The sequence below is a fragment of the Jatropha curcas genome, chromosome 2 (genome assembly GCF_041381405.1).
Source record: "Jatropha curcas cultivar XTBG-Jc1 chromosome 2, XTBG_Jcur_1.0, whole genome shotgun sequence".
Lineage (NCBI taxonomy): Eukaryota > Viridiplantae > Streptophyta > Magnoliopsida > Malpighiales > Euphorbiaceae > Jatropha > Jatropha curcas.
This window is the reverse complement of record NC_143152.1, coordinates 22,392,561-22,464,649: the sequence shown is the minus strand read 5'-3', so window position 1 is coordinate 22,464,649 and position 72,089 is coordinate 22,392,561. Positions and strand designations below refer to the sequence as shown.

At 34.7% G+C, this 72,089-nt stretch overlaps 1 protein-coding gene, 1 long non-coding RNA gene and 1 pseudogene across 2 annotated transcripts; 2 read left to right on the top strand and 1 right to left on the bottom strand.

The window, feature by feature from the left end:
• The first annotated feature begins 15,032 nt into the window (after window positions 1-15,032).
• LOC105642108 (uncharacterized) lies at window positions 15,033-15,866 on the top strand. Its single transcript, XM_012226799.3, has one exon. It carries the CDS (start codon window positions 15,145-15,147, stop codon window positions 15,775-15,777), a length of 633 nt encoding a protein of 210 aa, XP_012082189.3. The 5' UTR covers window positions 15,033-15,144; the 3' UTR covers window positions 15,778-15,866.
• Window positions 15,867-39,884: 24,018 nt separating this feature from the next.
• Window positions 39,885-42,991, bottom strand: LOC149498409 (uncharacterized). Its single transcript, XR_016319443.1, has 2 exons — window positions 42,415-42,991; window positions 39,885-40,126 (listed from the first exon to the last, which is right to left on the bottom strand). It is a non-coding gene; the product is annotated as an uncharacterized LOC149498409 (long non-coding RNA).
• A 26,427-nt stretch (window positions 42,992-69,418) lies between these two features.
• LOC149498408 (two-pore potassium channel 1-like) lies at window positions 69,419-71,429 on the top strand (annotated as a pseudogene).
• The last annotated feature ends 660 nt before the right edge of the window (window positions 71,430-72,089 follow it).

Genomic DNA, 72,089 nt, shown 5'->3' with positions numbered 1-72,089 from the left:
AAACAAGACTAGTGACTGGTAGAGTCAAATCTTTCAAGCCTTATATGATGTCTTCCTGATCTGAGGAAGAAGATTGATCATCTTGACCTTTAGAGACATGCACAAAATGAAGCTTTATTTTCTGAGTAACTATTTGTTATCTTTGTTAAGGCATCATGCTCGCTTTCTTTTGTGGATCCAGTATATGAATGGCGCAACCCAAGAGGGGGGTGAATTGGGTTTCCAAAAAAATAAAAATTTAATCTTACAAAAACCAAATCAGAATTCTATTGCGGTAGAAATAGAATACATTTGTGAGAGCAAGTTATTAAGATTAGAACTTCCTCACAAAACTCTATGCAGAAAATAGAAGGACTTTGTAAAGAACAGCTATTGATTAGAACTGCTTCACAATATCTTAATCAATTTCAAAACTACTTTATGAAGGAGAGTTATTATGTTTTTGAACGACCTCATAAAGTTTAGACAAATATTTAAGAGTATGTGAGAGACAGTTATTGATTTTCTAAACTACTTCACAAAGCTTTGCACAAACTCAGAAAACTGATTAGAAACCCAAATAGTGAGATATACTGAAAATAGAAGAACATATTAGAACTTGGTATATTCACTATGCAGAAGTCCAGAGTTCTAATTTTTTCAAAAAGAATAGAGCTTATTTCAGTTTAGAACACTAAAACCATTAACAACTTAGCATTTCTAAAATATAAACAGAAGTGTAAGTAAAATAGTATCAAGCAGAACTTCAGAAAATAAAAAGATTAACATAATGATTTATAGTGGTTCGGCACTAACTCGCCTACATTCACTCCCCAAGACTCATCTTGTGATCCTGAACTATGTTATCTCTTTTCAAGGGTAAGAGACAAACCAACAGTACAAGGCAATAGATCAACACTTAGATATACCCTTTGTCCCACTAGATTTTCCAAAGATTCTAGTTAACCTCAGCCCTTTCTGTTTTTGGCAGAGAATAGAAACTCAAATCAAGACATTAGAATCCCACACAAGGAGAAGGTCGCTTGATAACTTATTTCACAATAGCTTCTCACCTAAGCTATTACACAAATGTTTTCGAATAAAAACCTGTTTAGAAAAGATTACAGAATCTTTATAGACAGATAGAAATGCAAATATAAGCATAGGAAAAACAATAATCAAGATTTATCGTTTTAGAGATCAGAACTGTTTTTCAAAAGACGTTGTTATAAAATTTTCTTTTCTCTTTAAAAATAATACGTGAAGTAATAAGATGAAAAGAAATAAGGGGGTTGAGAGTAAGTTTTGAGAGATTAAAGATTTGATTAATGGACTTATACTCTTAAAACAAAAACCCTTACGTCTTTTAAAGAGAAAGACACCTTATATAGAGCGGGACGTGAATCCCGTTTTAGAAAGTAAAATCTCTTCTTTTCAAAACAGAATATTGACCTTCCAAATTTAGAAGATACGGAGATCTTGTTACCAAAAATTCTTTGAGTCAAGATCTTTTCTTTTAAGGTAAGCGAATAAAAGAAGTTTTATACTTTCCTTTAAAAAATAATTTTCGAAAATAAGAATATGAAAATCTTTTTTGAAATATTTTATTACCAAAAATGATTGAGACAAAATCTCTTTCATTTAGGTAAGCAAAATAAAAGCAAGATTTTGGATTTTCCTTAAAAATGAGTTTTCGAAAATAAGAACGCAAAAATCTTTTTTGAATTATTCTATTACCAAAAACGATTGAGACAAAGTCTCTTTCATTTAGGTAAGTGAATTTAAGAGCGAAATCTTTGACTTTTTAAGGAAACATTTTCAAAAATATTTTGGAGAAAGAGACAATAAATATTTTTGTGCTTATAGATGAACATTCTCTCTATCCTACAACAAATCCTAAAACACTAACCACCAAGATCTTCAATGGTCTTCATGATCTTTATTTATCCTTGGATTTGTAGGATTTTGCGTCGTTTTTCCATATTTAAATCTGCATAAAATAATATTAGCACAAATAATATCATTTAAATTTATTTGTTTTGCTTAATCATTAAAATTTTAAGATAAAATTGACCCTTGAGCCAACATCTTTTGTTAAGCAAAATTCCCCTTCTTTAATCTTCTTTGTAGGAGCCCTTACTTCAACATTCTCAAGAACTGGTTGAATTTCCTCAATCGAAAATTCTTCAAAGCAGAACTTTACATGGGCAAAATATGATTTAGCTTTAGTAAATGGCTTCAAATTAGCTACGACTGTTCTTACTTTTCCATCTTTTGAGTATTTGAAACACTGATGGTCAGTCGAAGGCAACACCTTATTTCCAAGAATCTAAGGACACCCTAACAATCTGTTGTAATTTGTTCTTACATTAATCATATGAAGAAGAACACTTAACTCCATCTCGCCAATACGCAACTGAAGCTGAATTCTATTAACAGCCCTTTGCCCATTCTGGTTGAAGCCATGTATCATCAATCGACTTTGCTTCAATTCATCCATAAGTATGCCAAGTTCCTTGAAGGTCTTGAGAGGCATAATGTTGATGGCTGAGCCTGGATCAAGCAAGATTCAATTTACCTTTCTTTCACAGATATAACCTATAATAAATAAAGGACGATTATGAGGCTTATCACTCAATCTTCATCAATAAAGGTGATCTTTTCCACAGCCGTATAGTAGGCATTTGCTTCTTAAGTCTCCTCATCTCTATCTTATTTAGCTCTCCTTCAACATGACAGCATGGAAAGGACAACTTAGCACTATAACCTCCTTTAGCATGTATTCTGCCAAAGTAATTGGTTGCCTAGGCTTTTGTTCTATGAAATCTTTTACCTGCAGTTTAAAGATCTTTCTTGACTGTCAAGACTTTGGTTGAACCTTTAAGGAAGTCAATTGTGTTTGCTTGACAAACTTCTTCAACACCTTACTCCTCTTCGGAATTGCCTTGGATGGTAGTGGGTTCCTCCTTTTACTTCTTTGATGAGTAACCAAAGTCCATCCTTCTTCTTCGAATTGATTCTCAATAGGTTCATTGCCCCCAGTGGTGCTCCTATCTCCTTGTAGCAAGCTAAATTCATTTGGCAAGTTTGGTTTGGAATAGACACCTTAACTTGAACTAGGTCCAAAGAGCCAAACCTTATTGTTTCTTTTCTTGTGGAGATCGGTGATTTATCAACCACTATTGTTATCAAATTGGCAGTCGCTTCCTCCTCATCGAAAGTGATGACACCATTCTTTTGTAACTCTATGATTTTTTCTTTCAAGATGAAGCTCTTCCCAACTGGATGGCTAAATAGCCTACAATACTTACAGTAATTTTGATCATCCACTCAATTTGCTTCCTCCGGGTGCTTCATCTCTGGCAATTGGATGAGTTTAGCTTTAAGCAGTTCATCCAACATACTTGAACTGTCAGAATCAGAAAAAGGATAGCTCTTTTCCTGCCTCTCCTTCAAAGTAGCCTTTTTTCTTTCTATTGGCTGAAAAGGAGTGGCCTTCACATGCTGCTTCTTCTCGATCCTAGGTTGTAACTTGATTGTCACTGTTGTTACAACCATAAACTGCTTACTTTTTGACTTGACAGGTGCTTTAGCGAGTTTCTGCACTTTCAGCTTATCTTTCCCCTTTTTGGGTTCCTGAACTGTGATATTTTGATTCCCATGATCAGAAATATTGAGCTCCATATCATAAGCCCGAGTACCCAACTCTTCAAAGTTATGAGGTTTGATCCCTTGCAAGATGTAGCGCAAGCCCCAATGCATGCCCTTGATGCACATATCAATTGCTGAGGATTCTGACAGCCGATCTTTGCAATTCAAACTAAGACTTATCCATCTTTCAATGTAATTAATGACAAATTCCTCCTTCCACTGATGAGTAGCAGTGAGCTCAATCATACTAACTACACGTTTGGTGTTGTAAAAGCGATTAAGGAATTCCTACTCGAGTTGTTTCGACCTATCAATAGAACTAGGCTTGAGATCTATGTAGCAATCAAAGGTGTTTCCTTTCTATGACCAAACGAATTGTTTGACGAGCATATCGCCGTCCGTGTAAGCATTGTTGCAAGTTTCCACAAACTGGGCTACATGTTGTCTTGCATTTCCCCTTCAATCAAATTGTTGAAACTTAGGAGGTTGGTAATTTGATGGCATCCTCATCATGTCGATCCTCAGAGTGTATGACTTTGAATAGGTGTAGGAAGGCTACATCGTAGTCTCCAACTGATCTTTGAGAGCGTCTTTAATCAACTCCTTCAGTTGAATAGTTGAGATTGAGCCATCAGCAATAAGTTTGAAACCTTTTTCTTGGGTCTTCTTTGACAACGTCTCTTTCGGTGGTGTAGACTCTTTTGATGCAGACTCATCCTTTTCAAACATCTGAATTTTTCCTGTCACGCTATCTAACCTGTTCATGAGGAAAACAATTTAGCTATCTTTCTCCTTAAAAGCTGATTGAGAGCTTCCAGTTGCAGCTTCAAAGCGTCTAGCTCTTTTGATGATGTAGTTCCAGTCATCATAATAGACATGACATCAAAAGAGTTTGTTTTTAAAGCAATTGACCGCTTATGGGAAGCACTTTTCTCTGCAGACTCCACTAGAATTGGCGAAGCAATAACGACTTGTTGAGGCAGAGAATCACCTTTGCATAGATTTCAGTGACGGACTTTGTCTTGATATTTGTATTAGGACTCGAGTCAGCAGTGGATCTGACATTGAGAGAATTTGAAGCTCCAGTTCGTGCAGCATTTGAGTTGATAGTGATCTTCTTTGGTGCCATTGAATCTTTTGATTGATTTGTCGAAACTCCGAGATTTGCAAAGTGAAGAGATGAGAGGTAGAAATGTCCCACTGTAAGCGTAAAATTTGTTCCTGAAAATAAAGAAACAAAATACAAAAATACAAATTGTATTTATAAAGAAATGGATACAATCTCTATGTGGAATCTCCTATTACAATGAAGATTATCCTCTGATTCATATCTTTGCCATCACAGATATGATTCAAGGGTTGAAAACTTGATCTTGAATATGATTCAACGGTCGAAAAGACTTGATATTGAATTAATGTAGAACGAACTTTGGGTGCAATTCAAGAGTCGAAGAGACTTGATCTTGAATTAGAGTTGAAAGAACTTTGACTCTTTGGACTTGAGAGAGAGCTTTGTAGTCTTGATTTTTACAGAGCTTTGAGGCTTCTTTTCTGTCTTTCTCTCTATATGTGTGTGTGTAGTCTGTGAAGAGAAGCCTCCTATTCATAGAGATTTGAGAAAGTCCCCTTGCCAAATATGTAATTTGATCGGTCCACTTAACAAGTTCCCATTGGCTGCTGCTGCATCACTTAGCTTGTGTAGACACCTGGCTTATTCGCCAAGATTTTATTTAATTGGTACACTTGGTAAATTTTTATTGGACTTTACTACATTATTTATTTATGCAGTAAATAATATTTATCAAATAATTTTATTCTAATAATTATTTAAATATTTTGATTGGTTATCCAAATAAATTATTTAATTTAACTAACCAATAATTTAATTGGCTAATTAAATAATTAAGTTAATAATTAAATTAACTTGAATAAAATTTAGGTGTCTACAAACTATCCCATAACAAGGCGCCAGACTTGCGCCATAGTATCCTTAAAGGCCTGAGCATTAAGAGGTTTATCAGTTAATGGTCAAGCGATGATACACCACTTATCTGTTAAGTCATCACCCTCTTCAAATTCAGGTTCATCTATAACTCAATACTTCCCTCTGTTTCTTCTAGATTTAGGCCAGCATAGATATCCTCGATTAGAGGCATATCTTCAGGTATTGCATCAGACGGAGGTTTCGTAGAAGCCCTAGGAATAGCTGGTTAACAAGATTTACTATCGAGAGCAGAAAAACTAGGGTTTTAGAAAAACTTGTCGCACAAGGACAAGAGGAGTTAGGAGCTCATCAAGTAGGGAGAGTTTGTCATTTAGTTTTATTTATTTATTATAATACTTGGACATTACATTTTTATCAATCAATTGATTGTATACATAATAATCAATAGTTACTATAATTTTGAAATTTGAAAATTAAAGTGTGAAAATATTTTTTCATTATTTTTCTTAAAATTTTTTATTTTTAGAATTTTTATTATTAACTAAAATCTTATTGGCTTAATAAGGGAAAGATTTGATAATTGGAAGAACTTTTGACATCATGAACCAAAACAAATAATAATAATAATTTTAGAAAAAAAAATTTTGAAAAGATAAGTAACCAAATATCAAAAAGTGTTTCATGTTTCTAATAATAAAAAACTAAAAACAAACAACAATAATAAACTTAACAATTCATTAATAATGAATATAAGTTGAGTAACTTATGATATTCCTATAGAAATAAGAAATACAAATATAGAAAATTAAAATCTTCTAATTGGAGATGTTCTTGATCTTGGTAGTAGGTAAAAATTGGTCCATTTTCGAATAGACCGACGAAAGAAATCTTTCATAATATTGTCCTGAACATTATTTTTTCTAGAAACTCATTATAGCTGATATCCGCAGAAGACTTAGGCTCCATTGGTAAAAAGATTTACCCGAACTTGAAGATCTAAAGTCTTCAACCACCAACAACCAACAATTCATCTTTCACATAAAAACTCCTCAATAGCGAGGAACAACCCATAAGGAGAGACATTAATAATGCCACTAAGAGAGTACCAAAAACACTCGAGATCTATCAACTACTACAGATTTGAGAGACTAAATCCAAAATTTATTTCAAACGATCATAGGTTTTGAAATTATTAAAAAGAAAACTAAATGAAATAAAGAAAAATGATAGGAAGGACAGAGAGAAACTATCGTCAACTAAAGAAGACAGTCAGTGATGGTTTAAAAGCAAAATCTAGAAAAACACAAAAAAGAGAGAACCAAATTAAGAGAAACGGCGTAGGTTTTCTCTTTGTATATTTAGTTACAAGTTTGGATAATCTTGGCTTTTGTTTAAGAAATAAGCTATTTTAAAAGAAAAATAATTTCCCTTTTATATGTTGTTAATGTCTATATTGAATCTTTTAAGGTTTTCCCAGTAATCATTAACCAATGTTAACATCATGCTAAGAAACTATCATACTCATGTGGTTTATATTTTTTACCATTTTATTCAAATTACAGATTCTAACGAAGTTCAACTTCTTGCAACATTTTTTGCAGTTAAATTATTTTAGGAATCAGATTTTAAAAATTATTATCGTCGCTATTAAATTCAAAAAAACACTTTGTGTTGGAAAATTCAAAAAACAATAATCGGCTTTGAAAGTGGTGGAACAAGTTGAATAAATTTGACCAGATTATTTCTCAATTTGATAAGATAGAATTCAAATGTGGCAAGAACAACCATTTTGCAGATGATTTGGCAAAGAAAAGTGTTGATGCTGAGTCTCCATTTTTAGCTTCTCCTGCTATTCCTAAGCACCACTGCTGATTACCAATTATTGTCAGCCACCACCACAAATCATATTCATCTTTCTTTTTTTTTTTTTTTTCAAATATTTTCGATCCTCGAAGACTAAGTTTTGTTCCAAAAATTGCTAGTAATAATTTAAATACTCTATATAGTAGCCTTTAAAATCAACCGGCAGTTTGATAATGATGTTTTATTTTTACATCATAGAAAATCATATCAAAGTTCAGAAATTTTTACTGAAAAAGCTCTTCCCAGATATTTTGTTTTCACATTGCCTACATATTAAGAAAAAAAAAATCATAATTATTATACTTTTTTGGATTGATAATATGATTAAAATTATTATTTATTTAATAAAAAATAAATTATTAACTTCTTAATTATTTTAATTGCATATCTCAAACATTATATTTCTAAATATAAATTTATAATTGTGTTTCACCTGTGTTTGTGTGTATGTATATATTTGATATTCAAAACATATTAAAATTAATTTTTTTTATTTATTCTATAATAGGATACTATAAGGCTAGGTAAAATATAAAAAGCAAGGGCCAATTATATTAGAATTCAGACTTATAATCATATTTTAATATCACTAAACCAAATAATTGGCCAGTTTTAAAAATTTAGTGGTTACAAGACAACAAAATTAAGTGAAAAAAGCAAAGGTAGTATCTTATTTTGGATAGACATTTCTACTTTTTGAGGTAATATGTAAAAAAGGATGAAATATTTTTTTATTTGCAATTTAATTCATCTTTAATTACAATCGAAGATAGTATTGTTATAAAAAATTAAGATTAGATTAAAATGAATAAAAAGATCAAAATATAATGAAATTGTAAAATTATGCCTACAAAGTTCACAGAGATACATTATACCGAAAAACTATATATTAAATGCTTTAATAAAACTGTTAGATTATTTTAATCTAAGTGGCCTAAATAATTAAAGAGATGATTCTAATTAAGGTGGCTTAAAATGATGGTTATTACGCTTTATGGGATGAGGACAGTTAGGATTTTAATACCTTTCCTCTGCCTTATAAAAGATCAAGGAAATCAACAGTAGGTTAAGAGAATGTGACGGCTACCTCAAACACATTTGGTGATAGGTTGTTTGAGAAAACATGAAAAGAAAATTCTCGTTGCTATTGATAATTCTTTGACTATTAAGAGATAACTTACAGACAAAAGACCAGAGTGAAGAAATATAGATCTACTGTTATGGTGAGAATCAAATTGCCGCAACAAGGTAATCAATAGCTATGGATCTAGGTACGCTTCCGCTTATTGTGTATTCTTATTAAAAAATTCTATGAACAATAAGATCTAAGCTATATTAAAGTTTATTTAACATGTGGTATCTAAGCCTGTTCCTGTTCTAGATTTGTTTGATAGTCTTTTATTTGGCTTAATTAATGGAAATTGATTTCGAATTGTGAAGTTGATTCATCTGGTATAAACGAAGCCAAAATTATAGAAATTGAAAACTGATAGTTTTATTTATGCTTTATAAATTATTCTGCTGTGTTATTCATAAAGAAAGGTTATGACATCTTATTTTATAATGTCATTAAAGTTTTGAGATCTTAATTCAATCTCATAAAGTTTTGCATAAATCAATGTTTAGCGAATGGAAAACTTGTTAGTTACCAAACTGGCCTTGTTTGGATTAGTCTAGACATTTGATTATGCGGCTTTCAATTGTTCATGTTTGTGTGATGCCGTTAAATAACATGAAAGTTAAAATTGAACAATTGAGATCATTGACTATAACGTTATTAGGTTACCCAAAGGTAGACCATTACTTATAATCAATGGCATTAAAGAGACTTATCATTGTACTTGGTAAATATGAATGTATATCCAAAGATAACATGCATATTATATGGAGCATTATTAAATAATCAAGGAGTAAAAACGTAACTGGATTGCAAAAAGGACCATGGGCGTGCTATGGACTCTAGAGAGTAGCACGGAGAGTGCTATAATGAGCACGGGTGTGCTGTGGGCTCCAGAGATCAACATGGGTCGTGATATAATGAGCACAGGCGTGCTGAAATGAAGCACGGGCGTGCTGTAGTGAAGCACGGGCGTGTCACTGCTCTTGACTTGCATAGAGATTCGCAAGTTGCTCCGCATCAATGAAAGTCTATTAAAGTATTTTCTTCTTGGCATCATTATTGATTAAAACCATGTATTTAAGTATTTCTCAAATGTGAATTTAAATGCATAATTTAAGATTGTTATTTGTTTGAATCCATTTATGTTTTCTCAAAGTATTAACTTATGAGTATATTTATAATGTTGCAGTTTCTTCTAACATGTTTGCTATGGGCACTATGTTGATTAAGTTCAATGGATTGAACTATGCTGATTGGTCCGAACAAATCCATTATCAGTTAGGAGTTTTGGACTTGGATCTGGCATTAGTCTCTGAAAAGCCAACAGCCATTATAGAGACCAGTACCGAAGCTGACAAGTCTCATTATGAGGCTGGGGAACGGTCTAATAGGCTGAGCTTGAACTTAATGAGGATGATAATGGCTGAAAATGTTAAGCCATCAATGCCCAGAATAGACAATGCTAGAGAGTACATGTTGAAAATTAAGGAATACCCCCAGTCAGACATAGCTGACAAGTCCATCTAGGATCCTTGATGAGTGAGCTAACGACTAAGAAATTTGGTTAGTCACAATCCATTCATGATCATGTGATTGGCATGCAGAATTTGGCAGTCAAATTGAAATCAATGGGAATGGATGTGAGTGAATCCTTTTTAGTTCAATTTATAATTAACTCACTCCCTCTTGAGTTTGGTCAGTTCCAAATGAATTACAACACCCTCAAGGAAAAATGGAATATTCAGGAAATCAAGGCCATGTTGATTCAAGAAGAAGGGAGATTAAAGAAATTGAAGGAACACTCTGTCAATCTCACATTTCATAATGGAGCTAGTAGCAGCAACAACAAATCAGGGAAGAAAGGCAAGAAAAGAGACAAAGCCCCAATGAAGGTTAATGAGGGCCAAGTCCATAAGGAGCTGAAGTGCTACTTCTATAGGAAGAATGATCATTTTAAGAAGGATTGTCCGAAAAGGAAGATTTGGTTCGAAAAAAAAGGTGTACCTTATGTTTCAGTATGTTTTGAATCAAATATTATTGAAGTGCCTAATAATACCTGGTGGTTAGATTCTGGTGCAACTACTCATGTGTCTCATGTTATACAGGAATTCCTTTCGATCCCACCCATAAACGAAACTGAAAGGTTCCTGTATATGGGAAATAGAATGAAGGCACGAATAGAGGAAATTGGGACTTATAAATTGATCCTCAATACTAGTTGTTATCTGGATCTCAAAAAGTGTCTCTATGTTCCTGAATGTGCCAGAAATTTGGTTTCTGTAAGGAGGTTGGACAATATTGATTTTAATTTCAAGATTTTTAATGGTGTTTTTTCATTGCACAAACATAAGTACTATTATGGTTCTGGAACTTTGATTGATAGTTTGTATCGTTTTAATCTTGATGTTGAATTTGTTGAATCCCTGTTTAATGTTGATTATAACATAGGTAATAAACGTAGTGCATATAATGAATGTTCTGCTTTCTTATGGCATCAAAGGCTAGGTCATATATCCAAAGAAAGGATCTTGAGGTTAGTGAAAAGTGAAATCTTACCACAATTGGATTTTACTGACTAGAACGTATGTATAGATTGCATTAAAGGTAAGCAAACTAAGCACACATTAAAGAATCTAGCCACAAGAAGCAGTGATTTGCTTGATCTTATACCCACAGATATTTGTGGTCCTTTTGATGTTCCCTCTTGGGGTGGAGAAAAATATTTTATCACTTTTATCGATGATTTCTCACGGTATGGTTATGTTTATTTGCTGCATGAAAAGTCTCAATCGATGGATACCCTTGAGATATTCATTAACGAGGTGGAGAGGCAGTTAAATAGAAAAGTTAAAGTTGTGAGATCTAATAGAGGTGGTGAATATTATGGTAAATTTAATGAAAATGGACAATGTCCAATTCCATTTGCAAAGTTCCTTGAAAGTCGTGGCATTTGTGTGCAATACACAATGCCGGGTACACCTCAACAGAATGGTGTAGCTGAAAGGCGAAATCATACTCTTATGGAAATGGTTAGGAGTATGTTGAGTAACAATACTGTACCTTTATCATTATGGATGCATGCATTAAAGACTGTTGCATATTTACTTAATATGATTCCTAGTAAGGCAGTTCCTAAGACCCTTTATGAACTGTGGACAGGAAGGAAACTTAGTTTAAGGCATCTTCATGTTTGTAGTTGCCCAGTAGAAGTTAGGATATATAATCCACATAAAAAGAAGCTTGAAGCTAGAACGGTTAGTGGATTTTTCATAGGATATCCTAAAAAATCAAAAGGGTAACGATTTTATTGTCCTAATTATAGTACAAGAATTATTAAGTTTGGTAATGCTCGGTTTATTGAAAATGGCCAATTCAGTGGGAGTGTTGAATCACGTAAAGTGGATGTATAAGAGATTCAGATTAGAAATCCAACTCAACTGGATTCTCCTAATGTCTCTTCTTCGGTTGTTGTGCCTCTTGTTGTATCATGGTTTAACAACATGATTGAACAACAAAACAACATTCCAAACCCACAAAATGACCATATAAATGATGAACTAGTTAACAATGAACAAGTCACGAATGAGCAAGTGGTTCCACAAGAAATAGTATTACGGAGGTCACAAAGGCAAAGAAGGCCAGCTATTTCTAATGATTATGTAGTTTATTCACTTGAGCATGAATGTGAATTGAGCATTGATAAGGATCCAGTCTCTTTCTAGAAAGCCATGGAATGTGATAATTCTGAAAAGTGGTTTAATGTCATGAAGAAAGAGATGCAATCAATGAGTGATAATCAAGTTTGGGACTTAGTTGAGTTGCCTAAGGGTTCAAAACAAGTTGATTGTAAATGGGTCTTCAAGACCAAATGTAACTCTAAGGGCAACATTGAAATATATAAAGTCAGACTTGTTGCTAAAGGTTACACTTAGAAGAATGGCATTGATTATAAGGAGACCTTTTCTCCAGTTTCTAAAAAGGACTCTTTAAGAATTATTTTGGCTTTGGTGGCTCATTATGATCTAGAGCTTCACCAAATGGATGTAAAGACCGCCTTTCTTAATGGTGACTTAGAGGAGGAAGTATATATGGACCAACCAAAGGGATTTGTGGTCACAGGAAAGGAAAATTTGGTGTGTAAGTTAAAGAAGTCAACAGATGGACTGAAGCAAGCTTCCCGTCAATGGTGTCTTAAGTTCAATAATACCATCACATCATATGGATTTATAGAAAACACTGCTGATCGGTGTATTTATATGAAGGTCATTGGGAGCAAGTTCATCATGTTAGTCTTGTATGTTGATGACATTCTTCTTGCTGTGAATGATGTTGGGTTGTTACATGATAAAAAGGCTTTTCTCTCTAAGAACTTTGAAATGAAAGATATGGGTGAGGCATCCTATATGATAGGAATAGAAATATTCCATGATAGATCACTAAGACTGTTAGGATTGTCCTAAAGAGCTTACATTGATAAGGTATTAGAGAGATTCAGAATGGAAAAATACTCTGCAGGAATAGTTCCAATTCAGAAATGAGATAGGTTTAGCGAAATGCAATTTCCTAAGAATGATTTGGAACATAAAGAGATGGAGTCTATTCCCTGTGCGTCAATAGTTGGGAGCTTAATGTATGTTCAAACATGCACTCGACTGGATATTAGTTTCGCCATAGGAATGTTAGGGCGATATCAAAGTAATCATTGGATGTACCATTGGAAAGCTGCAAAGAAAGTACTTAGGTATTTACAAGGCACTAAGGATCATATACTCACCTATAGAAAGTCCAGCCATCTAGAAGTGGTGGGATACTCGGATTCAGACTATGCCGGTTGTGTAGATTCGAGAAAGTCTACATTTGGCTACTTGTTTCTTCTAGCGGAACGAGCAATTTCATGGAAAAGTGGAAAGCAGTCTATCATTGCTACTTTCACAATGGAGGCTGAATTTGTGGCGTGCTTTGAGGCCACTGTTCACAAATAGTGGTTGCGGAACTTTGTCTCAGGTCTAGGCATTGTCAACAATATAGCTAGACAGTTGAGAATTTACTGTGATAATTCCGCAGCTGTTTTCTTCTCTAAGAACGATAGTATTCTAAGGGTGTAAAGCACATGGATTTAAAGTACCTATCTATGAAAGAAGAAGTGCAAAAACACAAAGTGTCAATTGAGCATATCAGTACTATTTGATGATAGCAAATCCACTAACTAAAAGCTTACCGGCCAGAATCTTCAATGGCCATGTTGATAGGATGGGAATTACAGATAAGTTCTTGTTAGCATGATGTTCAAACTTATATATATATATATACATATGGTTGTTTGGCTCATATTACTATGACAATTGGGAATTCAATTAAAGGTGTGTTTTTGTTTATTTATGTATTATCCACATTATAGATATATACAGTAATGGTTTGAGTGAGATAACAATAATGTTGATCGCAACAATGTATTGTTGAATTATTTCTAGATTAAAGTTCTTACGAATTGAGATGGTCTGTGATGTATGGAAGAAATCATGTCGATTGATGAGTTGTGACCGCCATAATTCGATCACTTTAATTCTAATTAAGGTTAACATGATAGATTCAAGAAATGCACATGGGCCAAGTGAGAGATTGTTAGATTATTTTAATCTAAGTGGCCTATGTAATTAAAGGGCTGGTTCTAATTAAGGCCAAGATGATGGTTATTGGGCTTAATGGGATGAGGACCAGTTAGGGTTTTAATACCTTTCCTCTGTCTTATAAAAGATCAAGGAAATCAACAGCATAGGTTAAGAGAGTGTGACGGCTACTTTAAATACATAGTGGTGATAGGTTGTTTAAAAGAACGTAAAAAGAAAACTCCCGTTACTGTTGATAATTTTCTGACCATTAAGAGAGAACTTACGGACAAAAGGCAGAGTGAAGAAACACAGATCTACTATTATAGTGAGAATCGAATTGCCGCAACGATGTAATCAATAGCTATGGATCAAATTACGCTTCAACTTATTGTGTATTCTTATTAAACAAATTCTATGAATAATAAAATTTATACTATATTAAAGTTTATTTAACAAAAACAAGTTTTAAGAATTTTAGTTAAGAACTTAATTGTTTACTAATTTATTAAATGTAGTAATTCATTTTACTAAAATTTATTGTCTACTCGTGGGAAAAGAGAAATGAATAATTTATTAGCAAATTCACATGAATTTTATTTTTTTAAAAAAAGGTTAAATATTTATGTAGTAGGTGGAATGATTGAAATGCATGGACCACAATTATTAATGCCTTATTGGCGCTGTGTTTCAGGGACAGGACAGCTGCTAGAAACTTCATGGAAAGATTTTTCTGGCAAAAGGGTTTACTGCCCGTATCGCTCCTTTAGAAACTTCCACGTCATGCCCTCCACTGGTATCATCAAGGCTATTTCAATAATTTACTAATAAAACACAGAACCAACCCTATCCTTGTAGGACTAGTATAAAGTGAAGAGAGATGCCCTTCAAGCGCATTCAATAATACTCCAAGCATCGGTCTCACTCACAGCAAACAAAAGACACACTATCCGTTTTAAGGACACATACCCTTTAAGCAAATGGATCGAACTGATCGGTACCATTTCTTGAAAAGAATTTTTCAGTTGCTTGTTACAGTCTCTTTTTTTTCTTTATTTCTTTGTTTCTCTTCAGGCTTTTCTTTGCTTCCTGATTCCTTCTATCTTTACTTCAATACATGTTTATTTTCATTCTTAGCAAAAACCCTTGAAAGAAAGTATATGTTTCTTATTTGCAATGGAATCTTAGCTTTTCTTGCTAAGAGTTCTTCAGTTTCTTGCAATCTTCCATTTTCTGGGTCTGATCTAATCCAAGCCCACCAATCAGAAGCGAAACCAATGAATTCTGATATTATTTCAACACAGGATATTGCTTTGCCAAAAAGAGAAGAAGAAGAGGAAGAAGGTGACAAACCAGAAGAATTAAAAGGAGAGAGTTTGAGGAGAGAGAAGGGAAAAAATGAAGAGCTGAATGCAAAAGATGAAGTTAAGGAAGAACAAAATGATGCCCAGTTCTTATTAAAGCAGGATGAACAAGATTATAGAGAAGGAGATGAAGGAAATTGTGAGGATTTGGCGAGTACTGAGGAGCTGAACAAGAGGATTGAGGAGTTTATAAGGAAAATGAAGGAAGAGATTAGAATTGAAGCTCAAAGACAAATAGTTGTAGTTTAATGTAATTTGTATGTACGTAATTTGAATGTAGAATCTGTACATTTCTACTTTAATTTGGAATGAAAATATTGATATAACTATTCTCGTAATTACTAAAAAATAATGATAAGTTTAATCTATTTGCATGAATATGATTCTAGTTACTGAAGTCTATAAAATATTTTTATATATGCGAATTATTTCTGAATTTTTTAAAAGAAATTTTACGGTACATCCAATTTTATTTTTATGTCTTTATTAGATATTTTAATTTGTAAAATCTTTCCATTGAATGTTTTAATTTATTTAAAAATTGATAAAAATATGAAAATTATTATTCAAATTTTTAGTTCTATATTAGATCAAATATTTTATATATAAAAGTTTAAAATCAAAAACTTTTAATGAAATATTGCCATAATTCGTAATTTTAAAAATATTTAAGTTTTTTTCCGTGAAAAATAGATTGACAAAGTTATGTATTGATATTTTATATGTTGGTAAATTAGTAACTTTACAAAAACCACACTTACAAATTATTCCACTTATATACGTCAATAAAATTTTGGAAATGTATAAAATTAAATTTGAAAATCACGAATCTGTGTGATTACGACACCACTTATGACAATATGTATGGAGAATAAAAAGTAGATGATGTGGATACCCAACATTGTTCATGTTATATAATATAAAAAGTATAAAGAATCATATAAATTTTAATGAAAGATGTGGCCAACTAAAAATTTACATGTAGACTGAACTAACATAAATTATATTATTTTTCTCTCATTTTTTCTCCTATCCTCTACGCATAATCATAGTTCGATTTTAAATCAGAATTAAATCAAAATTGAATGGATCAAAATTGACTCTAAATCATATATTTAATGGTTTTTGGTTTTTAAAATTATAATTTAAATTGTATACTTAAGATTTGATTCTGGTTCTTTACTTTTAGAAACGAAACCAACAATTTTAGTTTGAAACCGTGAAAAATGTATTCCTAAAAAAACTTTCAAAGTTTTTTTATTTCATTATAATTTTTTAAATTAAATTTTAAAATTTTTTATGAAATGCTTTAGTGTTTTTTACTAGTAATATATTATTATTATTATTATTATTATTATTATTTATTCAAACTACAAATCTAAAAGAAACTTCAAAATGTTTGAAATAAAATTATTTAATTTCAATTCAAAACCGAAACAAAACTGAAATCAACGGTTTTAAAATCATCTTAGAAACTAATTAAAACGGTTCGGTTTCAATTTCATCTTCTTTATAACTGAAATTGACGATTTTAAAACTGTGGTCATGTCTAATTCTCAATTTATGGACTTAAGATACTAGTCAATATTTCATGTGAGTTTGAATATAGTTTTTTTTTTTTTAATTTCAGTAGAAAGTTCAATGAACTGAAAGAATATTATAGTCTACATAAAAGAGTAATCATCATTTTTACTCATTAAATTGGTGAAAACTTTTGTGATTGAAAAGTTTTGAACATGAAACCACTCACTTCCTACAAAGTGAGAACGCCAAACTATATCTAGTTGGTAGTTGGAATATAGTTTTTGAGTTAAATAGTAATTAGAATATTAGTAAAGGTGAAATACTCTGAAAAAATAGTGACATTTTTTTTGTATTCATTAGAAATTTTAATTGGCTGAAAAAATATGAAAGACTATACAACAGGAGTAGCACTCCTCTTAATTCATCAAATTTGTAAAAACTCATGTGATCGAGAGGACTTCAACTCGATTAAGACTTTTAACTCCTCATATTATTGACAAGACCAACTAAACTAGAACTAGCCAGCAAAATAATGATAAATTTCATATCTTCTTTGTATTAAATTTTTTCTCTCTAAATATAATGTATGAGCGAAACCATCATTTAACATTTAGTAATTAAAAGTAATTTAAATTATATAATAATTATTTTTCAAATTTAAATAGGTTTTATAAAGTGTTTAACTATTTATTATAATTTTGATCTTATAATTTTTTTTTTTTAGAAACATAATGCATTAATAATAATATTAAGTATTAACAATATTTATATATACTGGATATAGGACTTTACTTATCAAAGCCAATAGAGTTGTCGATCTTTTATGAACCAAAATAATATTTTCTATTCTTTGAATAATAAAACTAAAATTAAAAAAACATCATGCTAAATTTTTTTGCTCGAATATGATATTGATAAAATATAAAAACCTTCATAGTAACAATTAGTCTTTTGACTAATTTCGACAATAAAAAAAATAATTTTTTGAACATTTTATACCTAGAATGCTTTTTTAAAAACTTGCAACATATATGATATACATAGATAAGTTTCTGCCACTATATGTTAATAGCATCAGTGGAGGAACAAACAGCTCTATTAAACTATATTGTCGAAAATCCACATCGACGTATCAAAATCAAAATTTTTCAACCAAATAAATTAAATACGCCATACCTTTATTTAGTAACAAATCATCGCAAGGAAGAAACAAAAGAAGTTCAAATATTGAGGCAATGTAATAATAACAAAAAAAAAAAAAAAAAAACAAAGAAACTATTACAAGAAAACAACAAACCCTAGTTGGGAATTGAGTCATTTTATTAGTAAGAGTTCAAAAGGAGCATGGGTATACTATAGGGAGAATGAAGGCTTAAAGAGCTAGGGCAAAGGCACTTAGTGTGATTCATGGTGATGAAAACCAGCAGTATTTAATGTTACATGACAATAGGACAAAACTTCTTAGAAAAAGCATCCATACATCAGCCCAAATACATACTCCCAGCAAACACTAATAAAGCAAAACAAGTAACTAAGTAGTGGACCAATTTTGAACACAACATCACCAAATAGTTGAGAAACTAAACACATGCAGAACATCAAAAATAAGTTGCAACAGCAGCATAGATAAGCAGCGCATCGCAAATCAAAACACATTGTAGTTTGTAACTGCCAGAGATAAGTTTGCGAAGAAATTTGTTGCGTGGGAGACACCTTGTTTTGCCAGACAATCAGCAAAAGAATTTGTAGAATGGGAAATGTGTGAGAACGCCACCTTAAAGAAGAAGATAATGCTCAAATATCATGAATCTCATCCCATAGAGTCCAAGGAGCAGCAGATGCACGGGAAATCCAAGAAATAGCTTGGAAGAGTTTGACTCAATGATTATAGAAGAATTACACTGACCTCCTAGAAACCAGAAATAGAGAGCTTTCAAAATTGTTAAGACCTCTGCAACATTGCAGTCCTTGATGCCGGTGGAGCACGAAAAAGCCATAGAGACTAAAGGTTTAATGACGGATGTAAAATCTGTCGTATGTTTAATGATACTCAGTACAAGTTTATATACACAAAACAGAGGCAAAATAAAGATAGGAACTAAATTACATATTTACAATTAATTTGAATTTTCTGTGATTGTGCTGATATAGAGAAATTGGTGGCCTTGATTATGTTAGTTTCAAGAATACTAAGTAACGGTTGTAGTTTCACTAATACGCCCCCGCAAGTTAGGTGGTAGTTCAACAACACCTAACTTGGATCGATGATGACTGAACAGTTGACGTGTCTATGCTTTTGTAAGAGAATCCGCTAACTGATCGGCGGAATGAATGTGGTGAACAATCAGCTTTTTATTGTGAACTTGTTCCCTTACAAAGTGAAAATCAATAGCTATGTGTTTCATTCTGCTATGAAACACAGGATTTTGACAAAGATAAGTGGCTCCTACATTATCACAGTATAGGATCGGCACTTTGAAAGAAGTAATTTGTAATTCTTTAAGCAAATTTTGTAACCAATTTGTTTCTGCCACTGCACTTGCTATGCTCGATATTCAGCTTCAGTTGAAGATCTTGCCACAGTGCGTTGTTTCTTGGAAGACCAGCTAATAGGAGAGGAACCAAGAAATGTAATATAACCAGAGGTTGAGGTACAATCTGTGGGATCTCCAGCCCAATCTGCATCTGTATAGACATATAATTGAGAAGCTGGAGTGCGCCGAAGAAATAAACCATGGTAAATTGTATACTTTAGATATCTAAACAACCGTTTTACTGCCTGCCAATGAGTAATCGAGGGTGTATGCATAAACTGAGACAATTTATTAACCACAAAACTTATATCAAGGCGAGTAAAGGATAAATACTGAAGTTTTCCAACTGCCTCACGATATTGTTGTGCATCGATTTTGCTTGAACCATCATTTAGTGTAAGTAATGGTGTGATACTCATTGGAGTTTATATACCATGGCAGTCTTGCATATTGTATTTTTGGAGAATATAAAAAATATACTTGGACTGAGATAAGTAAATTCCCTCTGGTTGATGTAGCACCTCAACTCCTAAAAAGTAATGAAGCTGACCAAGACCTTTTAGTGAAAAATGATTCGACAGAGCATTAATCACATAAGTAAGCGCTGAATTACTATTTCCAGTAATGATTATATCGTCAACATAAACCAAAACATAGAGCATAGCAATAGATTTATGAAGAAGAAACAATGAGCTATCTGATTTTGATTCGTGAAACCCATATGATAGCAGAAAATTTTTAAGAGCCATGTACCATGCCCTTGGAGCCTGTCGCAAACCATATATTGCTTTCTTGAGTTTACATACATAATTTGGAAAATCTGGATGAATAAACCCCTTTGGCTGTCTCATATATACCTCATCCTCTAATTTACCTTGTAAAAAGGCGTTATTTACATCTAATTGATGTAGAGGCCACTGAAATTAAGCTGCAAGAGTAAGAATTAAGCGAATTGTGGCTGGCTTGACAACGGGACTGAATGTAGAGTGATAATCAATTCCCGGTTGCTGAGTAAATCCTTTTGCCACAAGCCGAGATTTATATTTCACTACAAAAAAATGGCATTTTGCGACCGACCAATCGGTCGCAAAATGCCAAAAATCAATCGCAAAATTCAATTAGCGACCGATCTGCGACCGAAACACATCGGTCGCAAAAATGCTCATCGCAAAATCTTTTGCCACCGATTTTTTCATCATTCGCAAATTAGCGACGGATAAGTCGGTCGCAAAATTGAAAAATCGGTCACAAATTTTAGTCGTGTTTTCATTTGGAAACGCTGTCGCGAATTGGTCGCAGAAAAAGTCTGTTGCAATTATGAAATTCGGTCACAAATCAGTCACAAATTATAAATTTAAAATTTTAATTTTTAGTAGCAAATTGGTCGCAAAATTGAAAAAAATAAATAAAAAATAAATATTATTATAAAACCATAATTTTTTCGCACCTATGAAAATTCACATATATATATATATATATATATATATATATATATATCACAAACGCAGTTCAAGAACAATATAAAAATGTAATTGTTATTGTACTGAACAAAATGTCAAAAAACAAATGAAAAACTAAAAAGGTCCAAAATCAAATCTATGCGGTTACTCATCTGCACGATCCAATGTCGAATCGCCGGGAGGAGTACCTGCTGGATATGCTGAAGTGCTGGGAGGGGTGACCAAGGTATCATCTGCAGCATCGGGATCAGGAGACGGAAGTGGCTGCTGCTGAGATGTCAAAACATTTCAATCTGTAGCAGGCAAAGGATTAAAGGAAGAAGTACCAGCACTATGCTCACCGGACAGCCGCATCACATGCGCTCTAAGTTCTGCAATCTGTCTCTGCTGATCATCAACACGAGCCCGTAATTCAGTAAACTCCTCGACAGTGTACTCGGGCTGTGGCCGTGCGTTGTGTGCAGAAGCGTGAGATGCTGAGCCGCAGTAAAACTGTGATGCCTGAGACCCAATGCCGTATACCTTCCTCTTCTTCTCGCCCCCTACAGCCTCGAGATAAAGTGCTACCTCATCAATTCTTAACTTAGCTCAGATTCTTCAGTCTGAGAAGAAACAAGACGCTCCCGAGCTACAGTATAATTCTCCTGAAAATAAAAAATTAATTAATCAATGCAGTTGCAAGCTTTATTATATTGAACTTTGTACATCTTCGCAACGACTAGAGGGTAAATGTAAATATTTTTCAATGTTACTTACATTGACGCTCATCGCACGTCTATCGACAAACGTATTAAGATCATGGTCCTTCGTGTGAGTGTATGTAAACAGCTCAATCGGTGTTGGCTCACGACCTAATTTTTTAGCCTGTAATGAATTTTGATGCATGATATATTAATATATATAGTGTCCTTTCATTAAACATCAGTTTCATATACTGAGACTAGTTCACTTACTAATAATAGAGATGTCTCTATAGCAGATATTGATCCACCTGAGTGTCGAGAAGGTCCTGCTCTATCACCGCCAGTCTCACTGCGCCTGTTTTGTGCAAATATCTCCCGCTTTCTCTTGAATGCAGGATCCTCCCAAGCCTTTTGCCAGCTCTCCCATATCTCCTAAGACACGCACTGCTGCTTCTTACCGCTTCTTCTCATCCTATAAGTAAAGTCAGCATATCGATCAGCGCATAACTTCTCCCAAGCCACTTTCAGCATAGCCGTAATTGCCTCGTCCCATATGAAATGTTTCTTCAAAAAATGAAAAATAGCGTTTCAATACTAAGGAGGTATCTTGATGAATTGTAAACATTGAATGATGATATAACTTAAACCAAAGCATACCTGAAACTCCTCCCAATAAAAGTCTCTCGCCTCTTGTGGTACGGCATCCCATGTGTATCCTTCTTTATGTAGCTGTAGTTTGATTATCCTCATAATTTGCCTCGATGCTTGAGAAGATGGATATATGCTGAGAAAAAAAATAGAAGTGAAATATAATTAGACGAAAGCATCACAATTGAACAAAACATGCCTTTGGAAAAAGTGAATAAGTACTTACTATCCCGCTACCAAACTGAGGCTGATACGTGGATCTGATGAAGCTGCAAAAGAAGTGACAAATGCTATAAATGCAGATAATTAATATATAATTGAAATGACAGTAATGACATTTATGATTACCTTGCACAATAGGTGACTGTGCAGCTGGTGGAGACTGTACTGGTCCAGAAATGGGGGTAGAAGAGGAAGGAGTCGAAGGAAGTGATAGCGGCAGTACTGGTCGCTGAGCAGAGGATGAAGCCCCAGACGTACCTGAAGAAGAAGGAGGGATAGTCCCTCCTCGTCCACGGGCACTGCATCCTGGGCCACGACCTCCACGCGAACCATTGCCGGACGCATCTGAATCAAACGCTCTGCTTCTAGCCATCTGTACTGCAGATATCAAAACCTAGATAAATGAATTTATACAATTATATGAATTGTAGAACATGTTATAAATATGAGTAAAGAAAGTTAATAATATTGAAATTCTTCATTAATAATATTAGATATACATTTATCAATTTGTAACAGTAAATTCTCTCTAATTATTAAGTGTCTTCAATATCATCTGCTTCCTACTCCTCTTCATCTTCTTCCTCTTCTTCATATTCGTCTTCTGAGGTACCCATGATGATTTGATCTTCCTCCTCTTCATCATCTGATGCTCCTATTTCAACATAAGATTTGCTTTCATCATCCAATCTATCCGTTAAATCTTCAACAACTTGCATCGGTTGCGTATCAACCCTAACTTCTTGAAATGGCTCCGATACTGCGAGTGAAGCAGATTGTTTGGTTTCAAGTGCATGAACAACTGATCTAGCCTTGATTTTACACACTGACATCCAATCGCAATGATCTCGTTTAAACGATGGATATGGGACACAGTACACCTATACAGCTTGCATTGCCAACACAAAAGGTTCATACTTTGTATATCTTCTTCTTTGATTAATATCTACCAGATTATACTTAGGATGAACCTTCGTGCCAACGTTTGGCGTAGGATCAAACCATTCACATTTGAATAAGATTGTGCACTTCATTGGTAGGCCTGGATATTCTAACTCCAAAACCTCAACCAATTTCCCATAAAAATCGTTTGACACGTCACTGTAGTTTGATCCCTTTATGCAAACACCGCTGTTCGTTGTCTTTCTGCTTCTCCCATAACCCTCATTGTGAAACTTGTAACCATTTACAAAGTAGCTAGAGTAGGCATTAGCAATCGGTAGGGGTCCCTTTGCTAGATCGATAATGAATCTGTTACCAATATCGATTCCCGAGCTTCGAGCCTATGGAAAATAGTAATGACAGGAGTGAGATTTAATAAATGTACATTCCATGTTGTGTACATTGAAAGTAACTTACATAATATTTGAACCATTCTGCAAATTCGGAGTCCAGTTTTGCATCAACTGCAGTATCAGTCAAATTGGGATTTTGAAGCCGCAAAAGATTGATATATTTCCTATTTATCAACGAACCAAATTAGCATAAGTATGATTTAACTACGGTCCACGCTGGGTTTAGACTGTGTACAATATGTATACTTACTGTACAAATGGTGTAATTTCTTCGCAATTCAATAAAATATAGTTTTGAGCCACTCGTATCTCTGCATCAATCAATCGTCTTTTTTTTATTTACCAATCGTACGCCCAGGATAGGTGAAAATTGTTAGATTTCCTTCAAACTCAGATTGTATTCAATCTCCTCCGTCATTGTTACGTGGCACTCTCCGATGCTTGGTAAAAACATGTTGTTCAAAGTAGTGTGAACAGAAGGTGGAAGCTTCTTCCACCAAATATGCATTGCAAATTGATCCCTCGACCTTTGCCTTATTGCGCACATTCTTTTTTATCCTTCAACTTATTACCATCCATACAACTAGGATTACCAACTACAAACTGTATAAACGCTTCCAATCATTGTAGGAACTCTTGTCTTAATATCCCATTGACCTCGAACCTCCAGTACATCCAATCTTGATTAGGTCGCATTTTTTTTACCCTAATTAACACTGTGTTTATAAAGGGCAAATTATATGTAATTGCATTAGTGTAAACCATCCTTAAAACGTGACATAATGTAATGTTCAATTTGCACTTCTAACTTACTAAGGCTATTTCTATAATAAGGGTAACTATATATAAATGTAAAATCACTAAGTTCATTTAGTCACTAAGTTCATTTATTACCTTTACCCTAATAAAGGTAAGTATACTATTCCACATATTGATTTTTTTGGAAAAAAATTCGGCAACACTTCGGCACAACACAATCAAATCTCAAATATAAAGACACTTCAATAAACACTTCTATATCATACCAACATTCTCCAAAGGCAAAATGGCCACTACTAGGCCTCCAACCCAAATGCATCATTCATTTTAAAAAAAAAAAAATATTTAAGAATAATAACAACAATAATAAAAAAATGCATTATTTCATAATTATAAAAAAAAAGAGTAATTTTAATTACATGTATCATAACAATTGGCTTCTATTATTGCTATTCTGTAACATGTATCATGTGGCAATGTTATAACTTATATTTGGACTAGTTTTTTTTTTTTTTTTAATATGTGTTATACATATTAAAACTCGTTATTCTACTCGTAATGTTTTTATTAATTTTTTACTTATTACATACTTCAAATATAATGATATTTTAAATTGGCGAAATAATTTAAATTAGGTTTAAAATTAATGATTTAAACTAAATAAATTAACTATCATTTATTCTTTTAATTCTTTTTATAATTAACTATTAAAAAACACGTCGGTCGCAAATTTCATTAATATCGGTCGCAATTTTTAACTCTGTGACATCGTTTTACTTCGTAATAAAATTGCGACCGATTTGCGACTCAAACTTTTCATCGCAAATAATCGGTCGCAAATCGGTCTCAGAACTTATTCCTAATTTTGAAGCTCGTGATTTTGCGATGGAATAAAATGTAGTAGTAAATCGGTCGTAAAATCGGTCGCAAATCCGTAGTACATAGTCGCAAACTAAAAAACAAACTCGCGGGAATTCTTAGCGCTACAATTAGCGACTGTTTGTCCATAGGTCGCAAATCGGTCGCAAGTTTGCGACCGATTTGTGTCGGTCGTAAATCGGCTCTTTTTTTGTAGTGTTTGTCAATCTCATCATCTGCTTTAAACTTGATCCTAAAACCCTATTTACAATTAACAACATTATAAAAATCAGAAAAAGGTACCAAGTCCCAAGTGTGATTTCGAATCAATGCATTGTATTCTTCTGCCATTGCCGAACACCAACGAGGATTCTTACGAGCTTGAGCAACAGTACGAGGAAGACTAGGTGTATTTGCAACTGCAAGATAATCAAAAATTTTCTTGGGTTTGAAAATATTATGCTGAGATCGTGTTGTGACACGAGATTGCAGCAATGGGACAACAAGGTTGGGCAAAGTAGAAGCTTGTGATTCTATCTCATTTGAACTTAATGAAGTAGAGGAAATGGGCATACCTGATGTAGGATGGGATTAAGAAGATGCTGAGCTTGAAGACACCTCTATAGTCGTAGTGCTCGAAGTATGAGGAGTATGTCTAGGTGACGGCAGAACTAAATTCAATGGAGAAGGAACATAGATAGGGGCTGGAATAAAATCATCAGCATGAGAAGAAGATTTTGAAAGTATAGGCAACGGAGAAATGGTAAGCTCATGCCAAGATAATTTGGAGCTATCAGATGCAGTATGTTGAAATATGGTCTGGTATGGAAAAATAGATTCAAAGAATAAAACATCCCTAGAAAGATAAACTTTAGATGACACTGGATCAAAACATTGATAACTGTGATATTGAATAGAGAAACCTAAGTATACACATGGTCTTGACCGTGGCTCAAGTTTATTTTTAGCATGAGGCTTTAACCACGGGTAACATAAACATCCAAAAGTCTTAAGTTTAGACAAAGCAGGGTTAGATTGAAAAAGAATTTGATAAGGTGATTTTAAGGCAAGTGTGTTTATGGGAAGTCTGTTTATTAAAAATACTGCAGTAATGCAAGCAAATGTCCAGAGGTTGTGAGGTAAGGAAGCTTGGTGTAAAAGGGTGCGAGCTGTCTCGATGATATGACAATGTTTTCTCTTAGCATGAGCTACACGCTTAGGAGTATAAGGTGGAGAGATTAAATGTTGGATTTCATGTTGGGCTAGAATGTTTTTAAGTGCAAGAAATTCACCTCCACCATATGAATATACACTTAAAATTCTGGTTTTGAAAAAGTTTTCCACTGTATTCTTGAAGACAACAAATATTTGAGAAACTTCACTTTTAGTTTTAATTGGGTAAAGCCATGTGTACTTAGAGAATTGATCAACAAAAATAACATAATATTTATTCTTATCAATGGACTCTAAGGATGAAGGACCCCAAAGATCTATGAAAACAATCTCAAAAGGTTTATGACTTTGTAAAGATGAATGAGAGAATGGTAGTCTAGCACTTTTATTACTGCAACAAGAATTACAATATTGAAACTCATGTAATTTGGAATATGGTAAAACAAAAGAATTCAAAACGAGTTTTAAGGCTCGCAGATTTGGATGTCCTAAGCGACGATGCCATAAACTAATACTTGGAGCAGAGACAGCTAAATTAATAGAAGAAGGAGAATTGAATTTTGAAGTCGGCTAGACATACAGACCATTCTTACTCAGCCCGCGAAGAAGAGGCGCCCCCTTGTTCAGTGCCTTCACAACAAATTCAAATGGAAAGAAATCAATAGAGGTGTTATTTTGCTGATTAAATTTAGAAACAGATATCAAGTTGCGTTTAATATCTGGTGCACGCAAAACATTTTTTAAGGAAAAGTTGGCAGAGGTTGAGGGTAGAGAAATAGAACTTGTATGTGTGATAGGGATATTGTTACCTTTACCCATAGCAATACTGTCAGTACTAGAAAATTCATATGGTGGCATGAGATTCAAAGAATTATCAGTAACATGATGATTAGCATCGCTGTCGAGCACCCACGGATCAGATTTTGTAGTAGAGGCAAACATCGCCTTTGCCTCAAAATGATTATGAGACTTGGATCGACAAACATTAGCAGTATGACCAAAACGGCCACAGAGTTGACATTGAACAGATGATGATGGGCGCCAATGTTGAAACTGAACAGACTGAGCAGGTCGCCATGATTGTTGAAAATATGGCCTTGGATTTCCATATTGTGAACCTCGTGATTGCATGTGATTTGAATACTGAGGTGAACGCTGTAAATGTTGATGATTCCATCGACGTGGTGGTCGTTGACTAGAATAATTTGGATTAGAAGGAACAGAAGATTGTGCTACTTGAACAGTAATAGGAGGTTGAATTTTCTTGGTATCTTCATGTTGGAGAAACAATTCATGATCAGTTAATTTATCATGAAGCTCTTCAAAACTGATTGGAGAATCTCTAGCACGAATGGATGCACTAATCTCTTTATAATCAGGTCCAAGCCCACTAAGAATTTTTACAATCAATTCAGTGTTATCAATGGGGGATCCAGCAGCAACTAACTCATTTGCAAAACGACGAACTTCACGTAGATATTCTTCAACAGATTTTGGATTTTTTTGAACTTTGGCAAGAAGATCACGCAAACTAAAAATTTTGGTTTGAGACTTATTGGCATAGGTAGTGTGAAGATGATCCCAGGCTTGTTTAGAGGTTAAGGCATTTGCAATAGAAGGGGCAATTGTAGGCTCTACGGAGGCAATAAGAGCATTACGAATTAGATTATCCTGACGAAACCAAATCTTATATTCAGGATTTAACACATCAAGATTAGATTGTTTGATTATTTGGGGAGGTGGTTCAACTGAACCATCAAGAAAAGAAAGTAAATCATAGCCACAGAGAAGTGTAAAAACTTGAGCTTTCCAGGTTGGAAAATTTGTACTGCCAGATAATTTAATAGGTAGCTAAGATGATGCGTTAAAAGTTATGATCTGATTATTGTGTAAAGAAATAGAAGGATTACCGATTGCTGCTGAATTGAGGATTGTTGGTGTTTTTGAAGAACAAGAATCAGTAGGTGTTTCTGGAGGCATGGAAGGAAAGGAAAAAAGAAAAGAAAAAATAATATGAATTAAGCACAGTGCTCTGATACCATAAAGGTTTAATGAAGGATGTAAAATCTGTCGTATGTTTAATGATACTCAGTACAAGTTTATATACACAAAACAGAGGCTAAATAAAGAAAGGAACTAAATTACATATTTACAATTAATTTGAATTTTCTGTAATTGTGCTGATATAGAGAAATTGGTGGCCTTGATTATGTTAGTTTCCAGAATACTAAGTAACGGCTGTAGTTTCACTAATAGAGACATCTCCTGCGTGGTTCCATAAAACACCACCAACACTTGAAGGGCTAGGTTTGCCTAAGGAAGATCTATCAATGGTCCATTTAAGAGTGTCGAGAGGTGGTGGTGTCCAAAAGGAGGTGATTTTTGCTGACCTAGAGCAGCTCATGTATGATTGTTGAATTAGAAGAAATTACTTGTTCTAAAATGTAAGGAAAATATGGCATGACAGATTTAATCCAGACAAAAGCACGATAAATTACTAGATAAAAAAATCTTTGCAGGTTGAGAATGCGAAGATTGAAAGATAGAGTTATTCCTCTCAAGCCAAATAGTCCATAAGATAGAAAAAAAGAAGTGTTTTCCAGAACTTTGGTCCCTCAACTTGCATATTAAAATATTTATCCCCTAATTTTAAACCCTACCTTTGCTCCCGAAGATGGATGTATGAACATAATTTGGATATAGGTATTAATGCTTATCACCACTTTATATATTAGTTAATATCACTTCACTAAGTTTATCCAAAATTCAAATATAAATCAATAATCTATCATTAGGATTAATATTTGAGGAAAACAAATATTCACTCATTTTTAGAAGTAGTAAATCTTGACCTAACCACTAAAATCCACTTGAACCCACTTATCCAAATCCAACACTCCATCTACTTTTCTGAATAAACAACCCAAATTTGGACCATCAGATTCATCATGTGATTTGTTTGGATCAACATAAATTAATAAAGAAATAAATTATTTTTTTACAAATTTCAAAAGCTGTTTTCACAATAAAAAGAAAAATGATAGTATTATAATATTAGAAGTTAATTTTTTTTTACAAATCATTTTATCTTTATACAATTGATTTAAATTAAGTTTTCAATATTTATTTTCTGTCGTTAAATAATTCAAAAATGAAAAGTTGAGTACTCATTATCCACGTACGAGGATAAACATTTTTACTAATAAGAGTTGAGTTTATTGTAGAAAGAACCGAAACCAAATATTATACTATGTTTTATAAAATTATAAACTATATTATTTAACTTTAATTTTTTTTAATTTAATATAATTTTAACAACATGACTAATCACCTTAAATAAGTAACTTTCCTTTTAACTTATTTTACATTATTATTTATTTTATTATTTATTTTATATGTTCAATTTTTTTTTTTTTGAAAAAATTGTTTCCGAACATTTTCTTTTCTAGAAACATAATATTGTTGGAAATTCAAGGTTATTTAATCTCTCAATATATAAATAAATATTGATCAACTTTGTATTGTTGTATTGTTGACGATGATAATAACAAATTAATATTAAATAAAAATATATACCTCCTTTTTAATAAAAAATTTTTATTTTTATAAAGGAATTAAGAAAAATTGAAGAAATGTTCTTATAATGTCTAGAGGGTTTTGGATCGTTTTATTAATATTTCAAGAATCGTAGAAAGTACTAGATAAAAGGGTGTTGCATGGTATCCACGTGTAGTATGAGCTGGAATATAAATTAAATAATAAATTTTGGAACACTGGATTGGCAAACCTAATTGGTCCCACATACTTGATTGGATAGATCTTCATCCAAACTGTTTTTTTTTTTTTTTTTTTTTTTTTTTTCAAATCAAGCCAACTGGCCTGATAAATTTGATTTCGTATTGAGCAGATTTATAAATAGGCGTAAAGCACTTCCTTTTCATCATTTAAAAAGACTCCGTATCCATAGATCGTGGCTTAAATTAAGAAAAAAAAAAATCTTTCTCATCTCATTCCTCGAAAATTCATCCTCTAGATCTTTAATAAAACTCAACACGGAAATTTTTATTAAATTTTATTTTAATGAAAGACTTACCTATACCCAATATTTTTAAAATCGGATCGGTTCCACTGTAAACTGAAAGTCTGTCCGATCTAGTTTGACATATAAACCCGGCAGATGTAAAACCGGATAAAACCGGTTTGAACTGAAAAAACTGAATTGAACCAGTCAAACCTGGTTTTTGACTTTTTTGCCTGTTATTTTTTTTTTTTAAATCTTTACACCCTTAATAATTACAATCAAATGTATATGTATAAAGTTACCCAGGGACCTGTATAAATAAATAGTAGACTTTTCTAGAAAAATTAAAAAATCAACAAAGAGATGCATACTAATTATTTTTTGAAAAAACATAATAAACTCATTTATGGCTTCGATAAATACAATAGATATTTACCTTAGTTATCATTTTAGTAAATTAATAATTTTTTAATTTTTTTAAATATTAATAATATAACTAATATTAATTATATTAATATTTATGAAAAGTAAACTATTTTAATTTTTTAATTTATTTTTCTATTTATTTAGTAAAAAAATAATAATTACTTTGAAAAATGATAATAAAAATTTTAATGTTAAATTAGTATGTGTCACGACCCGATTCTATGGGCCGGACTGACACTAGGGCCCAGGTAAGCTTAAGGCCCCCGAGGCCCGTAGTCAGCCTGAAACACTAGAATCTATTATCTCGGTATAAATTTCAACATTCAGTCCATATGATTATGAAAAATAAACCTCAACATTTTATTATTTCTCGGCCCAAGTTTATCTCCTACAGCATTCCAAAGGTCGGGCCCAATTTACAATACATCACATTCTAATATGGGCTTACAGGATTAATTTGTCTATGTTAATACACAACTAAATATATGTAAATCTTACAACTGCGGAGTCACTAACTGTTTGGTATACATGGCTTTTTATACACATAATTACATAGTAAAATAATTATAGAACTAGGAAAATTTCTCTATTGCCCTGCGCCGAAGAAACATAGCCTAAATCGAATTAAAGAAAAACTTACTTCCTGAAAAATCAAACAAGACATGTGAGTTTTCTAAGGAGTAATAATTATTGCACAACACACGCAGTCACACAAATATGTAAACATTTCAATCTAGTCATCCGACTAGTTATATGCTCACGCAGCCAGTCACACAAATTACACATACCAGCACTCACACGTAATGTCACTTTCAAGTAATCAAGCAAGTGGTAATTAGTCAGTGGCACCACTTGAAACCCAAACGAGCCGTCCTCACACATGGCTCGCCCTCTCGTACATGTGCACTAGGGAGCCGATCCCCCATACGGCCAACTGGTCTAATGCTCACTGACCAGTCCTCTCATTGTTTTTCCAGTCTCTCGTTTCTTTTCCATATCAACAGGAGGCAACCCGGTGGTCTCCATCCAATCTAGATTATCGAGTGCTCACAACAGGAGGCCACCCTGCGGGCTACAATCAAATCTAGATTATCAGGTGCGCAACAACAAGAAGCCATCCTGTAAATCCCCATATAATCTATATCATCAGGTGCACAAGGGGGCGCCGATCTCCCATTTTCCCGGCCGACGGTCAAGTATCATATCGTATTCAGGACCCATATCATAGACCGTCCTCACAAACCCATGGTGGTCCACTTCATCCCAATTCCACACAAACAAAGCATAGCATTTTCACAACACAATTAATCAAACATTGCAATCAAATGCAGACATATTGATCAGTTGAACATTGTAGTGCAATGCACAATTGGACATCCATTTTCAATTGCAATTAAATAATTAAACAAACACCATAAACAATAAACAACAATAAAATAAATGATAATAATAAACAATAACAATGAAAATAGTTAAATACTTAAATAATTAAATGAATAATAAGGAAAATAAATAAATAATTAGAGCACTCTATTTATTATGCATTAGGTTATAGAATTAATCTAAATAAACTTTTTAATTATGTTATTAATTAAAACTAGTTTAAGTTCTAACGAAATTTCGGCAGCACCTCCCCTATAATTTGGACTATCCACCTGTTAGATAACACAGTATTATTTTATATTTATCAATCAATACACACAGCCCATCCATCGGGCAATCAATCAATTTAAGACCCCATCCTCCTTCCAAAACCACAATATCAACGCTCAACCATTAGTTCACAACAATTATGTTTCAATGATAATGACAATCATTATTTACATCATATAATTATAACTAGCTAGTATAGCTAATTACCAAACAAATGAAAGCTTTAATACATATATAATCGAATAAAACTTATATCAGTAAGTTAATTTCAATTACTTTCATTTCTTCATTCTTGCTTAAAGCTATTACGTCACATTTTTTTTATATCTTTGTTAAATTTTATACTAGCCAATAAGAACAAATGCTTCAATTAATTATAATTTAATGAATACATTTACTAAGTAACTCGAGTCGCCCTTATATATATATATATATATATATATATATATATATATCAATTCTTATAACTAGTTTATCTAAATGTTCGCAATTATTCAGAATAGTTGTTGTTCATCAAAATAGGTCATTCTCAACCTAGCTCATATATGATGTATGAATCAATTCATTCAAATTTTCAATTTAATTGACTAATGATTACTAAGTTTAGAATTTAGACCAAAAATAGGAAATTGGTCTTAGAACGTACCAATTGAAATTTGAGCGACGATTCCACGATCCTCGCGAAGAGAGGAACATTCTGTCCCTGGCACCTCGCCAGACCGCCGCCGCCGCCGCCGTCCACGGTGGCCGAAAAAGTTGGGGCCACCCAGAATTGACCCTTCTTCACGCCACCCCACTCAAATTTCATCGAGGAGTCCGTTTTTGATGTTGGTTGTGCGAGGTTGGCCCTCCATTTGGCTGAATTAGTCCCGACAGTAGCTTGGTGCCGCCATTAATGGTGTTTTCACTATTTCAAGCGTTGTAGCCGGAATTAATGGAGGAGAAACACTCACAAGGTGGAGGTGACTCGATCGACGCCTGCCTTTTGTGTTGACGTCGCCGGAATTGCTCGATCTCGTCGGAGATCCAAGAAGGAGAACTGTCGATGGAGACAGTCCCGCTTCGCGTCACTGGAGACTCTGCCAGTGTGGAAGGAGGTTGGAAAATGGACCAGGAGCTCTAGCGGAGACGATCGCCATCTCGCTCTCGTCGAGCGGTGGCCGGAAACGGAGGGAGAGGGTGGAGGGAGGCTGTCGCGCGCCTGAAGAAGGAGAAGAGAAAGAAAAGAAAAAAAAGTAAGGCGGTTTCTAGCAAACTCTAGGCCATTCCGGTTCGATTCAAACTGGTTTGGTCCGATTTAGTGGTTTGGTCTCATTTCGTTTGATTTTTAAGTTTTTCCCTCGGTTTCGGATTATTTGGGTGGTTCTCGACAAATTAAACTGATTTTCGGGCCTGATTCAATTTATTTTAACCGTTTAGTTCCGTTTCGTAATATTTTCTCCATTTACTCAATAATTATAAAATTATTTATAGTAACAATATTTGATTTTAGGATAATGAATTTATATATATTCATAATAGGTTAAATTATGGGGTTTCGTATTATTTCTCAAAAATTTTAACCGTTTACGATTCAAAATTTCTTTTCGACATTTTATTTGGACTTGGGCCCAACTCGTAAAATTTTGGGCTCGAATTGAGATTGTTTGGTATATATATAGCCCATTAGTTGAAAATCGAGATTTTTGATTTATTAAAAATTCGAAAGTTTTCAAAAATAAAAATTCGGGGTGTTTCAGTATGTCATAATTAAGTACCTAATTTCATGCATTGTATCTTATCAAATATTAAAAAATCTTAATCGATTAATAATTTTTCACTTTTCAATATTAAAATAAAATATTTTAAAAAGAAGAAAATTTAAATTTAAATTAAATATGATCATTATTAAAATTTAATTTAATTTAATTTTGAGACTAAATGATAATAAAATTATTTATTTATGTATAAATATTTAACTTCAACGTAGAAATTTTTTTTATAATTTAATAAGAATATTATATATATATATATATATATATATATATGATAATGATTTGAAAAATAATTTTACAATTTAATTATATTATTATTATTTGTTATAAGATTGTGCATCAATATTCTTCTTAATTTTATTAATAATAATCATTAAAATAAAAATAAAAAAATATTATTTATTTTTTAGTTTTAAAGTTTTATGAATTGTGGTATAGAACTATAAGCCAACATACTATTTTAGTATTTGATAAATTTTATTTGAGTCTTGCTAAGTAATTATAAACCCAAAATAAAAAATCTTATACAAAAGTCAATAATCCGGTTTAACCAAGTCGACCCGAGCTGACCCGTTCCAATCACGACTTAGTATTCAGTATCCGGACTAGTTATAAAATCATTGCCTACAGTAGTATATGGACTTACTTATACACTAAACCAATTAAAGAAAAAAAGGATAATACAGTAATATTTTTTTAAAAAAATCTTTTTTTATTGATTTCGTATATAAAACCACCAATATACTGGGTGTTAACAAGAAATTTCCTTTATTTTAACTTTTTAAAAACAACTCTCATTAGTAGGTTTAGAATACTAAAAATGTCTTTAAGGATACTAAAAAATCCTTCTAAAATTTGCTGCAATAATCTATCTGTTGTTTTTACCATTCCAAACTGAAAATGTTATGTGTGTCAATGCTTATATTGATTAGGAGTAACAATTCATGTTGATGGAATTCACAAAAAGAATTAATTGAAATTGATAATTTGAGTTGAAGGTGTGATGTTCTTGTATTTGGTATATTTTGAATTATTAAATAGCTAAAATTGAAACAAATACTAAAATTTTCATGTAAAAAATTAAAGTTAAAAGGTTGTTTAAAGCTGATATTATAAAAAGAAAAAAGAAAAAAAAAAGAGCTCAAGCTTTATCGTGACTTCGAATCCAACAAACTTTTGAATATGTATATTGATAATACCTTTTTTAAGTAGCAAATGATAATGCAAGACCCACCAACTATATGTAACCATAGCAAAAGCAATTGCTAAAAACGAAAAACATCAAATCCAAATTCTTTCAAGTAATCCTTAATGCACTATCCCTTTTCTTTTCAAAAGAATTTCTTATTAGTACACCTTATTAGCCAATTTTTTTAGTTTTCGCAATTACAATGAAATTATTTTTTCTCGATGCAAATGGCCTCCATCTTATGTGCGTTATAAAGTTGCTAATTTTTTCATTAGTGGGATCCATATCTTGATACATAAGAAAAAAAAAAGACTAAATGATGAAAAAATTGAACGTTGTCTATTTTTTCAATTTTAGACATTTTTTCTAAATTTTTGAAACGTCATATGAATTGTTTCGTAGTACTTTTATATATATACTTAGTACATAATTAATTATAATTTAATCATGTAAAATTTAAATTTCTTGAATGACTCCAAATTACAGCCTATTGGCCTATCATGTACAAATTTATTATTTAAAATTAATTATTTAATTATTCACTTAATTAATAATTAATATACTATAAAAAAATAAGAATTTTATTCCAAAATACTAAAATAGGATTATACTACACAAATACTGAAACACCCCGAATTTTTATTTTTGAAACCTTTGAATTTTTATTTAATTAAAAATCGGGAATTTTGACCGTGTGGGCTGTAAATGTAATAAAATCTCAATTGAAACCCAAATTTTCGAATTGGGCCCAAGCCCAAAAGCAGATTATTCGGAATCTTCGATTGGGGACCACTTAAAAATTTTCGAGAAATAATATGAAATTCCAGTAATTAATATGTTTATTATTATTGAGGAAATGGAGAAAATATTACGGAACTGAACTAAATCAAAATAAATAGAACCGGATCTGAAAATCAATTTAACTTGTGGAAAACCACACGAATAATCCGAAAATCGAGTAAAAACTCAAAAACAAAACAAAATGATACCAAATCACCAAATCGAACCAAACCGGTTCGAATCGAACCGAAATGGTCTAGAAGCCCAGATATTTTTCCTTCTCTTTTTCTTTTTTTTTTTTTCCTCTTCTCCTCCTGGGCATGGCGCGACCTCCTCCTTCCTCCTTCCCCGTCCCAACCATTGGAGCCGACCAAGCTCACCTCGCCGTCGCGTCACCACCGCAGATGCTCAAGCCTCCTTCTCCTTAGTCTCCGGCGAGCACAGCGATGGCAGAAGAGGTCGCAGATTCGCTCCATCACCGGATTTCGCCTCCTGCTCCATTTTCGGCGACCTCGTCATCTCCGCACAGCTCTTGTCATCTCCTCCATCGATGACGAGTGTTGAAAAAGGGTGAACTGCAGTTGTTTGCTTGGGATTTGGCGGCGGCGAAGAAAGTGGTGTTAACCACTGTCAAGCTTGGTTCGACCAATTGGAGTGCCGATCTCGCGAAACGAAGGCCAAAAACGGACTCTGGACCGAAAATCGAGCCAAATGGTGTGGAGAGCATTCAGTTCTGAGATGCCGCGACTTTTCGGCCACCGTGCACGGCGGATGCGGCGGCGGTCCGGTGACCGGCCGGCGACACTCCGGCGAGGCCCCGAGAGACAGAATATTCCTCTCTTCACACTGATCACGGAATGGTCGCCCGATTCTCAATTGGTACGTTCTAAGACTAAATTCTCAATTTTTGTATATAAAGAACTAATTGATTAATGAATTTAGTTGAGTTATTAAATAGATTGAATTGAACAATAATAAAAAAAATAAATTATTGGAATAGCTTAAAAATATATATATATATATATATATATATATATATATATATATATATATATATATATAGACATTTATAATCTTTTGTAAATAAATTAAATTGATTAGTGTGTGTGATTGCGATAGCGAACATGATTAGTTAATTGGTTTAGGATTTTAGAATAATGTAATTGCAAATTAGTTAAACCATTGACAAATAAAATTTACATGAATTATAATTATAATTAGAAGACTTGACATGGAAATAAGAATTCACATATAGAATAACTAGATTATTGAATCTATTATGATTTTTTTTTTTGGTAAGGAAATGATGACTCGTTAGTACGATAGTAGGTATTTTTGGTCGTTGGTTGAATTCTTGGTATGTTATAAAGGAAACCTTGATTGTACCGTTTAAATTGAACTATAAACTGGAATGGCGAAAGAATTGAGAAACCTGAAATGGCAGCATGCCATTTTAACTAATTAGCTTGAACAATTATTGTGGCATAATGCAAACAAAGTTATAAATTAAGTTCTTGGTGGGAAATGGGTTAAGTAGCATATGATGTATGAAATTAATCAATTACTCAAGGTTTCTTTGATATAGTGGCAGCTTCTAGTTAGAGAAAATCATGGATTTTTGCTTGAACCAAATTTATATTGTTGGATTAAATGTGCTCTTTATAACTTGTTGCTTTGGAAGGAGGATGAGATTTTAAATTGATTGATTGCCCGACGGATGGGCTGTGTACATTGATTTGATAAATATATAATAATATTGTGATATTGAGCAGGTAGATAGTCCAATTTTTAGGAGAGGTGCTGCCGAAATTTTGATAGAACTTAGACTAAATTTTAATTAACAACATAATTAATAAGTTTATTTAGATTAGTTCTATAATTTGGTACATAATAAATATAGTGCTCTGATTATTTATTATCTTTATTATTCATTTAATTATTTACATATTTATTTATTTATTTTCATTATTACTGTTAATATTGTTATTTATTTTATTATTGTTGTTTATTGTTAATACTATTTATTTATTTATTTATTTATTAGCATTGATTTTGGATGTTTAATTGTACATTGCATTACGATGTCTAATTGATTAATATGTCTGCATTTGATTGCAATGTTTGATTAATTGTGTTGTGATATTGCTGTGCTTTGCTTGTGTGGAATTGAGATGAAGTGGGTCACCATGGGTTTGTGAGGACGGTCGGCCGGGTAAACGGGAGATCGGCGCCCCCGTGTGCACCTACAGTTATGATCTATATGATATGTAAAACCACAGGTTGGCTTCTTTATTGGGCGCACCTGATAATCTAGATCTGATCGCAGCCCGCAGGGTGGCCTCCTGTTGTGAGCGCTTGAAGATCTAGATTTGATGGAGACGACCGGGTTGCCTCCTGTTGGTATAAAAAAAAAAGAGAGATTATACGAAAATCACAGGTTGGCTTCTTTATTGGGCGCACCTGATAATCTAGATTTGATCGCAGCCCGCAGGGTGGCCTCCTGTTGTGAGCGCCTGATGGTCTAGATTTGATGGAGACGACCGGGTTGCCTCCTGTTGGTATGGAAAAGAAAAGAGAGAGTGGAAAAACAATGAGAGGGCTGGTCAAGTGAGGATTAGACCGGTCGGCCAGAATGGGGGATCGGCTCCCTGGTGCACACGTGAGAGGATGGGCCATGTGGGAGGACGGCTCATCGGGGGTTTCGGTGACGCCACAGACCAATTTCCACGTGATGTGATTATATGAAGATGTTAATGATTGTGAGTGCTGGTGACATGCCATTTGTGTGACTGACTGCGTGAGCATATAACTAGTCGGATGACTAGATTGATATATATTTACACATTTGTGTGAATGTGTGTGTTGTGCAATAATAGTTACTCCTTAGAAAGCTCACATATCTTGTTTAATTTTTCAGGAAGTAAGTTTCTCTTTAATTTGGTTAAGCTATTGTAACACCCGCCACCCAGTCCCGAGAGACCCGACGGCGGATGCCACATTCGGTGCCGGAGACACCTCATAAAACTAAAATTATGAATTAGAAGTAACTGAGTATTCACAAGTTTAGCGAGTAAATTTTTTTTTTATTTTTATAATAGCGATTTCATTTCATTTTCCTTGCTTTTTTTTTTACATACATTGGGAAAATTCCTACAGAAATATTGTAAGAATATCCCTTTAAAAACTGAGCTCGCCAAACATGTGAATACAAAATACTCCCAATTAAACTCTAAACTTCCAACATCTCCAAATAATCTTTATAATATAACAACACTTTTATATTTTCATAATTGAATAAATCCTCAATAGTATTTTAGATCCATCAATTAATTGCATTCATTATATCTATCAAGTCTTAATTAACTAATCATATCAACTGACTTCAAATATTTCATATTCAATCATTTAATAAATCTTATTCTTCTCTCCAAATATATACATCAAAATACTTTATAATTACATACTTCAATTATATTTCAAATAACATAATATCTGGAAATGTAACAATTATACATGCCATAATTCTTCATTATATAAATCTCAATCGACTACTCCCAAATTAGTCACTTCTGCTTTGATACTATTCTTCTAATCTTCAAGTAGCAACAACATCTTCAACCTACGCGTGATAAAAATCAACGCGCTGAGTATAAAACTCAGTGGTGCTCATAATTCACATACTTACCAAGTTGCGATAGCAACTTACTTTAAAACAAATTTCATAAAATTATTTACAATCATAAATGCATTAAAATTCAACATACATTTCCATTTATAGCAAAACAAATAGCACATATACTAGTAATTAATAACATAAAGAATTTAATTCTTTATACCATAAATCCTTTACTTAAGACATTTTATCATCATACATACTTTGGTTCCTTCAAATAAACTTATAATTAATAACATAAATAATTTAATTCTTTCAAATCATAAATTCATTACTTAAACATTATACCAATACATATACTCTTTATTTTTAATACCATGTATCGAAATATCATGCTTTGAAAATTCATTTGATAACATAATCAGTAATTTCCAAAGTAATGTTTACTAAAATAATATGATCTCACTCGTTTAATTGTATTACAGATATTTTCCATAGGGCTCGCATACACTTAGGAGAAAGAGAAGCAGATAAGTTTTCAGAACAGATTCAGAATGGCCTTAGGTCGCCAACAGATTCAGAATATATAGAGCGCGTCCGCCCTAACAGAACAGAAGACACCCACGTGTCTAGCATACGATCATAGCTTCTTATCAGAATGGCATCAAATGCCGAGCATGCTCATCAGATAGAATAAAAATCAAATCACGCATCAAATTCACACTAAGTATATTAGAGCCCAAAATCCTTGTTTTAATTCTTTCTTCATATCACTTATCAGAAAACTTGTCTTATTCTTTAGTCTTCTTAAATTCATAATGCAAGCTTACTTTAGAATCATACTTAAACATAATTACTTCACATAGACAATTTCTTATCATATGAAATCATACATGTAAGCTTACTTTAGAACTTAAGTAACTCATATACTTAAACATAATTACTCAATATAGGAAATTTATCATAAATTCCTTTTCTTTTAAAACTTTCTTATTCAAAATTCAAAGCACATACACCTTAAATACCCATTTCTTTGTTAAAACTCTAAATATATAAAAGTTATCAAATAATCATATTTATATCATATATATAAAATAATTAAGTAAGCTTTACTACACTAAGGTGGTACCAAGGGGAGGAATTTCCTTCTCCAATCAAGCATGCTAACACAACTCTTATGCACAAAAGTATCAATTTCAACCCTCATCATGCATTATCTAAACCAATTCCACACTTTTTCAATTTATATCCATTTCAACATATCCACTACAACACTTGTCAAACTTATTGTCAAGTAAATGCTAAACCACACAAATAATCAAGAGAACTTCATCACACATGATTTATACATACTTTTATCCAAATAAACCTATGATTTAAGACATAGAAAATTTCCAGCATTAATATAATCTTGACCTTTGCTGGGTTTTTAAGACATAACTTAAGTTCTGTGTCTCCAAATTGAGTGATGTTTGATTCATTAGAAAGCTAAGACAAAATACTACAAATGTTATGAAGGGACCACAGCCCAGATCAATCTTTAAGATGGCAAACAAAAGCTAGGAACACAGACCAACAGTCTAGACCTGATTCAGCCGAACTAATTTCAATGTTTATCAAATTCCTACTTATCCAAACACTCAAATCAAACCAATCCAAAACCAGAGAAGTCTCAAGACACAGGGAAACAACTGTTATGAAGAACTCAGAACATAATATTACCATTATAGTGGTCAAAATGGGCACTCAATTCAGTAATGCATGTGGCCCGTCATAACAGAGTTAGTTTAGGTGTTTTAGCCATAAGTTGAGCTATATATATCTAAATTGGACACAAGAGGATGGGTTGGAAAGCTAAGAAGTAGACCTAAAACTTTCATGAAGAACTCAGACACCAATGGAAAATCAAAAGGATCGAAAAACAGTCCTTAATCACACCCAATAACACTTTGTCCTAATTTCAGCTTACTTAAATCATATACAAGGTAGAGATTTCTACCACATACTCAATACTCATCAAATATCATCTTAAGATCACAAATCCTCAAAGAATAACAAGAAAACTTAAGGCCTTATTCATCAATAGGTTCTGCCACTCTTGGAGGATGAAGAAGAAAATGTTTTCCTCATCAATTCAACATATAAGCATGCTTAGAAATCTCCCAAGAACACATGTATACCACCAAAATTCAATAATCAAATTATTTCATATAAAATTTCCAATTTTCACAAAATAGTATAAACTTCACAAAATCAAAAATTTAAACAAGGTAAGAGGATTTATGAACACTTACCTTAAACATAAGCTCTAACAAGCTTAAATAAGACTCTTGATGCCTTAGTTTTCCCTTGTCTTTGGTAGGAAGTTATCCACCCTTTGTCCTCCAAATTACTTGAAATTATTCACCAAATATCATTTCTCAAGCTTTAATCTCAAAGATTGATTAATTAGATCAAGTTGAATGGTGTCAAATTGGTGGATTTAGTGAGTATAAGTGAAGAAAACAAAGAGAAGAGAAAGAGAGGCTCAAGTTAAAATGGAGGAGAAAAAGAAAGAAGTTCACGTTAGATGGATAGGAAGAGGAAGAAAACATGTTGCTCAAATAATGGAGTTGACTAAAGGGTAATTTGGTCCTTTCACCAAAATTGGATGGCTAGGATTGAGCAATGTAATTCAATCTAATGGCTACAAATATTCTCCAAATTAAATTCCTTCAAAATATTATTTATCTCCATAAAAATTCTTAAATTTAATCCTTAAAAATAATTCCTCTAATTTCCTTAATTAATATAACACCATCTCAAATTTACTCCATAAAAATAATTTCTCTAATTTCTTTAATTAATATAACAACATAATTCACTATTCACTAATTCTCTAATTTCTCCAAAAAATATTCATTACTTACTTTCTACCCATAAAAATAATGTATATATACTCCAAAAATATTAAAGAAAATATTAAACATACATAGTAATTTTTCCGGACAAAAATAATATTTATTCTCGGACCGATGATACTATTCACAGACCGGTAACTTACTATTTCAGACACAGAAAAAATGGAGCGTTACAGCTATGTTCCTTCGTCGCAAAGCTAGAAAGAAAATTTTCTAGACCAATAAATATTTTGCTATGTATCTAGATGTATAAAAATCTATGTATATCTATTAGTTAGTTACTCCGCAGTTGTAGAATTTGTATACAATTAGTCGTGTATTAACATAGACAATATAATTATGTGAGCCCATATTAAAAATGTGGTGTATTGTTAATTGGGCCCAAACTGTGGAATGTTGTAGCTGATAAATTTGGGCCGAGATTTAATAAGATCTTGAGGTTTATTTTCCTATAAATATGGACTGAATGTTTAAAATTATATTGAGATACTAAATTTTTTAGTGTTTTAGGCTTACTACGGGCCTCGGGGGCCTTAAGCTCACCTGGGCCCTAGTGGCGGTCCGGCCCATGGAATCGGGTCGTGACAAATACATTATATATTTTTCACTTAACTTAAATTTAAAAATTAAAAATTAAGTTTTCATAACGCAAAATAATTTATTTTTAAAATAAATAAATTATAAAATTTAATAATTTGGAATCTAAAAATAATAGAAAGAAATAAATTTCTACCAAAATTAAAAGAATCGACTAAAATTGTAAAAATGGTAAAGTTCAAGTTTTTGCTTATTTCTTTTAATGTATCCTTATATTAGTTATTAAATGATTCATGTTATTTTATAATTAAATGACTTATACTAAATTATTCTTGAAACTAATTAAAAATTAATTTTTTTAATGCAAGAATTTAGCAATCAAAATCTTGAATTAGCTAGTTAATATAGGTGCGAATAGTAAAAACTTTATTAATAAAATTGGATATTAAATAGGTTGTAGAATAAAAAATTTTAAAATTATCTTCCTCTAAAGAAAAAAAAAAAGATTATAGCAAGGAGAAATACCAAATGAGAAGACAAGCTTTCTACGTGTTAAAAATCCCTCATTGGATCTGCAACTTGCCGATGCTGACTCAACTTGTATTATGGCCCATCAGCTGCTGGTACGTTGAAACTTTCATTAGGTTTGTATGTCTTTATGCAATAATATCAATTATCGTAATCATTTAACTTTTGATTTTAATAGTCAATGCAGTATTGTCCAAAGTTAAAGAAGTTGCCTCTTTTTCCCACGAGAAACCCTTTCCATACATTTGTTAGTAAAACATGACAAGACAAAGTTGTTCAAATAATTGACAATTGATAGCAATTTTTTATTTGTCATCCACGTTCTCGTACAATTAAAAAAAAAAATCCTAATATATTAAAAAGATGTTAATATAAATCCCCTTGTGTCTAATTAATTAATTAATTATGTGGCTATAAATCTTCATGTTTTATTTCTAAATCCTTCCAATAACATTTAAATTGTAAATATAATAAACATATCTATATATATAGCTATCCCAGAGTGAGACCCATTTCGAAAATATAATTTGGAAAGAGTTGGTCTTTGTGGCTGGAATGTGCCAATTGATAATCTTTTTGATAAAGCTTTACACTGTACTAAAGAAGTAGAGGTGTGGGATCGGGATAGGTATAAAATTTAAAACATGAAAATATTTCCACGATTTTTTTTTTTTTTTCAACTAAGGATTCACTAATGAATTTTAGATGAATAGATTAAATACTCATTATTTACTCTTTCTCCATAACAATTAATTATTTTCTCTTTCTCTATAGTAATTAAGAAGTTTTATTTATATATCAACTTTGAAAAACTTTTATCCTTTAGTATCTATCTATCTATATCTATATAGCTATATATTCTATATAATTCTAAAGCAAAAAACATTTCAAAAATGCTGATGTAGCGCTCTACTTTTCAACTTCTTATCTTTCCTATTTTTATTAATTTTTAATTTTTTCTTTATTTTTTTAGTTTCAATTGAATATATATATATATATATATATATATATATATATATATATATTAGAAAATCTTTCCTCTAAATAGATATATATCACTTTGAATTTTTTTGAATATTTTCTTATCTATAGTCATATCTATCTAAATATATTTATATCAACTTTGCAATGTTTGTATTTCCTCAATCTCCCTTTTAAATCCCAATTTCAATCAATTAGAGTACTTCTACAAATGATGAAATTGAATGAAAGCTAAGTTGGTACCAAGATTGTCGCGAAAAAGATAAATGAGAATGGGGTAGCTGTCGTGCTTATGGCTTAAGTAGTTTTGCTCTTTTAATATCAGTTTTTTTTCAATTTTTTATTTTGAACTGTTTAGTATTTGATTAATGACTACTTCATTATGGTTGTTATTTTTAGTTTTTCATTTAAATGGATATGAGTTTCCTCTGCCAATCTGTATATATGTGTTAATTTTTAGAATCTGGAACTTAAAAGATTTTTTTTAATTACCTGAAAATAGATATTGCATATTGCCTCAATACATTCCGCTGCCATTTTTATTACTAAAAGGGAACATATTCTTGGAAGAAGTTTTATGGTGCAAGAGCTCAATTTTGTGATGAGGGGCAAATGCATGCTGTCACAATTGAATGTGATACGGTTGATCTTAAAGATCCATGATGTCACTGTTATTTTGTAATGCAATGGGCAATGCAGTTTTCATATTTCAAACTTGCCTATCTGTTGAGAAAATATGGTCTAGCCAATCAGTTTTTGACTACTCTGTATTGACTTGGTCGTACTCTCAGCAATTCAAAGACTACCAATTGCAAGGTCTTGTTTTCTCACTTATATTGTATGCTTGGAAGAATGAATAAAAGTTCATTTTTAATTGTTGAGTTTTTTAGTTCCTTCAATTCAAGAATGATGTGATAGAGATACGGTAAATGCAATTATAAGTTTCTTTTCATTTCTCTTTTCAATTAACTTGTATAGATTTTCTAATGATGGTAATATTAATCTTAATTAATTTTCAGATTAATTTAGTTTATTAGTTTATTTATATGGCATTTTGGTTTATTCTTATTATGTCAAAGGGATTTGTACAATATTATATAAAACATTCAAATGTAAGACAGAAAACAGTAATATAGGCTAAAATGTTTAATCATTATATTTTATCCTTAATTAAAGTCTAAATAAAATGAAAACCATCGTACTAAACAGTGTGTGGGGAAATTATATATAAATATGATAGGGTAAGATAAAGGAAATTAAATAATACACACAAATATTGAAAAATACATACAAAAAATAGCACGTGAGTATAGAAGTTTCTTTTTCGTTTGTGTTTTGTATTGTCTTAAAACACATGAATTATCTTTAAAAAAAAAAGTATAAATTAAAAGGTTGCATTTGCAATTTTTTGAATTAATTTTATCATTATTTAAAATTTTTAAAATTATATATTTGAATTGTTGATTATTATTAATTTATAAAATAATTGATTAAATTTCATATTCAAATATTGCGAATTTGAATGTGAATTTTAAATAATATATTTATAAATTCATAAATTTATAGTTTTAAAAAACTAATAAGACCTAAATTTTTTTTGTATGTTTTTTAAATTTATAATTCTACAAAAATCATTTAACTAATACTTATTGTCTAGGACTTTTGTATTTTATGTATTTACCCTATTTTAGTTTATATATATATATATATATATATATATATATATATATATATATATATAGATATATTATTTACTCCTTCATTTCTCTATTTTTATATGTACAATAAAAAGTAGCTTCTAATACACTGTATAATAAAAGTAAGAAAGTAAATCATGCAACGTGCAGGATTCCACCTAGTTATATATATATATATATATATATATATATATACTCACCGATTTTTTTTAAAGTGCATTATACATTGCTTCTATTCGTTGTATTTACTCCTGGTTTAATTATACACGTCTATAATATAATATTATAAATCATCTATATTATGATTTTTCAAAAGTAATTTTCGATAAAACGGAGAGCGCTTCTGCTGTGACACCGATTTCAGTTGAGGAATCTGATCAGCTACAGAGAAGTAATAAGAAAGTCAAGGGAAGGAATAGGTTGGCGGTAGAGGCCATTCATGTTGGTTCCTTTGTCATGATCAATAGTGTGGATGCAGGTAGTGAGGGTAGGAGGAAAGTTTCTTTTTGGGATGTTATCATGCAGGATTCCATGGTTGAGGACAATGCCATGTATGAGAATTATGATGACATTGACCCATTTAAGGATGAGTCTGCAGGTGAGGATAGTGATGATGATGATCCTTAGTGCCTTACAATCAAGATTTCCCAAATGGAGAAGAGGGTGCTTCGTGACAAATGGAAAAATACGTTGATTGTTAAGGTCTGGGTTTCAGAGGAGACTGAAATTCATTTGGGAGCTAAAATCCCCTCTAGAGATGATTGATTTAGTGAATGGGCATTTCTTAGTATGTTTTTCCAATCAATAAGAGTTTGAGCATGTCCTCTATGTGATCCCTAAATGATCTTAGACCATTATTTACTGGTGCGTCAATGGCACCCGAATTTTGATCCTGAAACGGCAATGATTGACAAGGCTCTTATATGGATTCGAGTTTCAAATTTGTCGTTGGAGTATTATTTTAAGTTGTTTTTGTGACATCCCGACTCGGCAAAGCGATCCTAAGAGGGCAGGTAGAGCGAAGCTCCTAGCGAGCTTCTAGGATGGTAGGCTAGCTAGGGTAGTGAAATGCGGGACACAGGAATGAATCGAATCATATATCGAAAATGGGGAAACTAATTATTAGAGGCGCCTTTTAATGGAATGGCTGGAGAGTTAGAAGAACTCCAGGGTTAAGCGTGCTTGCTTAATAGAAATCCTAGGATGGGTAACCTCTTGGGAAGTTTCCCATTTCACCTGCGGGACAAAACCGTGCGGATCTTGCCAATCTAGTATCGGATGGATTCGGCTTGATCCAAATTGGACAATTCCTCTGGTGATTAGAGTCGGGCGTGACAGTTGGTATCAGAGCTGGACCCCCTCCAGTAGATATATGGTTTGAGGACGAATCACATGGAAGCTGGTGGGCCTATGACATCTCGACACAGCAAAGTGATCCTAAGAGGGTGGGTAGAGCAAAGCTCCTGGCGAGCTTCTAGGATGGTAGGCTAGCTAGGGTAGTGGAATGTGGGACACAGAAATGAATCGAATCATATGTCGAAAAGGGGGAAACTAATTATTAGATACGCCTTTTGGTGGAATGGCTGGAGAGTTAGAAGAACTCCAAGGTTAAGCGTGCTCGATTAACAGAAATCTTAGGATGGGTGACCTCTTGGGAAGTTTCCCATTTCACCTGCGGGACAAAATCGTTCAGATCTTGCCAATCCAGTATGGAATGGATTCGGCTTGATCCAACGTGGATAATTCCTCTAGTGATTAGAGTCGGGCGTGACAGCTTTTGTTTCAACTAGGCAAACGGATTGGTACCCCAATCTGAGTTGATACGACCACCCCTGAGGCTTACTCGGGGAAGTATGCCCGCATTTGTATGAAGGTGGACCTCCCTAAACCCTTCCTCTCGAAGTTTAGGTTCCACTAGAGGATACGATGGATTGAGTATGAGGGTGTACATCTCATATGTCATATTTTTTCACTACTTCTGCTATGGTCACCGTATAGAGCAATGTAGGGTTGGGAAGGAGCCTAAGGTGCCTATTGTAGTCTTGTCGACTCAAGGGGTAGCAGCCTAAGGTGCCTATTGTAGTCTTGTCGACTCAAGGGGTAGCAACTCCTGTTATGGAGGTCCAAGGGATGTCTGAGCGGGGTATAACCAAACTTTCAGGTGGCACCGATGGAAGTTACTAACCAATATGGCCTGTGTATATTGGTGAAAAAGCTAATGAGAAGGTCTATTAAAAGGTCTATTGTGGGTCCAAGTCTATCTTTATCAGCTGGAATATCGGGAAATTCAAAACACAAGCCAACAGGTGGTATAGCAAAAAATGGCGCTATTGTAGCTGCTGATTCCTAGTTTGCGACTATTGATGAGGTTGTCCATACAGGGCAAGATGGACTTAGGTGAAGCAAGATTCTGATTTTGAAGCACAAGTGGTGAAAGAAAATGCCCCAACTAGGCCTAAACATGTTAAACGCTCCATCTCAATTGTCATTCCTCATGTTCGGGACTCTGATGGTCCTATTGATGTTGGACTAATATCTCCTATGGGACAGCATATCCCTTCTATGGCCATTACGAGTGTATGCATTGTTCCTTAGCTTGCTTTTCAATGGAGCTCCCCTTAATAAAGAACCAAAGGGATACGCTCATACCCAAAGAGCATATGCATTCGAATTTTCAATGGAGTCGTGTTTGGTTCTTTATTGAGGTCTATGGTAGCCCAAAGGAACACTTTCAGCAACCGTTTTTTGTTCGATTATTGGATATTGCTCAAAATGTCTCTTCCCTAGTTATTTGTAGGTGATTTTAATTCATTGTTTGACTCCTCAGAGACTACGGGTTAACGGTCTACTGTTACCACAAGTTGTTTGAGTTTCATCAATGGATGGCTCAAATGGGTTTGTTGGATTTGGGGTATTAGGGACAAAAATTTACTTTGTGGAGAGGACTTAATTCTGATAATTTCAAGGTAGCCAGGTTGGATCGTGCTCTATGTAATGTACAATGGTGGCATCTTTTTTCCTCTACTGAGGTGCTCAATTTAGAATGGTTAGTCTTTGACCATGTCGTCTACTCATTCGGTTGGAGGCTGTCACTCATCACAGATCTAGAATTCCTTTTCGGTTCCAGGCTGCTTGGTTGAGCCATCCGTCTTTGTTGAATGTTGTAAAACAAAAGTGGACGACTGCTACTAATGTTTCATCTTCTCTGGTTAACTTGGGTTCTACTCTTCACTAGTTGAACTGAACTGTATTTGGTAACATTTATCATAGAAAGAAAAGGCTTTTGGCTAGGATTGTTGGTATTCAAGAGCGGCTTGACTCCATCCTCATAATGGGCTCATCTAGTTAGAGCAGAAGCTTAGGCGGGAGTTTGATTCTATCTTAGATCAAGAGGAAATCCTGTGGTTTCACCATTTGCATGAGAAATGGATTAATACTAGGTATTTTTTTATACTAGTGCGATCTTGAAAGGTTGTTCGAAGAAGGTTTGGGTTTAAAAGATGACGATGGTTAATGGGTTTGGGACCAAATTCAACTCTAGCAAATGGCTATGTCTTTTTACAAAGATTTGTTTTTTAAGAAGGAGGCAGGAGGTATCATGACGGTTATTCCCAATGGCTTTCTAACTCTTGCTACGTAAGATGTGATCTCTTTGACTATGCCTTTCTCTTGGAGGAGGTAAAACTTGCATTGTTTGGGATGGATCCTTACAAAGCACCTGGGCTAGATGGTTTTATGCTACGTTCAACCAATGATTTTGGGGTGTGGTCGTTGGGGACATTGCCTCTCTAATTCTTATTTTTTCAATTATGCTGCTGATATTCTGGATGGTGTTTGTGAGATGCTTATTACGCTGATTCCTAAAGTTCTTAGCCGAAAACTATTTTCCAGTTTCAGCCGATCAGCCTTTGTAATGTGCTCTTCAAAATCATTACAAAGCTTCTGGTTAATAGGATAAAGCCCAATCTTCCTAAAATTATGGCGCCAATTCAGAGTAATTTCATTCTTGGATGGCAATTGCATGATAATGTGGTGATTTTGTAGAAGATGGTGCATTCGATGGGTAATACTCATGCTAATTCTTATTGCATGATTTTAAAGATTGATTTGGAGAAAGCCAATGATCGTTTGCGATGAGATTTCATTATTGATTCACTCTCCCTAGCTGGTTTTCCTTTGTATTATTCGTAAATGTATGGCTGCCTATTGTTTGCATATTCCATGGTAAGGGCAGGCTTTGGCTAGTTTTCAGCCGACTAGGGGGTTGCAACAAGGGGACCCGCTTTGCATGTACTTATTTGTCTTGGCTATAGAGCAGCTTGGTCACTGAATCTTAAAGGCGGTTGAGAATGGTGATTGGCACTCCCATTAAGCTATCTAGAGCGGGGCTTGCATTTTCTCACCTGTTCTTTGTTGATGATCTCCTTTTGTTTGCAAAGGAATCGATTAACTAAATTGCAGTGATCAAGCATTGTTTGATAAAGTTCGGTATCTTATCAGGTCAGAGGGTTAATTTTTCTAAATCTAAGATATTCTCCTCATCGGATGTTGGTTTGTCGTTGTGGAATGAGATTTTTCAGAGGGCTGGGATGCAATGGACGGATGATTTAGGTGTCTATTTCGATGTGCCTATTGTTCATATGTGATTGTCTAAGCATCATTTCGATGGGCTCACAGCTCCCGTTAACAAGCATCTAGCTGGTTGGAAACTTGTATGTTATCTTTTGCAAGGCGTGTTACTTTAGACAAATCTGTTCTTTCAACCATCGCAAATCATATTATGCAAGTTCTAAGAACCCTGAGTTTTGAAAAGACTTTCGAACTATTAATTTGTGCAATGTTGTTTTTAAACTGGTTATAAAGCCATTGCTAATAGGTTTAAGTATATCCTTCCTTATCTTATTAGTGATACTCAGTCAGAATTTTTTTCTTGGTAGGCGCATTATTGATAATGCTCTTATAGCGTTTGAGATTTTTCATTTTATAAAAAGTAAACGAATAGAAACCTGCAATCAAAAATCAAGATTAGTAGATTATAATTGGTTGGGTAAAATAAATCAGCAAATCTAGGAGTGCAATTAGCTATAGCCACAATAGAGCATTCTGCGAGTAAGGTAAGTCTCCGTTTCGCAATCCGTAGATCTGTTTTCAATTTTAATTATATATTTAGAATCATTATAATAAGGAGATTTCAAATCTGCGATTGTTGTTTAATTTTCACTTCGCTTTTGATTTTGTGCCCGTAGAGAAGGGTGAACCTTCTAAAGTTGATAAGGGCAAATGGAAGCTTAATTGCGAAATTGAGCTTATTGTTGTACAATTGGAGGTTAGTACTCTTCAATTATAAGTTTAATTTACTTTTTGATTGATATTTGTTTCATTATGATCATGATTGTAATTGGAATTTTCTTAGTTTTGGTATGATCCTGCGAAATTGATTTGATAATATTGCAATTGGGTATTAATGGATGCTATGGTGTGAAAGAATTAAAGAAAAAATGATTCCTGGCCTAATTTTCTAAGAGAGGCAGAATGGTCTAGGCCTTGGCCTAGGTGTGAATTTTTATTTATTTTTGACTAATGTTCTTACTTATGAAGCTACAATGATTTGTTGATGTGGTCTCTTTAGTTGGATTATTTAGTTTGGTAAAATATGCTAATTTATTTGATTGACATAATGTTTATGGATTGCCCAATTATTTCCAGATTTAGTTTTAACTATTATTTGGGCCATTTAGATCTAAGGGTTATATATTAGAAAATATAATTGGTACTTTTAAATTATTATTTAAAATATGTTAGGCCTAAGGGCCATATAGAAAATGTAATTGGCATTTGATTTTAATTATTATTTGAGATGTGTTAGGTCTAAGGGCCATATCAGAAGATATAGTTGATTGAATTTGGGCATATTAGAAAAAATAGTTGGTTGACATACAGGCGTAATTTGGATAATAACTAGGAAGGGTAATACATACATAGAATTGGGCATGAATATTTAATTGATTTAATTAAATATTTTACAGGATAGGTTGTTAAATAAATAGTTAGCATTAATACTATAAATTAATATAATAAACTATATATTAATAAAATGTAATCATGAATTTTATGTATGAAGTTAAGTTGACTTATATTTGACTTAAGTTAAATAAATTATGCTAATAGTTTTAAATGAATGTAATGAATTAATAATATTATTTATTTATTAAAATAAGCTAATGAACCTTAGTATGCATGAATTGGGCATAAGTAAGGTTGGTTCCCTAGAGAGGCCGAACCTATGCTAGTCCCATAGTTTTTTTTTTTTTTTTTGGTTGCTCTTTATATGTTATGAACTATTATAATTTATTATATGATGCCTAATTAAATAAATATGTATGTATTAAATGAAATTGAAATAATTTGGGTTTGCAATTGAGTCATGATGTCTAATTGGAGTTTTTGTCTAAATATGTTTGAGTATGCAATTAAATGAACTAATGTGCAATTAAATGTTAACATAAGATAATTATATGATCAAACTTAAAGGAAGAAGTATGCACCCTATATTTTTGGGACAGGCAGAACCATGACCAGAAGGTGTGCACTTTTGTTTGACTCTTATTTTATGATATGCATAAGTTAAATTATAAAGTTGATACTATACTTGCTTGTGTGAACCCCTTCCCCAAATGTCATAGGCATGTGATGCATATGATGAATGAGAAGAAATACACGTGATGTGTGTGAGTCGCCACCTTGTTTAATTATTTTAGGGTAAACTAGGAAAAAACCCTAAGTGACTCCATTTTTAATTAACCTAGTTACTAGATTAATTATCCCAATGATTAAGGCACAATCTACGAACCCGAGATGGATCCCGAGACTATGTCATGTCGATAAACTAACCAATGAATGAATGCTTTGCAAGGTAAATGATGGATTAATGAAATGTTTGAGTGATTTTGACTTGCCACCCGGGGTGAAATCCCGAACGTGCCTACGTACTTCCGTTTGAATGGAAGATCAAAGTCAACGTAGTTCGATAGGCCTTCTTTGAAGGGCTTTGAATGGGTATGCTTAATGCATGAGTGTGTATGCTTTGTGCATGAGTGTGTATGCTTTGTGCATAAGTGTGTGTGCTTTGTGCGTGTGTATGCTTTGTGCATAAGTGTGTATGCTTTGTGCATGATTTTGTGTATGCTTTGTGCATTTTTGTGTGTATGCTTTATGCAAGATTGTGTGTATGCTTTGTGCATTTTTGTGTGTATGCTTTATGCATGATTGTGTGTATGCTTCGTGCATGAGTGTGTGTATGCTTTGTGCATTTTGTTTAGGCATTTCGCCAAAGATTGATTGATTTTTAGGCATGTTGCCAAAAATGTTGATTTTAATGGCTTTTAGCCAAAATGATTTGATTTAGGCAATTGTTGCCAAAATGTGCGAATTAGGCGATTGTCGCCAAAATGGTTGATTTTACGGTTTTAAGCCGAAAATGTTGATTTTAAGGCATTTTGCCAAAAGATTGATTTTAAGCGATTTGTTGCTAAAATGATTGATTTTAGGCCTTTGGCCAAAAGGTGTTGTTTTAGGCAATTAGTTTGCCAAAATGTGCGATTTAGGCTTTAATGCCACGATTATCGATTAATCGGGCGTTCGAGCTTAATCACAATTTATTGTCGAAACGTGATTGATTAAGGCTTTTAGCCACAATTATTGATTAATTGGACTTAAGCCGGATTTGTTCGAAATAAGGCAATTGAACCGTAGTTATTAATTAACTAGGCTCTTTTAGCCAATATTGTCGGATTTAAACTTTAATACCACGATTATTGATTAACCGGGCATTTAAGCTTAATCAAATTAATTAAGGCAGTTTATTTACCAAAAATAATGACGTGGATGCATTTATGCAATTGTAGAATTATTAAGAGTAGAAGAGAAATATGCATGAAGTGCTAAAATTAAATAGGCAGAGTTTTGTTTACATACCTGATTTAATCGACGACCGCTTCTTAACTCCGGATTAGGCTCCTCGCTTAGGAAATATTAATTAATTTTAATTTGTTTAATTTTAATGGTCAAATATCACAATAAAAATGCAATAAAAATTAAATTAAATGCAAAAAGCGGTAAAGAAAACGCAAGGAGCGTGAGAGGGAGAAGGATTCGTCCGTCAATACAGACAGGTGTCCCAGAAAATGGCTGAAAATGGTCTATTTATAGGTCATTTTCGGGTCCAGGGCGGCAGGTGCCGCCTGGCTCGGCGGCAGCTGCCGCCCAAGAGGCTGGGCGGCAGGTGCCGCCCAGTCGGTGGGGCGGCAGGTGCCGCCCATGCTGGGCGGCAGGAGCCGCCGTGTCCGGCGGCCGGCGCCGCCGTAGCTGGTGGTGGCCACCATGTCTCGCTCCGGGAGCTTTTTTGGGAGTTTCCGACCTCCAAAAATCATTCCGGGACCGGTTCTGCGATCCTCGTGAAATTCCGGACGTTTCAAGTACCATATTGACATATTTCCAGTAAATGTCCAAAATGGCCTCCGGTCCGGCCGGACTGTTTGCACAGTTGCTGCAGCAAAGTCAAAGTTACAGTAGAAAAGTCAAATTTACTGTAGCAAAGTCAAACTAACTGGCATGGCACTGTAGCAGCGTGTTTTCCTCCATCTAAAGAGTTTCACATGCCACCAACAACATGAGAAGCCTCAAAATTTGAGTATTCACAGTTGCCCCCCACTAGCTATCATAAAAATGATTTATGAGAGCCAGTGGTTGTCTGATGGAGCAAATTTTGAAGGTGAAAACTCGGACCTTGGGCCAAATTGGGATTGTGGGGCCTTGGTCTGAGTTGTGAATTTTCGGACCCTAGGCCGAGTTTTGAATTTCGGGCCTTAGGCCGAATTGTGAGTTTTCAGGCCTCTGCGGCCGAATGTGATTTTTCGGGCCTCTGCGGCCTGAATGTGATTTTTTGGGCCTCTGTGGCCTGAATGTGATTTTTCGGGCCTCTGGGGCCTGAATTGTGATTTTTCGGGCCTCTGGGGCCTGAATTGTGATTTTTCGGGCCACTTTGGCCCGAATGTGATTCTTCGGGCCTCTATGGCCCGAATGTGATTCTTCGGGCCTCTATGGCCTGAATGTGAAATTTCGGGCCTCTGGGGCCTGAATTGTGATTTTTCGGGCCTCTGGGGCCTAATTGTGATTTTTCGGGCCTCTGTGGCCTGAATGTGAAATTTCGGGCCTCTGGGGCCGGAATTGTGATTCTTCGGGCCACTGGGGCCTGATTGTGATTCTTCGGGCCTCTGTGGCTTGAATGTGAAATTTCGGGCCTTTGGGGCCTGAATTGTGATTTTTTCGGGCCACTGGGCCTAATTGTGATTCTTCGGGCATCTGTGGCCTGAATGTGAAATTTCGGGCCTCTGGGGCCTGAATTGTGATTTTTCGGGCCTTTGGGGCCTGATTGTGATTTTTCGGGCCTCTGGGGCCTGAATGTGAAATTTCGGGCCTCTGGGGCCTGAATTGTGAAATTTCGGGCCTCTGGGGCCTGAATTGTGATTTTTCGGGCCTCTGGGGCCTGATTGTGATTCTTCGGGCCACTTGGCCTGAATGTGATTCTTCGGGCCTCTGTGGCCTGAATGTGAATTTTCGGGCCTTTGGGGCCTGAATGTGATTGTTCGGGCCTCTGGGGCCTGATTGTGAGTCTTCGGGCCACTGGGGCCTGAATTGTGATTCTTCGGGCCTCTGTGGCCTGAATGTGAAATTTCGGGCCTCTGGGGCCTGAATTGTGATTTTTCGGGCCTCTGCGGCCGAATGTGATTTTTCGGGCCTCTGGGGCCTGAATGTGATTTTTCGGGCCTCTGGGGCCTGATTGTGAATTTTGTGGGGGCCGTTGCTGTCATTATTCGGCGGCTGCTGCCGCCGTTATTCGGTGGCAATTCGGCGGCTGCTGCCGCCATCATTTCGGCGGCTGCTGCCGCCCTTATTCGGTGCATTTTCTCCTATAAAAGCTTGTTCTTTGTTTTGGTTCTTCACTCATTCCTTATCTTCTCTCTTCTTCTTTTCTCTCTGTGTTTATCTTTTCCAAAGAATGAATCCTTCTTTCAATCATAGCATGCACAGCTGGGCTAGGAGTCTCTCCAAAGTTGAAAAGATTAACTTGAAGAGGTATGGCCTCTCTCCTATCATTACCCTTAGGGGGGTAGTGATCGACTGGAACTTTTTATGGGCCTGTATCAGATTCTGGGACCCTGAGGCCCATGTTTTTCGGTTCGGGGCCATGATGGAGGAGATGTGTCCTCTTTTCGAGGAGTTTTGTGCTATCATAGGGTGTGACCCTAATGCCCCTTTAGTCAGGCATGAGGTTAAAGTTGGGTATGTTCGGTCATTTGAAATTTTATTTCAATTCAGCCGGCCACAAGCTAAGGCCATGATTGTTGACGACCAGAAGGCAATTCTGCTGCCCCTGATTGATGAATTTTCAGAGGTTCTTTCAGATGACCCAGACCGGATGAGGCTGAGGATGCGGGCTTTTGTATTTTGCTTATTATCTGGTTTCTTGTTTAACAAGGACCCAGGCTTCGGGGATCTGCGATTTTGCCCTATGATTCGACAGATGGAGGACATGAGCTGCATTGGCGGCATTGTGCTGGCAGAAACCATCAGGAGCCTTGACAGAGCTGCTCTAGGCTTCGAGGACTGGACAGTTTCCCCGATTATACTCCAGGTATTTTCCTCTCATTTTTTCATTTTTTTTTTTTTTTTTTTTAGTTCATGCCTTTGTAATAGAAAGGATCCATTACCCAGGTTTGGTTGAAGGACCACCTTCAAGTGGTTGCTGCTCCTACCCGTTTGCCTTACAACCCTTCTCAGTATCGTATGCGGAGGATCTTGATCACACATCCGTCTGCTGACGCATGGACTTCATGGCTAATGGAATTGGGTCCAAATGAGGTGCAGTGGTTTGTACCTTGGTATGACATCATCCGCTTTATTCAGGTTAGCTTTCGTTATACTCAGGTTTACCTTTTAGGCCTTACACATTGTACCTGGTACTGCGCTTCGCGCGTTTTGAGGCAGATGGGGATAGATCAAACTGTTCCGATTATGGGTGATTCTTTAGCTGATTCAGCCATCACTCCGGGAGTTACCCGAGCCGTCCTTAGAGCTTGGGTTAGAGACCATCAGATGGTTAGGCCTTTACCTAATCCTGCTGGTGTTCAGACTTCTTCGGAGTATCGGGCCTGGTTCATGACCGTTGTTTGGCCAGTTGAAAAGCTAAGGAGGAACGCATTGCTGAGTGCACTCGAGGGTTGGACTCAGGCTGACGCTGGTGATGGGATTAGGACTGATGAGGAGATCATGTTGGCTCCTCGGACAGATGAGGCTGGAGGGAGTTCAGCAACTGGGGATGACTCGGAGGACGTTGCCCCACGGAGGCGACGGGGTACCTAGACTCTGATAGGCTTTTGGACTTTTGATGTTTTGGCTTTGTTTTAACTCTTTTGACTTTTTGTTGGGGACTTTGGCTTTGGATTTTGGGTGTTATTTGGAATTTTGGATGTATGTTCCTTTGGATTTGGACTTTATTATTTATTTTTCTTGGTCTCTTTAGTTTTCTGCTTGACTTTGGACTGTTTGACTTTATTGCTTTCAATTGGGCATGTCATTAAGCTTTCCAAGCATTTTCCAACTTCATTTATTCAAGCTCTGATTTTTGCCTAAGCCGCCCTCTCGGGTTTTCAACTTAGCCAGCTACCCATTTTTGCCTAAGCCGCCCTTTTCGGGTTTTCAACTTAGCGGGCCCCGATTTTTGCCTAAGCCGCCCTTTTCGGGTTTTCGACTTAGCGGGTTTTTCTCTTCTTCTTTTTTTTTTTATCCTTTTTTTTTATTATTGTTATTATTATTTTTTTTATTGTTGGCAAAGAGGAAAGAATTATGGAATGATTTTCATTAATGTTTAGACCGTACCCAATGAGGGTTGCCTACATATCTCCGATACATAATTTCTTTTTTCCAAAGAGAATCAGGTCTAGTGTAGTTCATTTTACATTATGCAATGCTTATTACACAAAATATCTTTTTAACTGATCTAAATTACATGGATTCGTGAATTCCAAACCATCTAAATCAGTCAAGATGACGGCTCCACCGGACAATACTTTCTTCAACACATAGGGTCCAGCCCAATGAGGACGAAACTTCCCACGTGGGTCTATGATTGGCTGTCTAATCTCCTTCAGGACCAAACAACCTTCTTCCAGCTTCCGGTCTTTGACCCACTTATCAAAATGCCGTGCCATTCTTCTTTGGTAGACTTGAGTTTGGTGGATTGCTTGCAATTGCTTTTCATCCATACCCAAAAGTTGCAAGTGATAATTCTTAGCCCAATCTGCTTCGTTGATCTGGCTTTCCTGAATAATCCTTGCCGACTGAACTTCCAGCTCAATAGGCAATATTGCTTCCATACCATGTACCAAAGAATACGGAGTTGCTCCGGTGGGCGTTCTGATTGAAGTCCTATATCCCCATAGGGCATTCGGTAACTGTTCGTGCCAAGCTTTGTGCTTTTTAACAGTCTCCTGCAAAATGACTTTTATAGCCTTATTCGCAGCTTCTACAGCCCCGTTTGCTTGATAGGGTGAGGACTTATGATGTTGAATTTTCTTTTGCTTCAGCAGGTCAGAAAATTCACTTTGAAAGTGAGACCCATTATCCGTGATGATCTCGAACGGTGTTCCATACCGACAAAGGATGTTAGTACGGACAAACTGTGCTGCCTTCTTGGCATTTAAAACTGAATAAGAGGCTGCCTCGATCCACTTAGTGAAATAATCTACAGCAACCAGGATGAATTGATGGCCGTTAGAGGTCTTCGGGTGGATTTTTCCGATCACGTCTATGCCCCAAGTTGCGAAAGGCCATGGTGAAGCAATAGGATTCAAATTGACCGGAGGTTGTCTTTGCAGCTTAGCAAAAATTTGACATTTGTGACACTTCTGCGCGTGCCTCACGCAATCTGCATTCATGGTTGACCAGTAATAACCCAGGTTCATGATTTTCCGAGCCAAGGCTATCCCGTGCATGTGTGGACCAGACTCCCCATTATGTAGGGAATCCATGATGGTTTGAGCTTCTCTCTCATCAACGCATCTTAGGTGCAGGCCGTTCCAACTTCTCTTATACAGAACTCCCTCAGTGAGGAAATATCCGGATGCTAACTGTCTCAATGTCCGTTGATCAGTTTTGGTAGATCCCTTCGGGTAGGCTTCATTCTGAAGATAATTCTGTATATCCCAATACCAGGGCTTGTCATCGACCAAATTCATGATATGTGCTGGCTGTTTCTGTAGCCGCACTGTCAGAGGTCGAACGACTCGGTCTCCTTCTACATTGACCATGGAGGCTAAAGTAGCCAGAGCATCTGCGAACTGATTTTTGGCCCGCGGCAAGTAGTGGAAGGATAAATCCTCAAATTGCTGAGCCAATTCGTCCAAACGTCGTAGGTAAGGAACGAAACGCTCTTCTTTAATTTTCCATTTCCTTAAAGCCTGGGAGACTATTAAGTTGGAATCTCCGAAAACCTTGAGGATCTTTATCTCCTTTTCCAAGGCTGCTTCTAACCCTCTTATGCAAGCTTCATACTCGGCTTCATTGTTAGTGCAGTTGAAATCTAATTTGACGGTGATAGGAATGTATTCTCCACAAGGAGTTTTGAATACAACTCCAACCCCATTTCCATGGTAGTTCGAAGCTCCATCAAAGTACATTTCCCAGACTTCACTTTCCAAGTTCACCAAGTCTTCATCAGGAAATTCTACCTCCGGCATTTGTTCTTCGACCGGTAATTCTGCTAGTTGATCAGCCAAGGCTCCGCCTCTCACCGCCTTTCGTTGTACAAATTTTAAATCATAAGCTGCGAGCACCGACACCCACTTAGCCATTTTACAGTCAAGAACCGGCCTCTCCATAAGGAATTTCAAGGGGTTCGATTCAGAAAAGACGTAGGTGGTGTAAGACGAGAGGTAGTGCTGCAGTTTTGTACAGGCCCTTACCAGAGCAAAACACAACTTCTCTATCTTATTGTATTTTAGCTCAGATTCTAGCATCCTCTTGCTAAGGTAATACACGGCATTTTCTACCCTTGTATCTTCTGCTTGTTGAGCTAGCATTGCACCCATCGCTTCTTCTGTCACTGATAGGTACAACAGCAAAGGCTTTCCTAGCCTTGGTGGCTGTAAGACTGGTGGGGATAACATATATTGCTTGACTTGGTCGAAAGCTTTCTGACAATCCTCATTCCATTTTACGGCTACTCCTTTCCTGAGCAATTTGAAGATCGGACCACAAGTATTAGCCAATTGATTGATGAACCGGCTGATGTACTGTAGCCTTCCTAGGAAACCCCGAACTTCCTTTTCCGTCCTCGGTGCTGGTATTTCCATAACGGCTTTGGCTTTTGAAGGATCAATTTCTATGCCCTTCCGACTGATCATATGCCCCAGAAATACTCCGGATGTAGCTCCAAACAGACATTTTGCCGGGTTGAGTTTTAAATTGTACTTTCGAAGTCTAAGGAAGAACTTCTCAAGCGCTGTTGTATGTTCTTCAGCTGTTTTTTGATTTAACAACCATATCGTCCACGTACACTTCTACTTCTTCGTGAATCATGTCATGGAAGATGGTCGTCGCCATTCTTTGATAGGTTGCCCTGGCATTTTTGAGCCCAAAAGGCATGACCCTGTAGCGGTAGGTTCCCCACTCCGTGATGAATGCCGTTTTCTCTTTGTCTGGCACATGCATCATTATTTGGTTGTACCCGACAGCAAGATCGGTCAAGGAGACCATCTCGTGTCCCGCCATTCGGTCTACCAACAAGTCGATATGCGGCAGGGGGAAGTCGTCCTTCAGACATGCTCTATTCAAATCCCGATAGTCCACACACATTCTGACTTTGCCATCTTTCTTCGGCACTGGCACAATATTTGCTAACCATGTCGGGTAGGCAATGGGTTCTATGAATCTGTTCTCCAGTTGCTTGGCTACCTCCTCCTTGATTTTCAAGGACCATTCGGTCTTCAGCCTTCTTAGCTTCTGCTTCACTGGCTTAGCCTCGAGATATACTGGAATCTTGTGCACCACTATTGCTGGGGTCGATTCCCGTGATGTCACTTGCCTTCCACATGAAACAATTGGCAAACTTCCTCAATCATTCACTGACCTGTCCCTTGTTCACACAGTTAAATGCAATGTATGTATGTTCATTTCTTCTTTGCCAATTATTATTTTTTCTTTTTCATTTTTTATTTCATTTATATGATTATTTTTGCTTGCAATTGCTTGGAAAGATAGACACGCGGGGTAGTCAATAATTTGCAAGCCTTTACTGATCATGACAGAATTGTCTTCAAAGATTACATCAAATTTGAAATCTGGATTTTCAAAATCCGACACAGATGACTCAAGACTGGAACTGGACTCTGACTCGGTTTCAGACTCGGGGTCAGACTCAGACTCAATACAAGACTTGATTACAGATTTTGACTCTAGGTTTGACTCGGGAGGGGGTTTATCAGCAGCGCGCTCCTCCTCGGCGTACCAATTGGTGAGAGGGCCTTCGTTCGGCTTGATCAGGCTCAGTAGATCTTGGTCCCCATCATTTCCTGTGATAACTGCAATTTCGTCAAGGAGACTAGGTTGCATGAAGTCTTCCACTTCGAGTTCGGTTGTTACCTCTTCGGATAAGTCATTCAAGTCCAGGACACAGGTGTCATTCATTTCTAGGAATAGCTCGAAAGGATCGATCAATTCCTGGTCAGAAATAATAGCATTTACCCCGTGATTTGGTAAGGGATTAGTGCTAATGTTTGACTCGCTTCTTAGGATGATTGAACCATCGTCTACCAGGTCTTGGATGCGGTTCTTAAGCGTCCAGCACGCTTCAGTCTCGTGCCCATGACCTTGATGATATTCACAGTATTCATTGGTTCGGTAGTTTCTTGGTAAAGGGTAGGGTGGCGGCCTTGCTTCCAAGGGCTTGATGTAGTTGGCCTTGACAGCCTCTCGGAAAACCAAAAGGATTGGCATCCTGAGATCAGTATATGTCCTTCTTGACCGATTGCCATTTCTCATATTGCCCACACGTAAAGGATTCGTGGGGGTGATGCTTGCCATTTCATGGACTTTGCCAGCTTGGCTAGGCTTCTCGCATTTGAGGAACCCGAGTCTGCTTTCAGTTGCCCCATTTGAATTAAATCCTCTACCTTCGTAGCAGTGGCAATGAGCGACTGGAATGTAGGTAGGTACTGGGTTTGTAGTTGCTGTTGGTAGACTGGTTGTAGGTTCTTTATTATAATGTCCACCTGTTCTTGCTCAGAAGGCCGGTTAATCATTTGGGCGACCTTGGCCCTTTTTCCCGTAAGGAACGAGGGAAAGGGTTCATTGTTTTTCTGTTTGGTGGTTTCTAGCTTTTTCCTCATTCTCTGAGCTTTCAGCTCAGAAGCAGTTTTGGAGGGCATGTCATCCAGGTTCAGGGCGGGGTTTGTTGGTTCAGTCGCAGGTCCCTGATTGGAAGTAGTAGGTTCACTCCCTCTAGCTGAAGCCCCATTTCCATTACCATTACCATTACCCAATTCAGCTATCAAGGCAATCCTTTGGGCAGCCAATGCCTCATTCATTCTGGCCTCCATTCTGGCCTCCATTCTGGCCTCGAGTTGTTCAATGAGGTTTTGGATGTCAGACAATGATGCCATTGGTGTAGTTGAAGTTGATGAGGTCGGTGATAGCACTGTAGGTGTGGCTGGCACTAATGTGGTCACTTGAACAGGGGGTACCTATAAGTATAAGGGTAATTGTATTAAGGTACAGTGGGTAGTACTGTGTATCAGGGTAGCTGATATGAGGTAGACCGACTCTTTGTCCAACTGTGCATGACTGACAAACAGAAGGATATTTTTGTGTCCCTCCACTCTCTTCTCTCTTTTTTTTTTTTTTTTTTTTTTTTTTTTTTGCTTATGGTATGTCATGAATGCGCACAACAACACGTCATAATTTATTTTAATGAGGTGATTCGTACCATTGGGTGCATATAGTCCTAAAGGATAGGTTCTATAGGCTATGACACAAATAGAGAATCGGCTTATTAAGGGACCCTTGAACCTTGAGTATGGATATACCTAACCACATGTGAAACAAGGAGTTTCGCGTGGGTCCAACGGTACGCATACCCATGTGCCACCTCCAAAAGGATTAGAGATGGTTTGCGGTAACAGGGAGGACGCTTTGGCTATCCGTCGGCATAATCAAAGAGACCTGCCGATCAGCGCTACTTGCTATCCAGACTCAGAAGTTTGAACAGAAGGAGAAGAAATTCATTTGAAATTCATTTTTTATGCAATGGAGAAAAGGATTCCCAATCGTGCAAATAAATCAACAAGTTTTAATGTCTTAATCACATTTTTCAATTAAGTCGGATTTATCAAGTATTCTTAAGGAAGAACACTTGATTCGTATTAGGGTACCCTGCAAAACAAAGCATAATAAAATGATGCCTTAAAGAAAGGCCGGTTAGTTTTCACAACAATTGTAGTCCACTTTATGCAAATTAATTACATAATTCCCCAGCAGAGTAGCCAAACTGTGAACCCCTTCCCCAAATGTCATAGGCATGTGATGCATATGATGAATGAGAAGAAATACACGTGATGTGTGTGAGTCGCCACCTTGTTTAATTATTTTAGGGTAAACTAGGAAAAAACCCTAAGTGACTCCATTTTTAATTAACCTAGTTACTAGATTAATTATCCCAATGATTAAGGCACAATCTACGAACCCGAGATGGATCCCGAGACTATGTCATGCCGATAAACTAACCAATGAATGAATGCTTTGCAAGGTAAATGATGGATTAATGAAATGTTTGAGTGATTTTGGACTTGCCACCCGGGGTGAAATCCCGAACGTGCCTACGTACTTCCGTTTGAATGGAAGATCAAAGTCACGTAGTTCGATAGGCCTTCTTGAAGGGCTTTGAATGGGTATGCTTAATGCATGAGTGTGTATGCTTTGTGCATGAGTGTGTATGCTTTGTGCATAAGTGTGTATGCTTTGTGCATAAGTGTGTATGCTTTGTGCGTGTGTATGCTTTGTGCATAAGTGTGTATGCTTTGTGCATGATTTTGTGTATGCTTTGTGCATTTTTGTGTGTATGCTTATGCATGATTGTGTGTATGCTTTATGCATTTTTGTGTGTATGCTTTATGCATGATTGTGTGTATGCTTCGTGCATGAGTGTGTGTATGCTTTGTGCATTTTGTTTAGGCATTTTCGCCAAAGATTGATTGATTTTTAGGCATGTTGCCAAAATGTTGATTTTAATGGCTTTTAGCCAAAATGATTTGATTTAGGCAATTGTTGCCAAAATGTGCGAATTAGGCGATTGTCGCCAAAATGGTTGATTTTACGGTTTTAAGCCGAAAATGTTGATTTTAAGGCATTTTGCCAAAAGATTGATTTTAAGCGATTTGTTGCTAAAATGATTGATTTTAGGCCTTTGGCCAAAAGGTGTTGTTTTAGGCAATTAGTTTGCCAAAATGTGCGATTTAGGCTTTAATGCCACGATTATCGATTAATCGGGCGTTCGAGCTTAATCACAATTTATTGTCGAAACGTGATTGATTAAGGCTTTTAGCCACAATTATTGATTAATTGGACTTAAGCCGGATTTGTTCGAAATAAGGCAATTGAACCGTAGTTATTAATTAACTAGGCTCTTTTAGCCAATATTGTCGGATTTAAACTTTAATACCACGATTATTGATTAACCGGGCATTTAAGCTTAATCAAATTAATTAAGGCAGTTTATTTACCAAAATAATGACGTGGATGCATTTATGCAATTGTAGAATTATTAAGAGTAGAAGAGAAATATGCATGAAGTGCTAAAATTAAATAGGCAGAGTTTTGTTTACATACCTGATTTAATCGACGACCGCTTCTTAACTCCGGATTAGGCTCCTCGCTTAGGAAATATTAATTAATTTTAATTGTTTAATTTAATGGTCAAATATCACAATAAAAATGCAATAAAAATTAAATTAAATGCAAAAAGCGGTAAAGAAAACGCAAGGAGCGTGAGAGGGAGAAGGATTCGTCCGTCAATACAGACAGGTGTGCCAGAAAATGGCTAAAAATGGTCTATTTATAGGCCATTTTCGGGTCCAGGGCGGCAGGTGCCGCCTGGCTCGGCGGCAGCTGCCGCCCAAGAGGCTGGGCGGCAGGTGCCGCCCATGCTGGGCGGCAGGTGCCGCCTGGGAGGGCGGCAGGTGCCGCCCAGTCGGTGGGGCGGCAGGTGCCGCCCATGCTGGGCGGCAGGAGCCGCCGTGTCCGGCGGCCGGCGCCGCCGTAGCTGGTGGTGGCCACCATGTCTCGCTCCGGGAGCTTTTTTGGGAGTTTCCGACCTCCAAAAATCATTCCGGGACCGGTTCTGCGATCCTCGTGAAATTCCGGACGTTTCAAGTACCATATTGACATATTTCCAGTAAATGTCCAAAATGGCCTCCGGTCCGGCCGGACTGTTTGCACAGTTGCTGCAGCAAAGTCAAAGTTACTGTAGAAAAGTCAAATTTACTGTAGCAAAGTCAAACTAATTGGCATGGCACTGTAGCAGCGTGTTTTCCTCCATCTAAAGAGTTTCACATGCCACCAACACATGAGAAGCCTCAAAATTTGAGTATTCACAGCTTGTGTAGTATATGATGTGATTAAATGATGCTCCAGGACTTTGATAATGTGATATTGACTTGGTTGACTTATGAATCACTAGAAATGTGAATATGTTGACCTATGTTTGACTATGATTCAATAATAAACGTATGGTAATATACTATGGAAAGCTTATGCTATGCACTAGGTACATTTCTTATTTGACTACTTAAGTGATATTGGAGTATGTTAAGTCAGGATTGATGTGGTTTGACTTCAGATGCTTGAGTTGACTATTCTATGGATATGAGATTATTATGTATATACATGTATGAATATATATCATTGAGATTTGTATGAAGAAATAAGTTTCTGTAAATCATGAGCATGTTGCAATCATGTATGCTTACTTGTTATGACTATTGAGTGATACTTGTATTATAAGGTTGCTATGTGGATAATGGAATTAAACTGAATTCACATAATAAGAACAAATGGGCTCTTACTGTGATCTTGGTTGAGTTGTTGCTAGAATATGATTATCTGTTTCTGAAAATAAAAGCATGTTATGGATTTGATTTGGATTGCTCTATGATCATAAGCCAGACACATGGCTGTCTTCAGTACGAGTGGACGCACTCTACTGACTCTGTATCTAAAAAACTTTCTAAGTCTACTGTTAAAAGGCTAACTAGCCAGTATTAGTTTGACGGTTATCAAACACCGTTCTATTACCTATCTGCTTCTGTTTCTTCTGAGTCACTGTTAAGGCCCAATAATGATTAAGAGAATGACATACAATTATAAATTACTGATTACTTGCATATCAAGTAATCATGTAACATCAATCCATAAGTAGCTTGTATTAGAAGTAATCATACGTCATCAGCCTATAGGTAACTTGTACCACAAGTAATCATAAGTTATTATATTATGATTGATGTTGTTACTCAGGACACAATTAAATATGAATGTGACTTGATTATGAGTATTTGCATGGAAATATGGTGTGAGAATGAGAACTATTATAGTAAATGATATTTTAATATTGTATACGGTTTCAGCGGACCATACATGTATGCTATGTGATTACATATATATTGTTGAGTACCACTGAGTTTTATACTTAGCAAGATGTTTTAACTCGCGTAGGTTGAAGGTTTGTTTGATGTGGATCTCAAGTACCTGTGTCCAGAGAGAGGATCTTCTACTTCCAGACTAGAGTATGAGTCTATACTGGACACTCATGGCATGTGTTAGTTTTGAAATAATGAGAGTGTTGATTACTATGTGAGATTTGTAATTTAGTTCTTTTAGTACCTTTGTTTTATCCCTTTTGAACCTTTTGAGGATTTGATTATTCCCAATTGGACATGGAAGCTCATTTTGGGATTTGAATTTTTGTATCTTGATTTTATTGATTTATGGATTTATAAATGTTGGATTTGAGGTTTATGCCTTTGGAATTTGACTTATTTGATTGGAATATTGATTATTTAAGTAAAAGAGAATATTTGGAAATTTATTATTTCTTTAGAACGTTAATAAACGTTTTATTAACGGATTCGAATTGTTTCTTAAAGTTGCATTTTCAAAGGAACTCTTACAATTTTTCTGCAGGATTTATCTAAACTATTTAATTGTGTTTGATGGGTTTCACTACTACTTAAAGATTTTAATTTTCCCTAATTTTATAATTGAACTGTTTTAAGCGGCTTATGTTTTCTTAAGACTTCCTGCTGTATGTTTTAAAGGATTATAAACTAAGCTACCTTTTTTTTGTATTATATTTTTATTTGAAATTAGTTCTGTATTAATAAGCAAGTCTATACGTGCCTTTCGCACAGAATATGACATTTCGTGTCTGGCCCTACGGGGTTGGAGAAGGGGTGTTACAGGTGGTTGTAGTATTTTAATTACACTACATTACATATTTACAAATATACATAAAAATGGAATTATGATTACATTCCATAAATTTTATTAATTATATTACCAAACATAGTAATAGAATCTTAATTACATTTCATTCCATTACATTTTTTATTGCATTACATCTTTGATTACATTACATTGTATTACATCCAACCAGACATAGCCTAAGGACTTAATAGCTTAAGGTTACAAAGTTAAGTGACTTCCGGATGTATTTTGACTAATAATAATAATATATTTATTTTTAGAACAAATAAAAATGAATATATAATATTTATTTTGAACGATCAATAACATGATAAAAATAAGTAACTACATGTATATTGGTTGATGTTTATAATTCAAAAAACAATCATACATTTATAAATTATATTTATATCATTACTTTCTTATTATAAAATTATAAATTCGTAAAAAATGAGACCAATTGGTGTAGTCCAAATTTTGAAAATACTATATCTAACGCGGTTAAGATTTATGGTTAAATAAGTTCTTATTGTCACTAAAAATAATAGTAAAAGAGCTTCATATGGATAAATAAAACTTTAAGGACTCAATAGCTTAAAGTTGCAAAGTTGAGTGACTTGTGGATGTATTTTGCCTAATAATAATAATAATAATAATAATAATAATAATAGGAACATAAATAATGAAACTACAAAATTGCAACTCTTTCGATTTATGACTAAAATCTAGCCAACTGGAAACAGCACCGGTAATTTTGCTATTTGCTTCTTTCCTGATTGTACATTGACTCTGACAAATATTCCTCTCTTTCAGGATCTCCTGTGGTAACATCAAACAATTTCTCTCAGCGTTAGAAAGCTAAATATTAATTTCTTTTTGATGCCCAGACAATACAATTTTTCCCTTTATATTATTTCCAGTATTAGGTGAAATTCTAAACTAATTGCTTAGCTTTTGATACAGGTTGAATGCAACAAGTTTTTTATTGTTAGAAACAAGTCTTATTATTGTACTAGAATGAAATATAGTCAGTTTGATAATCTACAGTCTTGTGATGAAAGGGCCAAATGAGGGAGAAACCGGTTTTAGATTTCCATTATGGGGTATAAGGTTCGAATGCTGCAAGTATCAACCCATAGGCTTATAGGAAAAGAGTTGTGAGGAATACACAATTTTGGATGTGTATTAAATTCCCAGCTAGAAAAATTAATTGGTGATTACACAATTTCAATCTTCAGGCCATTGATAAAGGATTGACAATTTTTTTTTATATTTCAATGGCCAATGATGATACTAGTAAGCCTTTTCTTTCAGATGTAGAAGATGCTTGTTTAAATGCCAAAGAGAAGAAAACCCTTCAAAGAAGGTCTTCAGAAATCAAAAATCCAGAACAAAATAGCAACCAATCGCTTCAATGGTTGGAGTCATTTTTGGTGAAACAAAATTTAGTTTCAAGCAAGTATTTATTTTGTTTGTACTCTATCTAGGGTTTGGCACAATAACTTTCTTCCTTATAATGCATCAAATTGATGGCAAAAAAAACACATGGGCTTATTGATGCCATTTATTTCTGTGTTGTTACAATGACTACTGTCGGATATGGAGATCTCGTCCCTAATAGCATACCAGCAAAATTACTGGCAAGTGTTTATGTATTATTGGAATGTCCCTTGTTGGGATTCTTCTAAGTAAGGCAGCAGATTACATTGTAGAAAAGCAAGAGGCTCTTTTTTTTAAAGCTATCCAGATGCATAAAGAAATGGGTTCGACAGAAATCCATAAGGAGATTGAAACTCATAAAGTACAGTACAAGTTTGTTTATGCATCTGCACTCTTGTTTGTGCTTATAATTTTAGGAATTGCATTTTATGTTTCTTTGAAAATTTCGAATTAGTGGATGCTTGTTATTGTGTTTGTTCTACAATCACAACTCTTGGGTATGGAGATGAGAGCTTCTCAACTAAATCAGGTCGCTTATTTGCTGCTTTCTGGATATTAAGCAGTACAATTTGCCTTGCTCAATTTTTTGTCTACCTTACTGAATTATACACAGAAATAAGGCAAACAATGCTCATCAAAAGGGTATTAACCCGAAATATGACATCCTCAGATCTCAAGTCTGCTGATCTCGATCAAGACAAAGTTGTCACGTAAGGATCCTTACTAAAATACATACATTTGATTTCAATATGTATGTATTTTTGTAATTTGTGTTGTTCATCAGTGTTGCAGAATTCATTGTGTACACGTTGAAGGAAATGGGAAAGATCGAAGAGGAAGATATTTCATTAGTGATGGAAAGATTTAGAAAGCTTGATATTGATCATTCAGGAACATTAACAGAAGCTGATTTAGTGCAACCTCAGGCATCTCAATTACAGAAAGATTGAAAAAAACCTTTTTGGTAAAGTTAGTAACTTTTTGATATTTTCATATTTAAATTTCTTTAAAGGAAAAGAAGAATTCCATTAATTAATTAAATCAAATCAAAATCATTGACAAACATTACTATTCATGGTGATCCTTAATTATTTTGTGCATCTCCAGAATATTATGATATTTTCATAGTTTGCAAATGTTCTTCAAACTCTCATAGCTGACTTTTTTTTCATATGAATATGATACCAAGAATACAAGCTGCTCTTTCTAATGGAGGCTATGAAGTTTTAGAACAGAAAAGAGAACTGAAAATTAGGTATTTGTGATTTAAGGGAAGAACCCTAATAATTATTTAATTCAAATGTGTAATACTAGGGCACATGAAAATAAAAATTATTTGACCTTGATTTGTGTAGAGTTAATGCTTCTAAAGTGTGCATTTGGTAGAAAGAAGAAGGAAAGGCACTTCCGTGCCATTATTGTTGGAGAGCAAATAAAGTGCAAAACTTGATGGCTGCTAATTTATGCCAAGAACGAATCTCCCTCTACAGAATTCACAGAAAGGAAAACAATTACATAAAGTGAAAATTTCAGGTATTGCTGCTGATCTGTTATGCTGATGGATGTGAAGAGCTTCATACAAGTTTGGTTAGTGTGCATTGCAAACCGAGTTTAGAGCTTCTTCTTCTTCTACTTTTTTCTCATTCAGTTTCACTTCAATTTATTCAGTTCATCTTCTTGATTCTCTTTTATATTTCTTGCGTTTTCTTAACAACCAAACAGGTTTAGAGCTTATTTTTCATGTCTTTATCCCTGAATATTAGTGAATCTGTTGCAACTAAACCATCTGCGTTAACCTTTTCAATTATTAAATGAAGATTATACTAAGGAGTGCATATTCTGCCCTGCTGCTTGGCTTGATTATTGTATAAAAGCTAAGCACAGAAAAAAGGTCATGAGTATTTTTCTTTTTACCTAAAAGATTAGAGAAATCAAAGACCTGATATTAACTAAACCAAACTATGTGGCTTTTTTTTTTTTTTTTTTTTTCTCTTAAAGATTTTATTCTTCTTTTATGTCTTACTTTCCTTACCAACCAAACAAAAGGGAACAATTCGTCGACATCCCCAAAAGTTCAGGTGCAGTTTATATATATATATAGTATGTATAAGGTGGCGTTATTGCTAGAGTTAAACATTGTTAATGTCAGAGCAAACAGAGTCACTTACTTTGACAAAATTTCTCTTCTTTAACAATTTGCTGCTTTAGCAAGAAATTTAAAATTTGGAAAAAAAAATATGAAGCAATCTTATCATCCAGAGAATGGCCAATAAGATGCTAATACATCGTGAGACACTACAATAGAAAATTTAATAA

Excerpts from the sequence above, each read along its gene's own strand:
- LOC105642108 (XM_012226799.3), top strand. The coding sequence starts at position 15,145 with ATGGATCGAACTGATCGGTACCATTTCTTGAAAAGAATTTTTCAGTTG.